The sequence below is a fragment of the Beta vulgaris genome, chromosome 9 (assembly GCF_026745355.1).
Source record: "Beta vulgaris subsp. vulgaris cultivar EL10 chromosome 9, EL10.2, whole genome shotgun sequence".
Lineage (NCBI taxonomy): Eukaryota > Viridiplantae > Streptophyta > Magnoliopsida > Caryophyllales > Amaranthaceae > Beta > Beta vulgaris.
In genome coordinates, this window is record NC_079210.1 from 45,673,239 (window position 1) to 45,728,950 (window position 55,712).

A 55,712-nucleotide genomic window follows, 5' to 3' on the forward strand; every position below is an offset into this window, starting at 1 on the left:
ATTATATAGAAATTTTCAAATTCATCCCGTCCCAATGGGTACATTTTTTAAATCTGTCCTGCCCTGCGTTGCCCTACCACCTACCTACTCATCTTATCACCTGCCCCAATCAACTATCCTCCTAAAGTTTAAGAATGCAAATCATCCACCTCAAACACAATCTACCACAACAAAAAAAGTAAAAAAATTGTAAAATTGATAAGTCAACACTAATAAATGAACTAAATTACAAAATCAACTTCAATTTAGTCCTGAATCCAAAATTACGATTTGCAAACCAACTTCGTTCTAATCTGCAAAAATAATATAACATGAATTTTGTAGAATAAAAATTATTAATATATAACATGTTTTTCAATAGATAGAAGGATATGGGATAGAGGAGAAGCTGGGCTTGCGAGGATGGGGGGTGTGCAGAGTTACGGCAGGGCAGACGGGGATGGACTGGCGAAGATGGGGATGGTATAAGTATAACACAAAATCCACATCTGCCCCACTACTAATGGTGGTACAATTTTCATCCTCATCCCCACCCCATTACCGCCAAACTTAGACCCATCCCCGTCCAACAGGGGCGGCTCTCTTATTTGACCCGCCCTACTGTCATCCCTAATTTATTTACCAATATACTATATTATTTATCTTTCATCACTCTCTCTTTAATCATTTTATATTTTCTCCGTTTTGTATTACTTGCATCATCATTTCCTTTTGCACAAGGATCGAAGTAAGGAGAGACATATATTGCCAAAATAGAACGATGCAGTAATAGAAAATTGTCAAAAAATGGAAAATGATACAATTACGTACTAAAAAAGGAAGGAAGTATCATTCATTAACAAAGGGTTAAATTTATAATATAATATTTGACTCTTATATACTATTATCATTACTACAATATTAAAATTTAGATCATTTTTGGTTCAAGTTGTGTAATGAAAAAGGTATGAAATTGTATATAGAAGTGAAATGTTAACAGAACTTGTTACCACCAGCAAATAGATTTTGTTACTTGAGTGGGAAGGAAAAGTAACAAACTAAGAGAATCCATTACCACCAACTATCTTTTCGTCTCTTATTTACTAATCATTTCGTCTCTTATATAGGTGATCCTTGCTAAAAATCATTTTGTCTCTTATTTTACTAATCTGTTCACGAAGTAGAGGGAATGCGATATTCTTGCAGTGCCACAGGATGTGTTTTTGAAACTTCCTTGCTCGTCATGAATGAGGGACTCTCACAAAACCTTACTCTAAGATTGACATTGATATGGTGGTCTCTCATATGAAACCTCTCAAGGCACCGAGACCGGATAGTTTCCAACCCCTATTTTTTCGAAAAATTGGGATTTGATTGCAAATATTGTGTACAACTTGGTGCTGAATGTTTTAGATGGTAAGGGGTTCCCGAATAATCTTAATGACACCTTTATAACCATCATCCCTAAAGTTCACCACCTGAATTGGCTTCTCAATTTCGGCCAATTGGACTTTCCAATGTTGCTTATAAAATTATCACTAAGGTGATTGTGAATAGACTTAAACCTATTTTGCCAGGGATCATTTTCAATACACAATCTAGTTTTGTTCCAGGCAGACAAATCGTCGATAATATAGTGTTTATGCAGGAGGTCCTTCATACTATGAGAAGGAAACAAGGTGCTAAAGGGTACATGGCTATTAACATTGATTTTAAAAAAGTGTATGATCGCTTGCATTGAGATTTCACTCGAGACACTCTCAAGCAAATGAACATTCCCCCTGCTCATTCAAGTTATCATGGATTGTATTACTACCGCATCCCTTCAAGTCATGTCCTGTGGAATGGTGAGCCTAGTGAAAAGTTCCAACCAAGTAGAGGTATTAGACAAGGTCACCCGCTTTCACCCTATCTATTTGTCATGTGTATGGAGCGTCTCTACCAAACTATTAAAGAAGTCGTAGTGAATGATCATTGGAAACCGTTCTATGCTAGCCAGAACGGTCCGAAGCTTTCTAACTTATTTTATGCAGATGATATTGTGTTGTTTGCCGAAGCAGATATTAACCAATAAGCTCAAGCGATGCAGAGTTGTCTTTGCAAGTTTTATCTTGCTTTTAGTCAAAAGGTAGTTTGATGAAGTCTCGAGTTTTCTTCTCGAATAATGTTTCACCATCTCAACAACAAAATATTAGTGAGGCGTTGACCATTGAAGCAACAAATGATATTGGGATGTAACCTGTGATGCCAATTATCACTGGCAGGGTTACAAAAGCTACATTCAGCCATACATGTGAAAAGATAGATCGCAAATTAGCAGGGTGGAAGACTAAATATCTCTCGATGGTGGGCATAATTACCTTAGCCAAATCTACCATCTCTACCATGAGTAATTATTCAATGCAAACTGCTAAACTTCCCAAACTTGTTTGTGATGAAGTTGACAAGAAAGTTAGGAAATTTATTTGGGGAGGTTCAGATGATAAGAGGGGTGTTCATCTCATCTCTTGGGAAAACCTTCAATAACCACCACAACAACAAGGGGGCCTGGGAATTCCTTCAGCTCGTCAGTCCAATGCTGCCTTCTTTACAAAGCTACATGGGATGGAGAATTTTAATCGAGCCAAATGCTCTTTGGGCACGGGTTCTACGTGTAAAGTATTGTCATGGCAGGTGTGACATTGATATGTTTGTGAATAAAGCAGGGACCTTTAATGCGTGGAAGGTATTATGGAGAATGCAAGATTCCTTTGTGAGGGTATGCAAGTTGCTATAAGAAATGGCAAATAAACCCTCTTCTGGGACCATAGATGGGCCACAAAAATGCCGCTATCAAACCTGGTAACTTAGCCCATACCTAAGGAGCTGCATGGCGTTACTGTCGAAGGGATGTGGGACCATTTCGAAGGCTGGAAATGGGAAACCTTTTCCCTCTACCTTGCACAAGATGCCCTTTTAAAAAAATCCAATCATACGAGCTTAAAGATGATCTTGAGTTGGGAGATCTTGTTTATTGGAGGAACGGTAACAAAGGTAAATTTTCTATCAAATCCACCTTCTGTATTATGCGCAATGAACGTGATTCAATAAACGATGAGTGTTGGAAATTTGTTTGGGTTGCTCTAGTTTAACAACGCATTTGCGCATTCTTGTTGATTACTTGCCGTGATAGAATTTTGGGTAACTCAGTTCGATACAAAAGACATGTGACAGATGATCCTAAGTGTCATGTTTGTGGGGCTGAAGAAGAGTCCACAATCCACATTCTACGAGAGTGCGCAATTGCTAAAATGGTGTGGCACAAACTAGGGGGTCTTGCTGACAAAACTTTCTTCTATCACCAACGTTTGAAGCAATGGATTAAAGCTAATTTAAGTCATGTTGATGAAGATGGCTTCCCAATATGGGGAACACTATTTTTGCATTTCTATATGCTGGATATAGAGGTGGCGAAATAGCTTGGTTTTTGGAAGATTTCAAAAAGTGTCTGTTGATATTGGTGGTTTTATTCACGTGCTACAATGAGATGAGAAGGAGTTTTGAGAGGGCTAACATGCTAAACTCAGTTGAGTTACATAGAGATCATAGGAAAGAAGTGGGTATAATTGGAAATAGCCACACCGCTCTGAATACAAATAGGGCTTCCAAAGGTTCCCCGAGGCCAGCAGGAGGGGGTGCTATATCGAGGGATCATTATGGGGTGCTTATCTTAGCTTGTCACTAAATCTGGGGAACTGCAAAGCATTTAGGGCAGAAATCGTGGCTCTAGTAAAAGGGCTTGAACTTGCAAGAGACATTTAAATCAAACAACTTATGATCCAACTTGATAATCTAGCACATGTCTAGATGTTGTAGAACAAAGATAATGGAAGGAATGAGTGCACTCATTTGATTAAGCACTGCATTAATTTAATTCAAGCGAAAGCTGGAAAGTTCGGATCACCCATGTTTATCGCGAAGGAAATTGAGTTGCAGATTGGCTTGCCAATCATGGAGTGACTCAACTCTCCTCTTCTTTAATTTTTCTTTTGCTCCAGTAGGACTTAGGGGTATTGTGAGTGAGGATGCTAGGGGGGTGCCCATCCCTCGTCTTGATCCTCATTAGATTTATTTCTAATTGTTTTTGGTTGTGTTTGTGTGTTTAGTTTACGTTATCCTCTTGGTTTCGGAGTGGACCCTTTCACTTTTTGTTTTGTTCTTATTTCTTTGGTGTCTGTACCTTATTTGGATAAAAAAAAAATAACTACCAAGTAGTGAAAGTGGTTTGAAGAGGGCTTAAACCAAAAAAAGAAGAAAGGAGTAAGTATTTGATCCGTTTCTTAAATCCCAAACATGTTAAACCAGATATGTTCTTAAAGACTTAGACAGATAAATTATATACTCTTGACCGTTAAAAAAATTACATAATATTGAAAATTCATAGTTAAAATTACAATATAATATTTGACTCTCAAGTAGAGGTGATCAACATCATCCTGCTTCGAAAATTCATGATGTCTATGCAAGATATTTTGTCCAACTGTTCCAGCCCCATCCAACCCGATTTTTGGACAAAAAAGACAAGTCATGAGCATCGAAAAAACGAAAATCTAAACTAAATCTTGTCTCGATACAAAAAACGTGATTGGCCAAGCTCGAAAATTTAACCCAAAACAAACCCATGATCACCTCTACAATCTCAAGTGTCAACCCAACAAAGAAAATACTCCATAAAGGCCGGGCGAGCAAGTAAAAGTTATCATCAATGGGCTGAAGTGAGTTGTTCATAACAAGATTGCCATCTCAAATATGTAATCATTTTTCACAAAATGAAGCATAGCCCAATTTAGATTTGACTGCCATACTTATATAGTCATATACTCATATGATCATATCATATGAATGAGAATTTCATTTACTTAATTAAATTTCCCTTTGACACACACCAAACTGCTTCTCCGCTACTGTCTCGTAGCAGCTGACACAGAGAGAAGAAGGAGGAGAGAGAAAGAAGGAACGCGAGATAAAAATGGAGCAACCTGAAGAACAAGACATCGACATGACTTCTGCTGCTGATATTAACGACAATGAGCCTGTTGCGGTTTTTCCTACTTTCTCTCTCTTTTTTTTTTTTTTTGTTCTTCTTCATCAAACTTTTGTTTATTTTTCTGAATTTTTTCGGTAAAAGCAAAAACCTAATTTGCGACGTAAAATGTGTTATGAAATTGCAGGATGTGGAAGATATGAGAAAGAGATTGAAGGAAATGGAAGATGAAGCCGCTGCTCTTCGTGAGATGCAGGCTAAAGTTGAGAAAGAGATGGGCGCTGTTCAAGGTTTTTCTTCCCTTTTTTTAGATTATTTTATTATTTTTCATGTTTTTTACGAATGATACTGTTGATTAGTTGACGAATTACTGGAATGAATGATTCTAGGGTTATCTTTTGTGTGGAATTGAGATAGTTTCTTGTGGATTGTGTTTATGATGTGATCATATTGTTGTATGATTTTGGTTGGAGTTGTTTGTTTTGTTCCTCGTAATTCAAATGTGATCAGTGAGGTTAAGGTTTGATTTTTGATATGAAATCGCTACATTTGTTTGCAAACGGATGGATTTTAGGAACTTTGATACTTTTCCACTGCATTTGTCCCTGTCTTTCTTTGTAGCTAGTAGTGTGACACGTTAGTTGTTGTGGATATGAAATCGCTACTTTTCGTTCGCAAACAGATGGATGTCTAGGAACTTTGTTACACTTTCCACTGCACTTGTCCCTGTCTTTCTTCGTAGCTAGTAGCGTGACGCGTTAGTTGTTGTGGATATAAAAATCGTTACTTTTCGTTCACAAACAAATTGGATGTCTAGGAACCTTGTTACATTTTCCATTGCATTTGTCCGTCTTTCTTCGTAGCTAGTAGTGTGATGCGTTAGTTGTTGTGGATATGAAATTGCTACTTTTCGTTTGCAAACAGATGGATGCCTAGGAAATTTGTTACATTTTCCATTGCGTTTGTCTCTGTCTTTCTTCGTAGGTAGTAGCGTGGTGCGTTAGTTGTTGTGGTGATAAGTTTCAAATTATTATTAGTGATAAGCTGCTGCTTTAAGAATCATAGTTACATATCATATCCTAGTTACATATCCTAGACTTTACAGTTTACACCTATAATCTACTACTATATGGCAGTTTAAGGACATGGCTTTTGATTCCAAGTTTAGCTTTTAATCAATCCTTACACTGAACTTGTCGAATAACCAAAATGTAGATCTTTCATCAGTATTGCAGACTTTAAAGAAAGCAGTTGCAATACACTCTAGCTTTTATATCATTTGGAAAGAAATGGTGTATTTGCAAGCTGTTTTTGTGGTCACTGTTGATTTTGTGACTCAATATTGTTGATTCATTGTACATTTTTGTGCTTTACAGATCCTGCTGCTGTAGCTGCTGATCAAGCAAACAAGGAGGAAGTTGATTCTCGGTCAGTGTTTGTGGGAAATGTGAGTTCATTTCCTTCTACCTGTTGCATAGCTTAACAGCACACATTCTTCCTTGATGTAACTTAGTGTGGTGTCTATTTCTTACTTGCAAATACTCCATGCTTGCATGCAACTAAAGTCGATTATGTTATATTTTTGTTCTCAAACTGTATTTTATTGTTATGAGCATAGTTAATTAGTCATAAGTATGCAGTGAAATGATACTTTTGCATGCATATTAGAGTGGGTTTGTGTTTTTGTGCATGAATGAAAGCATGATTACTTCAGCATATTTACGGACTATATAAGTTACTCATACCAAAATAGAGGTCTTACTTAAATGACCAGGTACATCTTCACTGCTTCACCATTCCACATTGGTGGGTGATACACCCAATTCTGGGGTACCCAGGCAGATTAATCTAGGACTCTGCCAACCCAGCTGAGAAAGCCCGGTTGGTTGACACTACCCTTTGAGCTAGAAGATTCCAGCTTGAAGATTTCATCGAGGAAACCTTCTTGACTCCTGATGGAGATGTGAGTGTATGCCTCCGTGATTAGTAAAGACAGTAGAAAATTGATAGCCGAGAACAAAGCATTTCATGTTCAATTTCTAGCACCTAGTTAGCTAGATAAACTAGTAAAGCTGAACTAGGGGACTGTACTTTAAGAGGCTTTTCTTTCATTTGAATTGATCTGGGAGACAAAATTTAGTACCAAAGTTTGGCAGAGTTTAATGGTTGATAACAGTAGCCTCTTTTTATGCTATGCAAAAGGTTGCTGATTGCCTGATACTCACTAGATTATAAACTATTAAAGCTGAACTAGGGGACTGTACTTTAAGAGGCTTTTCTTTCATTTGAATTGATCTGGGAGACAAAATTTAGTACCAAAGTTTGGCAGAGTTTAATGGTTGATAACAGTAGCCTCTTTTTATGCTATGCAAAAGGTTGCTGATTGCCTGATACTCACTAGATTATTTAAATATCTGCCTAGGTCTCTTGTGGGTCTGTGCATATATGTGCTCCTGATGTATCTCTTCCTACTAGTATGTTGGTATTATGAGGATGGTTCGCTTTTTAATATGAAAACCATTCTTGCAAAGATTGTGCTAGATAAGTGTTTTGACCTTGATGCTAAATTGCTAATTGCCACATCAAATTTCTAAGTCGTATTAAATTTTGGAATTGTATCTGGAGTTTTAATCTAGAAGTTAATGTAGTAAATTTTAGGTACAGAATGAAGTACTTCTTGCTTGTGCTTTAAATTTAAAAATGTGTAGCTAGTGAGCCTTTTAAGTCTCTTCTATTGGTGATTTTTTTTACTGGACTTTTTTCTCCCTTTTCGACAACGCAAACCAGCAGTTTCAAAATTACTTCCCTTCTTTGACACATGTCTTAATGTAAAAGTTCAATAACAATGATCTTCTTTTCCCTATAGTGGATTAAAAGGCTCTTATTGTCACTTATGAAGAGGATTCTGGTACTATTAGATTTGGATTGTTAAGTGGTACAATTTGAAGTAGAAAAGACATGTTGGGAAGGACGGACTATGTACGTACCATCATTGCTGATGCTCTGGCTAAATGATAGTTCTGATGCAAGTATGCAACCAATGATTCTTTTTGTCTTTTTTGAGTCGTGTTCCGCTTCTTCTTGTGTGATATTCAATTATCCAATCTACAATTATTATTCTTAAATCTGACATTCTTACTCAATGCACTCACCTGAATCTTGGGTTCAGTTCCCTGATTGATGATGCTATTTGAAAGACTGAGTTTTCTTCAACCAACCTTTTCTTGATGAAGTAGTTAGCTTCTTCAGCTAAGAATTTTTTAGGTTGTGTTTTTAGGAATCTTCTTTGTCTTGGTGACCTATTTACTTGATTGATGAGCAAATATGTCGTTCTTTACACTGTCAAATGAAAGAGGTAGCATGCTTGTTAGATGGTATAGTTTGGTATGGTTGCTAGTATGAATAGGGGATATAGTTTGAGCAATCATGGCTTGTTGCTTTACATTGATACTGGAATCCTCTACGAAATACTTCCTCCGGTTCAATTTAGATGCTACATAGAGAAAGTGGGGAGGTTTTCTTAAGAAAGCTAGAGAGAGAAAGTTGGGAACCACCATTTTATGAATAAAAAACATTTGTTGAGGAAAACATATGGGTATTCTAAAGGAGATAGTGGAGGATCACCAACTTTTAAGGGTAATATAGAAAGTTTAGGGGCAAAAAGAAGTACATTTATGGTAGCAAGTATTGTGACATTTCCATTTAGGCAACTTAGTAAGTATTTTGAAACAGAGGAAGTAAGATTTAGACTTTGACACTTGATAAAGGTTGTTCTTGAGCACTGGTTGTTAAGGTTCTAGGTTAAGATGCATATATGTCATGGATGTAGCATTGGTAAAGTTTGAACATTTGCTTGTATGTATTTAGGGTTGTGGTGACACCCAAGAATCTGGTGGTTGAGGTAAGTTATCACTGCTTCTAAGTCCTGACTCTGCTGGTCCTTAATTTTGATTTGGAAAATGAGAAATTTTGGTCTGTGGAGGAATAACATTTCTGCTCTGCATGTTCATGCGGTTTTGAATAACTCAACTTCTTAGAGAGAAATAGAGGCAGGAGTTTTTAAAACGAGTCCGAAGCATATGCTAGGAGTTTGGCAATGAGAAGGGAGGGGGGGGGGATTTTGAAGCCTATTCCTATAATGATGAATATCACATCTGGAATTGTTGGGTAGTTTTATGTCCGGAAAACATTTTTTAAATTGCTAGCACTGCAATGGGGGTATGGTTCTTTCATAGAGTCTCAGTTTTATCTATGAAGATGGATTTTGTGGTGGTGAAGTGGCAGCAATACTTACATAAACGTGCGTCGTTTATGGTTGTGTTTTTAAGGGGTTCAAGACACCAATGATGATAGGTTTGGGTGTGATATAGTAATGTAAAAATATATGCTGTTGATGGAAGATGAAACTGGTGACCAGTTTGGGGGAAATATGTTTATGCGTAATGTATGGGCACAAGGTAGGTCTAAATGGGTGTTATTAGTGAGAAATCATAGGCTGTCTTTCTGTGCATGAAAATGCATTGAGTTTTCATTTGAGCGGCATTTGGGAAAAAGACAATCAAAAGCACAATTGAGGTAAAGTACTTTAAGCTTGGGCCTCAAGGCTAATTCACATTGAACTGAATCAAGTTTCAGTTTTCCACACCAACATATACTGCTTTTTTTAAATAAAAAAAGTAATGGGTGCAACTCTCATACAATATACTTTGGAAGTAAGCAGCTTTTTTCTGAAGCATAACATTTCTTCCTTCCAAAATCAAACAAGTGAATACCTGCTGTCCTCAATCTCTGAATGGACCTTCCACCTACGAGTGGCAAGTTGAATCATCTCTATATTTCATCCAAAATTTGTGGCTTTTGGAGATCTACTGGCTCTTTAGTCCCCACCCTCGCTGAAGAGAGGATCTCACCTTTCTGTCCCAACATTATTAATGTGTGTGGAAATCTTATTAGTGAGATCATGGAAATTAGAACAATGTGATTGTGTGGAAAAGTGAAAGTATGGAAATTACAACTGCGATCTTGTTTGATTGTTTATTAAGCAGAACTATTGATTAGTCGAAAAATAACCTACCTTTCCATTGTTTGGTTTATATATGAAAAAACTATTTGATTTGTAAGTATAATAATGAGATAATTTTAGATTTCCGTAGTTTTCCCTATGATTTCGAAAGATAACTATGAGAACTAGTGGCCTCAATGTAACTAATTATAAGATTTCCACTTACCGGGTTTTTCTCATTAATGTCAAGTTCCAAACAGTAATATTCATAACATTTCTATTTCGGGAATATATCCTTTTCACACCTACATTTCTCTCTCCATTCCATCAATCTGTTTCTCTCTTATTGTCAACCACTTTTTGTGACTTTTTTCGGTTTTTTCCCGCCCTCCGGCCTCTAGCAAGTTTCAGTTTTTGTAATAAATTTATCACTTATTTCAGTTATTTGTAGTAAACTTGCCAATCTCAAATAAAATTTAATCATGGAATGGAGGAGTAATTGAGCATTTTCTGTTATAATGTACCTGTGTCATTGCGAAGTTGAAAGGCTTAGTTATCAGTAGAAAGCTATTTAAACTTTAAAGAAACAAGAATAGAACGAGCTCCTTGCAATCTGCACTGCAGACTATGTTAGCCTAGTTCTAGTGGCTTGTGCAGTTGTGCTTAAACAGATACTTTAGCAAGCAATAATTTTCCTCTAAATTATTATCGCAGCATTTTACTAGAGTCCTCTGCTTATAAATGGCAGGACGTTCTCAATTCAGCTCAGGTTATATCTGTCAAAATTGAAGTGCTTGGAATCAGTGCCCTCTATTTTAGTCAACCAGCTGGACTGGCTAGATCTATTGTGGCTCAAATACTAGACTTCTTAACAGGATTCCTTCTATAACACTATGTTTGGTATTTTTTTTAGTAAAGGAAGGGAAGAGAAGAGATGGGAAAAGAAGGGAACTAAACTTTCTAATGTTTCGTTGTTAGGGAGTAAATTAATTCTCTCTTTTCTCCCAAATTCCTCTAGTTTTGGGAGGAAAGGGAAGGGGAGATTTGTTAGGTTTTCTTTCCTCTCACTTCCTTTCCTTTCCAATTGAATCCTTTATAATATTTTTTTACCAAACATAGGAAAGTCTCTTTTTTCTTTCCATTTCCTTTCTTACCATCCAAATTCCTCCCTAGCAAACATAGTGTAAATTATTATGAACCAAAATCCTATAAACTTTTGAGTTATAAGGCCCAGCTGCCAGCCTCTGTGTCTCCATGGGGACCAGGTTCCTGAACTGTTCTGTTTGACAAACAGCTGACCTACATGCATAACTTATAGATTTTTTCTCTTCTAATAGCCCATCTGATATGTGACCCCTGTCATACCTTCTTGAGTTCTTCCCATCCTTTATTTGAATGCGCTGCTAAGTGGAAACTTATTACATTGTGAAACCCTTTTTTTTTTTTTCAAACTTTTAGTTAGTTAAATGCTTCAGTTGTAGTGTCATTGAGCTTTATATTGAATTGGAGCACTAATATTCTCTTTTACTAGGTAAAGAGCCTCTCTGATGGTTCTCCTGCCAGATCTTATTGGTTTTATTGTCAAAGCTGATTAAGACACATTGCAGGTTGATTATGCTTGCACGCCTGAAGAGGTGCAGCAGCATTTTCAGTCATGTGGAACTGTAAACAGGGTAACCATTCGGACGAATAAATTTGGACAACCAAAAGGATATGCTTATGTGGAATTTTTAGAGACAGAGGCTGTTCAAGAAGCACTCCGTTTGAATGAATCTGTTCTGCATGGCCGCCAGTTGAAGGTGAGGAATCCCCTTTTGAAATGGTTATTGCCATATTGTTCATATATTTCTGAATTTGACTATTCTTCGGCTTCCGTTATCTCTCTTAGGTGACAGCAAAGAGAACCAACGTTCCAGGAATGAAGCAGTTTCGTCCTAGGCGCCCAAGTCCTATTATGGGATATGGATTTAGGGGTGCATACCCACCACCATATTTTTACTCACCTTATGGATATGGGTAGGTTCTATTATTTGTTGTTCTCTTTTGTATGAAAAGTTCTTACCCCCAATATTCCATATTTCTGTTCTGGGATGCCCCTAGATAAGAAAAGGTTGTCTAAATTACAATACCTTCAACTATGAACTCTACTGAAGGACCACTCGTGGCATGTTACAGATGTAAATTCTTATATAAACAAGTTCACAAGTAGTCTTCCATATTAAATGTGGCCTATTGATTTAGGGACCGAGGATGTAGAGTTTTTCTTTCCCCCTTTTCGCATTCCACCTTGCAACCCCCTTTGCCCTGAATACTTTATAGCTTGGCAAGATATTGTGTTGCGTAAATTCACAATCGTTTTCTGTTTCCTTGCTGCAGGAAAGTCCCAAGGTTCAGAATGCCAATGCGTTATGGCCCTTATTAGTTTCATAAACAAAACAAAACAAAACAAAACAAAAAAGAATATTTATTAGAACATAAACTGTTGAGGATGGTAAGTCGAAGGAAATATATGATGACACCCTCTTGTCATCGATCATCATCGGAGTTGGCAACTCTTATGAGGATTCTCGGAGGATATTTTTGATAGCAGCAACTATGCGTGTTTTCTGATTAACAATGTAATTATGTGTTTGAGCTTTCTGAGGATGATATAATTGCCGTAGTTATGAAAGTTATTTCTTGCCCTTTTCTTTCCTGTCTATTTTAGGTCCACTAGTGGCGTGATCGCACGAGGAGAGGCGAAAATGGGGGAAAGTGACTTGATCTTTCCTAAGTCCATAAACATGCCAAACACGCCATCAATCAATCTCTTCTTGATGATGAGGGTGAAATACAACTCATTGTTGTTTTATGAATTTGGATTTGGTTTCTTTATCATCCATGATTTGGCCACATCTAACCTTGTACTTTTCCGTTCCTTATAAATTTCTCCTTTTTAATCTTTCCTGAAGTCCGCCACATTTGAATCAGTTGAAGTTTGACCTTTCCATCTTATATGCGATTCTTTACAAGTTAAGATAATTGAGTTACAGACTTTTATGGATGTTTTGCACGTGTAGAGTTCCTTACATGACTAGGCTGCTATGGTTTGAAGCTTCCTATTTCCTAAATTTTCACTAGGTCAATATCAATGGGCTTGAAATGTGGCTCAAAATGGATAACTACGGTGTGCAGTACAGTACATTCTAGTTTGGTTTTGGTTGCGAATCAAGTTAGTTGATAAAGTATTGTGGGATGGTGTAAAAAAGTTGGTATCGAGTCTTGTTTACGTCGTGGTTCTTTCTTACACTCTTTATACACACAAACGTACAACAATTTAGCTCATTAAACAACAATGCTTAGATCATTAGGTGGTTATGTACTTCATATGATCGGCTTCAATTGTACGACTCCTTTGAACTTGATTAACAAATTTGAACACACAACATTCAGCTCCATGAGATTGTTTCTTGCATTATCCGTATGCTTTTATGCATAGGACTTGTGTAATACTAGCTTAGTTGATTTGAGTTTAGAGGATTGGTAAATAAGAGCTAAATTTAAATATTGTCTATATCACTGCTAATTGTAACTAGATATACTTAACAAAATCAATTAGCCATTCATTTTTGTAACTTTGGGTTGGATATGATATTCGGTATATGAAGTACCATGGGAAGAGAATGCGGTACATAGAAATAAAATTAATAAGCAATTGGACCATTGGAATGTCTTAAAGAAGCATCAAGCAATGTGGTATACCAAAAGAAGGGGTACAACGTGGAATGTAGATGCTTCCATGAAAATCTCTAACTCAAAGGCAGCAATTGGTGGGGTTCTTTGAGACTACCATGGGAAATTCATATGTCTATTTTCAAGTCCTATCTCTTTCATGGAGATCAATCATGTGGATATATTTGCTATTCATAGAGCTTTAAAAATTTCACCGGTCATTGAAAATGCTCGAAATAGTAAGATCATTGTGGAATTAGACTCACCAAATGCGGTATCTTGGTGCACTGGCGAGAACAATGGCCCATGAAATCTCACTTTTATCATCAACTTCATTCGAAATACAATGAAGGAGGGCTTGGGTGTGGAAATAGTCCATAAAAGTAGAGAGTCAAATGTGGTGGCGGATCTATGTTGTGCCGTAAAGGCCTTGGAAGCCCTTTTCGGGTTGTAATGGACTAAAACTTATGAAATAAAACACCCAATTATCAAAAAAAAAATAGGGGTACAAGGTACAAGTACAAATGTGATCGGAGCCATATGCCAATACAAGGACATCCGCATCTTTGATTGGCCAAGAGTAGGTGAAGATTGATTTTCATATTCAAAATTTAGCCAAAATTAGTGCTTAAAGGATTGAATTACCATCAAGTACTCCTGCAGTCCTGACGTGGACTTGTAGCTAGGTGAAGGGTCTAATCGGAGAAAGATGCAGAATGATATGGTTTCTATAATTCGTCTATTTAGGTGTTGTTTGGTTGGAAGTATGAAGTATTACTAATTCTAGGAACTTGTTTTCTCTTGAAATTCCAATTCTTATAAAGGCGCAAGAGTTGTTTGGTTGCTTGTAGAAAGTAGGGGAGGATCTAGGATTTTGAAATTGGGGGGTCCTAACTAAGTAAACCAAGCAAATATACAATACTCATAATACATAAATGATAAGTTGAGTTTGACCATAACAAAACAAAACTCTATATTATTCGAGTCCTTTATTAGAGATACCTTCATCATATCGATATTTCCATATTATCTCCAATTTATTGTATTGAAGTTAATGTTGTGGGCCAAAGAAAGTATAATATAATAATAAACAATTGGTAGGACGATTCTTAAAAAACAGGAAAAAAAGTGCGTAAACTAATAAGGGACAACTCAAAAAGGAAAATGGGAGAATTAGTTGTTATATTACAAAAACACGGCTAAAATTAAAGCTAAAATAATATAATGAAGATTTCAAATAGAAAAGAAAAAATGTTAAAATAGTAAAAGAAAAGAACAAGAAGTATAAAGTAATATAGAAAAATAAAGGTCATCAAGTAGAGAAGAAACAAAATGAAAAAGAAAGTTGAAAATGGTTTTTAGGGGATCGAACCCGCGCAAAAATTTAGCGCATGCAAGAGGTTGGTAAATAGTTGACCACTAGAGCAACTCGCATATTGTCGTATAAAAGCACGGATACTAAATATAAACAGTAGTTTTTATCGTTTTTTTTTCTTTTACGGGGTAGTCTTTATTCCCTTAATAAATATAAAGGAAGCTGATTTTTTTTGGTGGGGATTGGGCCACCCAGAACCCTTAATAAGTTCCCCTCTAATAGGAAGTAAAACTTTTTATGAGAAGTTTTACATATCTAGTATAGGCAAACAATTTCCTCCATTTTATGAGAAGTAGAATTTCTTAGGAAGTACAACTTCCTAAATTTTTGCCAATCAAATGAGTTTCACTTCCGATGTATATAGTCAATCAAACAACACTCAATAAACAATTCTAGCAGCAATTTATGTGATTTGTCAATCTAATTTAGGCATATATGAATTTTGAACTTGAGGTTCAGGAAAGGAGCCGTAACTACTACTTTCTCTAAAGAGAAATTTTATTAATTGAAGGTCAAACGACATCTACAATAGATATTAAAGAAAAACAAAATACAATTAAACAAGATCAAATCAAATTCGTCTTCGAAGAAACTATAATGAACCAAATCGAGCAATACAATGCAACCCCCTTGTATTTGCCGAATCAAACAACAATTGATGAGGAAGTCTATCATTCTGACATAGTTTGGGAAGAGCATTCTTGATCAAACCATGTTAACCGCATCCGAGGTTCCAATACCTTCATGTTGAGTCTCGAACTTCAACCAATAAGAACAATTTCTCATACCTAAAAACAAAAAAACTACATTCACAACTCTCAGAGGGGAGAAGGAGATCTCCACAACAGAGACTAAAAGCCCCATAATAGGGTTTGAAGAAATCTCATAAAGAGATACTAATTTATTCAACGAAACAAGAAAATGAAATAAAAACTGAAAAATAAAAGCGGAAAAGGGGCTTACCATGGATGAAATCATCCATGGTAGCTCCTAACTGATGAAGAAGGGGTAGAGGAGGCTAAGGTTTTAGAGAGAAAAAAGAGAGATAGCTAGGGTTTTTTTGTTCGTATACTACTACTAGACTACTACCCAAAAAAAAATACAAACCGGTGTCTAATAAGAATTGTTGCAATTTCTTTCATTTTTTATTTTTCAAATCATCCTTTTTTTGTAATTCTTATTAACATTTAAGTAACAATATCTATATCTATCTCTATTATTATATAAAGGAAGAGGAGGGAAACACCAAAAATGAAATACAAATTCACCATATTTTACCATTATACCCTCAATTAATAAAATATTTACATCATCTTTGATTTTTTGGTTTTCAAAAAACAGAAAAAAAATATACAATGAATTTTATGAACATTATTTTTGTATATATTATTACGCAATTGACATTTTGTTTGTTTTTGCCCGCATTGCGTGCATACAAGACTAGTACTAATATATTAAAAGGCGTTCCTAATTAAACATGAAACGGTGTCACGTGGCGCTTTCAGCAAAGCATTTTAATCCATGTAATCCACATATAATAATAATAAAAAGATGCATTACACAAGATTTGATCATATGACCTTAAGGTTATATATTAAAGTTTTAACCACTAGACCAAATGATATTTAATGTTATTATTTTAAAGTACAATATTAATAAAATTTTTCTTATCCGAGATATAGTAACCTAAAGACAAACCAAATGTCAACACATGAGTAGCTCCCAAAATCTTTGAATGTTTTACATAGTTGCTTTTAAAAATTTTTATACGGATTATAATTAGAGGTTGCTGGCATGGGCTTGTTTATACTTCTTTTATTTTTCTTTATGTATGAAGTATGAACTATCTTATATCCGTTACATTACTTTTTTTTTTATATCTTGAAAATTTCCATTAATTAAATATAGAATTACTTCTAATAAAAAAAAATACAAAATTACAAAATAAGGATAATACATTCATATATATATATATATAACTAAGCTGAGTTATACTTCCTCTTACATACCCGCATAATAACTTGAAAAAACTTAAACTTGGAGAAAACTGCTTAATTTGAAGGTCTGTTTTGTTTGATAACTTTGTGTAACTCGTCTGTTGATTGTTGACAATTGCCATAATAGAGCAATGATAATTTTAGGAGATTTGGTAGATTTTTTGAAAATAATAACTTACATGAAAAGGATAACATATACCCGATGAAAGTAGTGGGAGAGGTGGACTTATTCCACAGTCAAGGGAACAAAGAACTAGTAAGTTGAAACTCGCAACATGACCGATCCCAGTGACAATCTATCGCATGGGATTATTGGATCAAAATTCCTAGAAAAGTCATTCTCCTTTATGACTCAATATCCTTCAAGTGGGTATTTTAAGCTTTTCCGTTGGGCAGGAGAAGCTCAATTGCGTTGACACGCTATGAACCCAATTGGTAAATTGCGGAGCCGGCTTCATATATATAACTTTTAAGGCAATGATAGACAAGATCATTACCAAGCTAAACTTGGATCTCGAACAATCATCCGATTTTCAGAATTCAAGAAACAAGCCCCAACCATGAAAAATTTTGCCACACTCTCATTGAGTTTTGAATAAGCTATAGGAGGACTCCTAAAGAACTTTGGGTCTCCTCCTTCAACTTCCACTTAAAGTAAAAGTTATGCAAGTAATTTTTTTAATTATTATTATAATTATTTTTATTGGACTTGTGTCAACGTTGAAGATCATTAAATGAAGGAAGAAAATTACTCCTAAAAAAATTGATGAGAAAAAACAGGATTTTTTCTCCTAATTTAGGTGTTAGAATATTAGAGATAAAATATTGAAAAAAACTCTACTTTGATATGAGACGTCCAAAAAAAATATTGCCTTTATTTTTGGAATGAAAAGGGAATGTACAAATGGTTATATATTATTGAATATTTGTATGTTTTTGCATTCATCTTTGTGTAATTTTGTGTTATAATGAAATTATTTGAGGTTATTAATCTCAAAACAATATAATTATCGAACTTTTTAAAACTAAATTCAACATTAATGTCACACTATATAATACTTAAACAACAACACAGGGCAATTTAATAAAAATTACTTCACCCGTTTCTAAATAAGTGCAACATTTGCATAGTGTTTACTATTCACATTTTAAACTTTAATTAGCTTTGGTGATTTACATTTTATGAAAAACATAGTCATGTGAGATCTTGTTAGATTCGTCTGAATGTGAGTTTTTTTAATATCAACTTTTTATAATTTTTACTTATTGATAACTAAAGATATTAATGGTTAACATAATGCATTGGCAAACGTGAAAAAAAGAAGTGTTGCACTTATTTAAAAACGGATGAAGTATTTTTTTCAGGTTACCATATATAAATAGAAAAAATATAAGGTTTCCAACGAGAATTTTCATAATTTTTTCTTATATATTATTGAAAAATATGCTCAAAATTGATTAAACTTTAACATTAAATTATTGAAATAGATTCAATATTATGAAATGGAGAACATTACATTAGGGGTTCGCTGGGTTTAAATGAACCCATTGAATTTTGAAAAAAAAAATTGTGCAGTTTTCTTTTTTTTTCTTAATTAAAAAAATATTACAATTGTTTTAGATATTTCACGTGTAGAAATCTCTATTATATAAGGGAAGGGGGGAGCAGCAATAGTGTCCTCTTTTGAAATGCCTATTATGCCCCTTCCATTTCTAAATTACAAAAGGAATGTCAAAAGCAAAATCGGCACTCAAAGAAAACTACCGAAAATTAATCTACAACAGTCACTCACAAATCACTTAAAAGAAGAAACTTTACAAATCACTCATACAATTGACAAAATAACGCAAATCACTCAAATAATCAGGAAACTTTATTAAAACTCAAAATTAACATACAAACTAAAACTAATAACCTAGAACGTCAATATATACAAAAACATTTACAAAAATTTACTTACAAATCACTATTTCAAGAACCATTCACAATTAATGGTGGGTCATGATATAAAATAGAGGTGTATTTGTAGTGAAATTAGAATTTAGAAGTTAGACAAGGATAAAATTATTTACTTTTTTTATACTGTTTCCTACTACTAGAATTTTTTGCACGCGATGCGTGCTTGAATTCTTTTCGAAACAGAAACTCGATTTTTTTTGGCATAAGAGTCAAAATTTGAACATTAGACATACGAAGTATAATTGTTTTTAGTTGCAAAATTTGATTGGTTTAGTTTCTGTCACTTAAATCTCTCACCATTCTTTTTGTTTTTTGTTTTTTGTTTTTTACTTTTCAAAGTTAAATTCCATGAACAAAATAGAAATTTATCGAATTTATTTATGATTTCTAATATTATATTTTTTAGTTGATTTTTGAATTAAGTACAATACTTCATAAAGTGTAAAGAAAGTGGATACTTTGATTTTATGTCAATTTTTTCATAGGTTGTATTTTGTAAGTGAATTTTTAAGTTTTTTAAAATTTCCTCATTTTAGTGCATTTAGCTTTTACAAAACAACAAATTAGTGCTCATATTAACATAATTAGTGCAAATTAACATGGCATTAACATAATATGAGCACTAATTTGTTTTGTAAAAGCTAAATGCAATCCTAAGGAGAATTAATCACATTTAGCTTTTACAAAACAACAAATTAGTGCTCATATTAACATAATTACGACATCATTCTCCTTATATCCTGATCTTTGATGGTGAGACTTGAGAGGGAGACCAACAACTATTCGTTTAAAAGTAAAAGATCACTCCAACTCCAAGTATTACAGCATTACTTAACTTTTCCAATGGGGCCATGTGCGATGTGCTGTGTGCCTCTATATAATTTTTTTCTAGAGAAAAATTATTTGAATGTTTTCCACGAATGATGTCAAAGGTATTATTAATTCCTTCTATACGCTGAACTTCAAATTGATTTCATGGACACCGTCTACGTAAGATAGCACGCGCAAAATTTTAACACTAACCCCTTAACTTCAAACCGTAACTAACCTAACCTTAACCCCCTAACTTCAAACTTTAACCCCACCACCACCTCCCCTATCCCCCACAGCAGCCCACAACCTCTTTCCCACCCCCACAACCCCCTCTCCCGTCGATTTCCCCACCCACCCCCGAAGTAGCCCACAACCTCTTCCCCACCCCCCACAACCCCCCTCCCTCGTCGATTTCCCCACCCCAACCCCGCAGTAGCCCACCACCCCCAACTCATCACCGCAACCCTCTCTCGCTCGTCGATTTCCCCACCCCCCCCCCGCTGCAGCCCCCACCCTCGTTCCCCTACCCCCGTCAATTTCCGTCAAATTCCCCCCATCCTCGTCGATTTCAACCAACCGACCCCAATCACTTTTTCTTTCTCTCTAATAGTTGCGGGGGGAATGGGGGTTCTGCTGTGTGTGCTGATACCAACGAAACCACCGCTGCTCCGTTGTCTGGTAGTTGAGTCAGTGGCCCTTGGTCGCCGGCTTGCATGCCATACTTAGCGAACTTGTTAGCAAATTCGGTGCCAGAATGGGGTTTTGATGCTGTATTTTTGACGGGGGAGGCGGGGAATTCAACGGGGGTGGAGCTACTGCGGGGTGGGGGTGGGAGGAGGGGGGTTGCTACGGGGGATGGGGGAGGAGGAGGCTGCTAGGGACTGGGGTACGTAGTGGGGGAGGGGGCTGCTACGGGGGTGTGGATGAGGGGGTTGTTGGGGACTGGGCTGGTGGGGGAGGAGGGAGGTTGCTGGGGTGGTGGGGGAGGAGGGCTGGCTGCTAGGGTGGTGGGGGGAGGGCTAGGGGGTTAATATTAGGATTATGGTTTAAGATTAGAGTTTAGAGTTAGGGGTTAATAATGGCAAAATGGTAAACAAAGCTAACAGAAACTTTACACCGTTATTCATTAAAGGTATTTGGTGCATTTTATGCAAATCACAAGAGCATCTGGTGCATTTTCGAAACAAGGTGGGTACCTGGTGCATTTCGTGAAACCTCAGGGGTACCTGGTGAAAAAACCGTTAATGTATTATTTCTTTTTACTGTATACAATTTCACTTTCAAACTTATCAACGCCTAACTTTCCTAGTATTATGTTAAGACAAATCTTTCAAGATCTCACATTACGTAATTAATAAGCAAAATTATAAAAAATTATTATTTTTAAAATATATGTTAAGACAAATCTTAAAACATTTTACATTAGAGTAATGTCAAAGTCAAATGCTATATGAATAATGTAAAAAATTAATATGTAGATTAAAAAAAAAGGAAATACTATATAAGTCGTTTTGGTTTATTAAAACTTCTTGAAAAATATATTGACAATTTATTCAAAATAATATGAAATTCTTTAGACTAGAAATAAGTTTATAAACCACTACTTACAACCGAGAGAAGAAGACTAATCTTAGTGATTAAATGACGTTGTCTTCAAAGAAGTTTTTATTGCTTTCCACTATGTTCCTTCCATTTTATTGGTGGTTGGATATTGACTTTTTGCACAATTCACAATATTAATTTGATCAGTTTTTTCACTAATATTGATATATAAATACTATCATGTATTTCAATAGAGATGTTAATAGTCGAAATTATATATCTGGAGAAGTTTAATTCAAGATAGAGCAACTAAAAACTAGAGTTATCTATTGAGTGAACCTACTTGAATGCATTTTTTTTCAATGACTTACATGCATTTTTTTAACGGTTTTTTCACCATATACTCCTGACAAATTTTTTTTTGCACCGTATACCCTTTCGACTTTCCAAATTCATCATATACCCCTCACATTTCGAAAAATACATCAACTTACCCTTTTGACTAACGGTGTTAGACTTCCGTTAGTCATTAACCCCTAATCCCCTCTAACCCTAATTAACTAACCTAAATTAAACCCTAATCCTAACCCTAATCTAATACACTTTAACTAACCCACTGCCACATCACCCCCACTGCCACATCACCCCACCCCTTACACCCACTGCCACATCACCCCCACCCCTTACCCCACTGCTACATCACCCCCTCCACCCACACCCCAACCCCACCCCCACCCCCTTCCCCACCCCCACCACTGCAGTCCCCCCTCCCCACCATCCCACGACCCCACTAGCCCTGAGACCCCCCTCCATCGTTCCGCCACCTGCAACGCCGCACCCCCTCCTCTTCCGCCACCCGCAGCACCACACCCGTGCACAAACTCGCGCAAACTGCCTGCCTCGTTGGGTGGCACCACGGCAAACTTGCGCAGCCGCAATTTGAACTTGCACAGCGACTAGGAGAAAGTCGCCACTTGCGGTTTGCAACGGCCGAGAAAAGTCGAAATGGCTGGGCTTCACGTCCTCGTCGTTCTAGTTCTACTCGTCGTAGACTTTTCTCAGCCGTCGCCGCCTACCTCCTCCTCGTCGTTCTAGTGCTACGGGTGTGGTGCGGCGGGTGGCGGAAGAGGAGGGGGGTGCAGCACTGCAGGTGGCAAAAGGGTGGAGGGGGGTTTCGGGGGTGGTGGGGAGGGGGACTGCAGTGGTGGGGTGGGGGTGGGGTTGGGGTGGGGGTGGAGGTTAGGGTTAGGGTTAGGTTATTAGAGGATTAGGGTTAGGGTTAGGGTTAGGGTATTAGGGTTAGATTTAGGTTAATTAATTAGAGTTAGAGGGTGATTAGAGGTTAATGACTAACGGAGTTTAACACCGTTAGTCATTAAGGGTAACTTGATGTATTTTTCGAAAAGTAAGGGGTATATGATGAATTTGGAAAGTTGAAAGGGTATATGGTGCAAAAAAACATTTGTCAGGGGTATATGGTGAAAAAACCGTTTTTTAAAGACAACTTTCATGATTGGTTTGTAGACCTTGTTTTCTCCCGAGTTTGAATCCTCTAAAGTTTTCGTGAAACTTTACCAGGTAGAGTTGTATCTGAATCATAATGTAAATCAATGGCTTATATTGGTGGAAGGGAAAGATTAAGGGATGGATTTTGATGAGAAAAAATAGGGGGGAGGGGGGGGGGGAGGCTCAAACTCTATCTTGTAGAATTATTTTACAACTCTAGAGGATCCAAACACATTTTGCTCGTTTTTTTTTCAAGTCTTTTTTTAATTGATAGTAGTATATCTATTTAGCACTACAAGTAACCCCCCTTCCCCGCAATTTTGGAAAGCCATCGGGATGCGTGATATTCTTAATTTCTCCACTTAACTTCTAAAAACTAATTATACCGTGGATAGTGTAACGAGATTAATCAAACACGAAATTGTGTTCCTATAGACTCTTATATTGTCCTACATATTCTTGCCAAATAAAATTGGAAAGGTAAACCCAAGATTGGGAGCTATCTTAAATCTCCAAAGACTTTTATATTGTCCATTTGTCCTACCTATTTGGAAAATATGGATGGACTTTTACATATCATATTAATGGTGCTTTTTCATTTCCCCCACCCTAAATATTCGAGTATCCTCTAACTAGAGTATTGTACTTAAGGACTAACATAGTTTATGATTCCTCCCCTATATTATTCCAATAATCATTATAAACTTGTTATTTAACTATCAATTGAAAAGTGGGTCTTTCTTAATCATGTCATACTCTATGTATTATAATAGCAAATTAAACGGTTTATAGTTTAGTTATCAGTAGGGATGTTCATCGGTCTAGGACCGGACTGGAACTGGCTAGAGCTATGGATCGAAATTTGCAATTTTTTAAGATTGGGATCGGATCGGAATATTTTCGGTTCGGTCCGGTGTGGATCGAAAATTTTCTGATCCGATCCGATTTTTGACCTGTTGGACTCTTGAGTACATTTTTTTTAAAAAAATTATTTAAATTTATATATATTTGTAAAATAGATACATTAAAATTTATTAATTTGAACAACATTCTTAAAGTTAATAAACAGTAGGTGTTTGTCTTTCAAACTTTACAACATTGAGTTTTTTTTTACCCTTTTAACTATTATTTTACAAAAAAAAAATTTGTTCCATCGGTTTGGACCGGATCGGACCGGGGACCCGAAATCCTGATTTTCGACGGATCGGAGAACATACCAGAATCCTTAGTCCGATCCGATTCAACCCTACCCTTTGCGCACCCCTACCTAGTTATCGGTTTAGAAATTATTGTAACAAATTTTAAATATTTTATTTGTTCTCTTTCTTTCATATACTGTTGATATATATGCCTTGAATTATCTGGCGTTAAGATTAACCAAGCACGGGGACTTGCTCCATCTGTATATGTTGTTTAGTATAACGAGTCTGTTTTAGTTTCGGGTTTACGCCCATGGCCATTTGGTTAGACTAATTAGTAAGATACTATATAAACCTTATAATTAACTTCTACATCCAATATTCTGTAATATGTACTCCCTATCTCCTAAAGATAATAAAACGTTTCTCCTGTGTCTGTGAACGTAGCTAACATATCATTAGTAAACCACGTTAATTCTTATATCGATTGTTCTTTAATTATTTGTTGCTTTATTACTTCCGTTACAACACATACATACTTCTACCAAGGATGTCTTGGCCTATTGGTTAAGATTGAGGTGTTGTGAACGATAGGTCATAGGTTCGAACCCCCCTTCCCTTCTTTGTACTGTATACCGCCTTCGTAGGTCATATGGATAAAAGAATAAAGAATTAACATAAAGTTCCATCCATCAACATCACAGTAAGTGTCAGATTCTCCCAAATAACTAAACGATCCAGAAAATGGACGAAATAACAGGAGGAAATTGGAGATAACAATCCTCCAAGATATGAATTCTCAATGTTTGCATTAAAACTAATTGTCCTTTTGCGTCTTCATATGAATTTCAAAATGACTACATTTCGTCAAATTGATCCGCAACCGGCCACATGTTACACAGTTAAAGCAAACTAAAATATCATGTTAACCAATATTGCAATATATAAACAGGCCAAAGAGCTCTAACAATTCAAGCACGGTGCATAAACATATACATCGAAAACAACCTCTAAAACTTTTGCTCAAAAGCTCCATTTTACCAAATCAAAATCACAACATATAATCACCAAAACTAGTAAAGTACTAGTAGTACACTATGCTCAATAATAATAGTAATAATATTGAAGCTCAAAAAACAATGGAGCTTCCTTTGAAGATTAGAGATGATGGAGTGTACTTAACATGGGATCATTTGTGGGCGACGGTGTCACATAAAGAAGACACTAAAAAAAATATACTTGAAGAGGTAAGTGGTTATGCTTGCCCTGGTCAGGTGTTAGCTATCATGGGTCCTTCAGGTTGTGGCAAGTCCACCCTCCTCGACGCCTTAGCAGGTGCTTCTTTCTTTCTTCATCTTCATGTTATTCCATTAAAGGTGTACTTAGCTACCAAGGTCGTCTTAAAAATTTTGAGGCCTTTGTGAATTGTGCTAATTATAAAATTGGACACTAAATATAAAGACATTATACATAGATTTTAACATTGTAAATAATGTATTCTATAATATATATTATTAATATTTTAAAGCTCGTGTTTAGACAATATGACTAAAACAAATATTTCATTCACGACTTTTGGACCCTCTAAAACGTCTGACCCTGTATTGTTGGTCGTTTTACATGCCCTATTGCCTATTAGATGCGCCTCTGGCCTCTAGCTAGTGTACCACAAATTTCTTCATCCATGTGATAATTAGGAAATGCTAATTTTTTATTTTATAATTGTAGGGAGACTGGATATGAACACCAAACAAAGTGGACAAATACTTGTCAATGGTCACAAACAAGCTCTTGCTTATGGCACATTGGTATAGTGCTTTTGATACTCTCCTTTTTTCTTTGACGTCGGTTAAGATTTGCATACTTGAGTACATTATTATCTACTTATGTTAAGGTAGTATTGTGATATGATTATATAGATTTGATAGAACTATGATCTAGTATTTGTCACACATATATACTAATAGGTTGGGTATTTTGAGCACAATTTTGGTATGCTGTACGGTTTTGGGAGTCTTGACGTATTAAAGTCATTAATTTTACTATACGAACTATTTTAAATAATATATATTCACATGATAATACTTTTTTTTCCAATTAGAGATGAATTGAGTTGTACTAAACATGAAAATTTTAAATCGAGAAGTAAGAGAATGTTTATAAATCATGGGCTTGAAAGCATCCTGAAGTGTCGGAAACGTTTAAAGTATTGAAAACGCAAAACGTTGACTCGTAGAGATCGTGTCCGTGCATCATAGGTAAAATCTATGTTGATGCCCTTTGTGCCTTATACACCAAAAAAGAAAAAACAATTTGTAAGCACATCATAGCCATAATTTTAGACTTTCTCATCAATTATTAGATAGTATGTATGTACCTCTTATTTTGTGGATCAAAATGTATGTCTTTAACCAGTTTATGTCGTCTTTGATAGAAGTAATTGCTAATACTTATTATGGTGTGCATGGTTTGTTTCTATAGGCTTACGTGACACAAGACGATGCATTGGTAACAACCTTGACATTGCAAGAAACTGTATACTACTCAAGCGAGCTCCAGTTACCGGCATCAATGTCGAAAGCCGAGAAGAGAAAGAGGGCAGATGATTGCATTAAGGAGATGGGTTTACAAAAAGCAATTAACACAAGAATTGGAGGGTGGGGGAGTAAAGGGTTAAGTAGTGGAGAAAGGAGGAGACTTAGTATTTGCATAGAGATATTAACTCATCCTAAGCTTCTTTTCCTTGATGAGCCAACAAGTGGTCTTGATAGTGCAGCATCATTCTATGTTATGAGTAGAATTGTAGGGAATGAAAGGAGAAAAGGAAGGACAATTATTGCATCTATACACCAGCCTAGCAGTCAAGTCTTTCGCCTGTTTGATAATCTCTGTCTTTTATCTGCTGGTAAAACAGTCTATTTTGGTCCTGCTAGAGAAGCAAATGAGGTGAGCCTATTAGCTTATAGTTCTATTCATATATTTTTGTTCTTTTGTGGGACTAAACTAATTAAACTACTAAAGGGATTAAGGGAATCTAAGTCATGCCGTATAAGCCTAGATAATGAGCAGTGTAGCTTTATTAATATGGATATAACAGTGGTTTGATGTAGGTTTTGTTCTTGCCGGCCAGAATCAATATAAGGCCAAAATTGTAGGGAATTTATTTTGGGAAGGAGAAAAGGATAAGAGTTGGAAAAAATAGGACTTGATCGGTATCAGTATTGTTTGAAAAATTAGTAAAAAAAAAAAATTCTTATGAGTTCTGTTTTGCGAAAAAAAATCTTATAAAGCAATTTTTTGCAAAAACAAACCAAAAAGTTCATTATTTTTGCAAGATGAAACCTGAGATCATTTTCCAGTGTTGACCCTTATCTTTCCGACGTTGACACTAGCAATTTCCCTTCTTCCTCCATAATCACCAACTAGCCACCACTACAAACACTTGCCGCAAGCCCCCCCCCAACACATCAACCACTCCTCTCCTTATTTTCCTCACTCATCCCCTCTCTCACTTCCCATGGTTCTCGCTTTCTTCTCTCGCACGTCTCCTCCTCTTGTGTGCTGCTGCTTCAGACTCTAAGCCCTATCTCTTTCTAAATTACCTCCCTATTCCTTCTACTTTTTGGTTTTTTTTTGTTTGAATCTCAACTTCGAACACTTGTTTTTGGAAATTTCAGCCCGAATCTCAAAGTTTTAAACCCAATAATCGAATTTTAAGGTTCGACTCTCAAAATATCAAACCCAAAAATTCGATTTTTGAGTTTTTAAGTTCGAGATGTGCTCATTTGTGGTTTTTGGTTTGATGTTGAGCAAAGGTTTTCAAGGTAGTTTCCGTTTCATTTGTGGTGGTAGTGGGTAATGAGTTTCGTGGTGGTGGTGGTGGTGGTGGGGGAGCTTCATGGTGTTATGGTCATGTGATGGTGGTGGGTTCAGATTTTCTGGGTTTCGAAGGGGGGAGCTAGGGGGGAAGGAGTTGCGGAGGGGGGGCTACGGGGCGAAGGGGTTGCGGAGGGGAACTCCGGGTGGCATAGCGGTGTTGGGTGGACGAAGGGAGAGGAGAGGGGGGAAAGGTGAGGGAGGGAAGGAGGGAGATGAGAGAGGGTAGGGGCGAAAGGGGGGGGGGCTGCCGCCTGAGGAGGTGGAAGGAGGGGTTAGGGGCTTCAGGGGTTGGGGGGGCGGGGGTGGGGTGAAGTAGGGGCTTCAGGGGTGGGGGCTGTCGCAGGTGTTGGTAGTGGTGGCTACGTGGTGATGATGGAGGAAGAAGGAAAATTGATAGGGTTAACGCCAGAAAGATAAGGGTCAACACCGGAAATTGGTCTAAGGTTTCATCTTGTAAAAATAATTAACTTTTTGGTTTGTTTTCGCAAAAAATGTTTTATAAGGTTTTTTTGGGCAAAATTTCCTTATCGTTTTTTAGTTTTTGATTTTAGGATTTTATAAAAGTTGTACATTCAAGTTCATATTATTTATATGGGAAAATATCTCAGGTACTCTTGAAGTTTGGCCTAAACACAAACTTCAGGGGTATCTGAGGAATTTCCCAAATGTGAGGGGTAATCTGAGAATTACGCCAAACCTCAGGGGTACCTAGGGAATTTTCCCTATTACTTCCTCTGTTTCATAATACTCGTTATACTTTTCATTGTGGGAAGTTTCACATTACTTGCTACACTTCCTCTTTAAGCAATAGGAGTCCGTGAATTAAGAAGAGTAGCGAGTAATATGAAACGGAGGAAATATATTTATACTAGTCATACTGACAACTAAAAATCGAAAATTATACTACGATTCTATGATTCTGTTTTTAAATTTTTGAAAATAAAAACTAAAACTAAACAACTAACAATCATCACCAACATAGTTTAACAAATAAGGTTTTGGCTATGCTAATTTATCTTTCTCTTGTATTTGATATATACTTGCTCCGTTGTGAAATAAGTGAAACACTTCTCTCAAAAAAATCTCATATAAAAGATAGAAGTGTCTGCTTATTTCACAACCCTACATTGAAGTTGTTTTACTTAAAAAAGAAACATGTATGTAGTACTAAACTTTTCGATGTAGTTTTTTGCAGCACAAGGTTACCCATGCCCAACTCTTCAAAACCCAGCAGATCACTTCCTCGAGTTGATAAACAAAGACTTTGATGACTACGATGTCGATGAGGTAGGGCATTTTCTGTAAGCAGTAAGTCCTATATAGCCGTTAATCACGCTCTGATCATATATGGACCTAATTCAACATAAAAAAAAAAGGTCTTGTTTAGCTTTGTATTTTTGTGCTTTTTTCTTGAAAATTTTTGGCAAAGTTTGATAGTTGCTACTTTTTTTTGTCTCCATAATAAGGATATTGAGGAAGGCTGCTTACTCGACAGAAAATCAACGGAGGAAAACGTCAACATTTTGTTGAATTCTTACAAATCATCTGAGAATTTTCAACGAGTGAGAGGAATCATTGCCAAAATAAGTAATCAGGTATTGATCTATCACTTAAAAAGTCACGGTTAACGGTAGTTAGATAGTAGATACTAATATATCTGTTTTTAAATTAGGAAAATTGTTTTAAATAAGTCAATCTTTATGCAGTTTTCCCATTTGAAGTTTATCTTTTGATTATCTCTATAGAGTTAGGGTCTGTTCTCTTTGTCATAAAACAGTTGAACTGAATTGAATTGAACTGAACTGAATAATGAATAGTGATATGTGAGAGTAAAAGTATTGTCAAGAGACGATCTGAACTGAACTGAACTGAACTGATCTGAATTGATTTGAACTGAACTGAAAATAAGATGGGGAAAATAGACCCTTAGACTGGTATGTCTGTTTTCTTCTATTGAGTTTTAACATGTTTTTGACTTCTTTAGTAGGTTACTTATAATATGTGTTACAATATCCCACCTCACCCTTGCCTCCCTTGCCTGTTTTAGGAGAGGGACATTGTAACACGTACCATAAGTAACCTACTAAACAAGTTACAAACAGGTTAAAACTCAATAGAAGAAAACAGACATACAAACCTAACTCAATAATCAAAAGGTAGACTTAAGATAAGAGGCTGCGCAAACATTGACTTATTTAAAATAATTTTTTCTTTAAATTATCGTGACACTTTGACTTTTATCTTGTTTACAAATATTATTTTGACTTTGTCACAATATATATAATTTCATATATACTATTTATTTTGACGCTTTTTATATTCATCTTCAAGTTATGCAATAAAAAATATGAAAAATAAAACACAAATTAAAAACGGAGAAAGTACTATTATTCGATTTAGTTGATATAATTTTCGTTCTACTGCCACTACTAATGTAATATCGGATGAACAACCTATTCGGCTATTCCTAGAAGACATAACGAAATGTATATGACTAACTATCTGCTAATTAATTGCAGAATGGTGAAAGATTAGAGACAAACAAAAGACATGCTAGTTTTTCTACCCAATGTCAAGTTCTTACAAGAAGATCCTTTGTAAATATGTACCGTGATTTAGGTTATTATTGGGCGCGATTCTTGGTGTACCTCATTTTGGCATTTGGTTTAGGCACCATCTTCTATGATCTTGGATCAACTTATAACTCAATTCAGGTTTAGAAATTCTCTTCCATATATTCTTGTTAGGTAAAATAATCATATTCTAGTTAAAGTAGTACTCCTTCCGGTCTATATTAGTTTACCCGTATTCCTTTTTGAGATGTCCGTTATTAATTTACCTCTTTCTTTTGTTTCTATTTTTGAAATGAGACCACTAACTTTTCTTCACACATACATTCAACTTTAATATAAAATAATAGTTTCTCTTTCTTTTTATGACCCACAATATTATTTCTCCTAAAACTCTGTGTAAAAGAAAGGGGTAAACTAATAAAGACCGGAGAGAATACTTTGAATATGAAGTTCTTTGAATAAACTTGTAGTTGTATATGTTTGGAATGTTTTCAGGCTAAAGGTTGGTTGCTTATGTTCGTGTCTTCTTTTTTAACTTTCATGAGCATTGGAGGATTTCCTTCCTTTGTTGAAGATATGAAGGTACATCTTACTCCCTCTGTTTTTTTATCATTCTCACTTAGAATCTTGACACTATTTATAGTTAGAGAGAATCTTCTCAATTGTTTTCAATTTATAAGAAAAAATATAGTCATGTGGGGTCTTGTTTGATTCGTCTCAATTGATATTAATATTCAATGATATTTTTATTTTATATATATATATAATAAAAGATATTTAAGTTTAAAAATGTGCATTGGGAGATGTGCACAGGAAAGTGAGAAAGATAAAAAAAAACAGAGGGAGTAGTACTCATGCATGATTGTCTTATATCTTTGGATTCAATCGAACTTTATTAAGTGATTAAAACTAATTTTTCGATGTTTCACTAGTGAGCTTTATCATACATGCATAGTTACCAATTTGTAATAAATAAACTAGTTATTAGGCCCGGGCAATGCCCCGTGTAAGATAAATTTTATTTATTAATATTATACTTTGATATGATATTATTAAATACAACTTGGTCTAGTGGTTAAAACTTTAGTACATGAATTTGAGGTCACAGGATCAAAACCTATACTATGCCCCGTGTATGATATTTTATTTATGCACGCCTTTTAATATATTAGTATAGATAATGTTTAATATTTACTAATAAAATATATGATTATTTGTCATAAGTTAAAAATGAATTACACTATTCCTCAACAAAGTTAAATTGTATAAATATATATGGTTTACTTGAAAAAAATTTATTTTGCGCTTACTTGTAGATTAATTTTATTTATAATTGCAGCAACAAAGACGACATAAATCAAACAAAAACTATGTGCAATATATAGTTTGACATACAAAAACACTCGTGTAGCACATGAATTGTATTAGACATGTAAACATTATTGTACGTTTCGACTGATAATAGAATGAACCTCCATGATAGTTACTGATATAATCTAGGGCAACGAACATTCATGAATCGTGGTACCAAACTTTCAAAAGTACTTGAATTGTTTTATGTGACTTGCTTTGTTTAAAACAAAGATCAAACACTATCATTCTAAATCTAGTTATGTTGTATATATTCAGGTGTTCAAACGAGAAAGACTAAACGGGCATTATGGGACAACTTCCTTTGTTGTGGCCAACACTCTATCTTCAATGCCATATTTGCTTCTAGTCTCACTCATTCCTGGTGCAATCACATACTATTTACCTGGACTTAAGAGAGATTACCCAGATTTCCTATACTTTGCAATGGTTCTTTTTTCATGCATGTTATTGGTTGAGAGCCTAATGATGATTGTTGCAAGTATAGTGCCCAACTTTCTTATGGGCATAATAGTTGGTGCAGGAGTTCAAGGTTTAATGATTTTAGGTGCTGGATTTTTCAGATTACCAAATGATTTACCTAAACCATTTTGGAAATACCCACTTTACTACATTTCCTTTACTAAGTATGCATATCAAGGGTTATTTAAGAATGAATTTCAAGGATTAGAAATCCCAAATAATCAAGGAACAAGTCCACCAAGTATGATATCTGGTGATGTTATCCTCAAAGATATATGGCAAGTGGAAACTAGCTATTCTAAGTGGGTTAATCTTGCTATATTGCTTGGAATGGTGGTTTTGTATCGTCTATTGTTCTTAATCATCATTAAGCTTTCGGAAACGCTTAAACCTGCTATTAAAGCCCTTGTAATGAGATCGTCGAGGCAAATCATGCAAGTTGATTCTTCTAGTTAAGACATAGAAGTGTTCAAGCCTTCTTGGTATCTTAAAATAGGCTAGTCAAGAAGGAGGTGATCCCATCATGTTACTTACCTTCTCAGAACAGCAGACTCTTGGAAAATTTGGAAATGTTGGCTGAATTCGAAGCATGTTGGTACTTATTCCATCGATTTAGGATAGTGTATCGTTGCTTCTTAACTTTTTAAACCTATGCAAATTGTGCGTTAATTCAACGATTGTTTAGGTAATTGTTTTGTTATTGTACTACAAGTCAAGTGAACTGGAAACGTGTTTATTAATATATCAATCTAATTTATTGATTTGGAAATGTGAAATACCATGTGAATCACTCTGCTGACAATTAACCACATACTCATGACACAATCTTATAGTTTATAGCTTCAGAAAGCATACAACAATCCAACAAGAAGGAAGACGAAAAGGTTCGAAAAACATGTAGCAAAATCGTAAACCAAAAATGTGTTCCCATCAAGATAGCGCACTGGTCACAATTGAAATATAGATGAACTTGATTCTCTTAGGGAGCACCTGAGCCTAGAGTACGTATCGCTCCGAGTCTTCTTCTACGAAGCCTCTCTGCGATATTGAATGCTAGTTCTAGAGATTGAGAAGCATTCAACCTTGGATCACAATGTGTATGGTAGCGAGAGCTCAGATCATCATATGTGATGGTACGTGCACCTCCGACACACTCCGTCACATTTTGACCCGTCATCTCTAGATGGACTCCTCCAGGATAGCTTCCTTCTTGATCATGAACATCAAAGAATGCCGTAACCTCAGCCTAGTCATCAAAACCAAAATAATCAGTTTAGCAGAACCAACTACAGGTCATAAGCCACAATATATAGCTATTTTAGCTGATAAACTAAGTATTTTGTTGTCATGGTTGCATGAACCGAGGAAATAAACACAAATCTTAGCATACTTGAAGAAATTTTCTAGAAGCTGCTAAGGGTTAAGCTAATTACAATCTGATCTCCTGTCAAAAGAAGTCATGGGCATGAAATGAAAGAACAATTCAGATGATACAATCATGTGACGTTTTCATCTATAAATTATTCATCAATTACAAAGTTAGAAATATCGGACATCAATTGAGCAAGGAATATACAAATGGTTTCAGCATGCTAAACTCTTGTCCATGATATTTGTTCTTTCCACAATTATCAACCAAGGTAACTACAAAGAGCAATCTAAGTCAAAGGTAAAAGCATCACAATATCAGTTTGCACTTATCTGGTAAAGCAAAAGTTAAACAGGACATACCCTTATAGAATCAAAAGACCTGGTTTTGAGACCCGATGGAGCCTTGATGGTGTTCCCATGCATGGGATCACTAACCCAAGTTACAATCTGACCAGCGCGACGAACTGCTCTAATAAGATGCGGAAGCTTTACCCTCATATTCTCAGCTCCCATCCTGCTAATCACTGTGATCCTCCCAGGCTTGTTTTGAGGGTTTAGAATGTCAATGAGCTTAACTAACTCATTAGGATCCATCTTATCACTCACCTGAATCATGAAACATATGTGGGCATTATCAGCATGTAAAGATAGAATAAATAATTCATAGAAACATAAAACTCCAATGCAAGTACATCAAAACTAACAAACTTTAGGAAACAGAACAATGGCCCGAAGTTAAAACTTAAAAGTACACTAAACGTGAACAGCAAATTTGTTTGACATGCTATTAAGAGATGTGTAAGTTTGAAAGACACCATAGCTAAGGAGCTATATCAAACAGGTCAAGACCTAGTCGCTCCAAATACCTTAATGCCAAGAGGGTTAGCAACTCCTCTCAAAAACTCAACATGAGCACAATCAAGTTGCCGCGTACGCTCCCCAACCCAAACCATATGAGCAGAACAATCATAGTACAAGCCAGAAGTTGAATCTTCTCTCGTAAGAGCTTGTTCATATGGCAAGAGCAAGCACTCATGTGATGTCCAAAACTCTGTTGTTGTCATGATTGGGTGATCGAGGGCAAGTCCAGCAGCAGCCATGAAGCCCAGAGCTTCATCAACTCGATGGGCCAATTCACGGTACCTTTTGGAAAACAACAAAGATTAATTCACTGCTAATCAGAGAATAGTTAAAAGCTTGCATCATTTCGAAGTAGATAGATTGACATAGAAGCTCTTACGACAAGTATGAGAACAACACAAATATACATGTAAATTTTGTGTGATATGATGACAGTATTAATGTATTACATAGGAGTATTGTTTTTTGAAAACAAAAAAAAAATTGAAGTTAGATTAAGACAAGACTTATTTCAGAAGCCAATATTTTACAAACCCAATGTCCGATATAGAAGTTGTTATACAGGACTACAGGACACTGGGTTCGTAAAATATTAACATGACCAGCATCGAAGATGCAAAGTAACACAGTCAAAGGGGAGGTGATTCATTGAATATTAAGCATGAAAATTTCTGAAGATTGAAAAATGCTATATTCCAACAACCATGAGAAGTGTTACAACTTGCATGAGCAACTAAACGAGGCTTAGTCTTATAAAGATATGGATGCATGGGAAAGCTGGATATAATTCATATACCAAATTGAATAGTTGCAAAAGAAAAATAAACATAATCTACGATGATATTTGAAAGAAAAGACAAAAGGAAGTATACTTGTCCCCTTGCTCACTGTGGTCCATGAAATCAAGATTCCAATGCACGACCCTTTGCATGGCAGCATATCCTCCAGTAGCGAAGGCCCTTAGAAGGTTCAAAGTTGCCACTGATTGCGTGTATGCCCTTATCATCCTATGAGGATCAGGAATTCTTGCCTTTTCCTCAAATACATCACCATTAATGTTGTCACCTCTGTAGCTTGGTAGTTTCACTCCATTCTTCTCCTCAAACCCATCTGATCGTGGCTTTGCAAACTGACCCGCCATTCTGCCCACCTAAACAATGCAACTGCACTTTCATTATTTGATACCAAATATTTCATATACAATTTCCAACCCCAGTTGCAAACCCATCTTGCTAACCTATGCTACATAACAGAACTCCTAGTTATGATAAACCCGTCTTCTTAAGTCCTAATCGTAATAACCTCGTCTTGTTGAGAAAATATGATGACTACATTGTTCATTAAGTCGTAAGACTATATCATAAAAGCAAGAAAAAAAAGTCAACTTCTTCTAAAATCATTTAACAATGAGAATGACCAAGTAGCGCTGGTTTAGTTGGTAATTTGGTATAAGTTTGATCTTTACTGGTTGCGGTTCTTGGGGTTATGGATTTCCCTTCTCCTTTCCCCTCATACCCAGGGTCTAGCCTATAAAGCTGGACCAAGTTTACTTATGAGAGGTTCTAATTTAGTAGGGTCCTCTTAATAATTTTTTAAAAAAATTATTAACAACGAGACCTTATACTAGCTTGGTCATCAATCTCTCTTCTTCTTTCTTCATCTCATTTATATCCAAGTTAATAATGGCCAACCCATTTTTTGATACGTTTGTTTGTCAAAGGAAACGTTGCAAGCTCTATCACAAGCTCACAGCCAGTCACAAGGCTCAAAAACTGGAGAGCTGAGCTTTGTCACTAACCAACTGCGTGTCCACCAATTGTGCTAATCACACCCTACTTTTCCAATGCTTTAGTGGTCAGCTAGATCATCCTTTTTCTTTTCTCCAAGTATTATTAGTAGCAATAATTTCATAATCAGTAGTTTTGTCATTAATATTAAAATGCAATGATGTAAAACCCAAGAGACTCAACTTTCCTATTGTACCCTACTATCTCTATTGCCTCTCATTCAGGACCATGAAGTTGAATTCTAATAGAGAATCATTGCTCTGATTAAACCAGCAAGTGACCAGCTTCAAGTTGTCATCAATCAGATCTACACTCCAAACCTACCTCTTGCAAAACAGAAATACAATTGAAAATACAAGGCACAATTTACCTAGAAGGAAAAATCCAATATTGAAGGTGGTGTAACAGCTTGAACTACATGCAATACACAATAATGCAAGGATTTACCGAGGAGAAAATATAACTAATAGTGCTGTAATTTTTTCTTTATTTGATGACTGGCACAATGTAACAGCTGTAATCCTAATTTGTTTTGTTGTGCTTTGTCTCATTACTAAATGTTGTAAAAGGGCTCATGATCCATGGTGGATCCTCTGCATATATGTAATGTTGTGAGCTAATATGCCGCAACACAGACCAAAAACACATTTTAGAAAATGCAAAACCAGACAGCTTCTTCTGTAAGAAAAACAGAAGATGAATGATGAATGATTGAATCTTTCTTTTTTTTTGAAGCAAATCTTTCTTGTGATTTTAATTCTCCTTAACCATTGTGAAATCTTCACATTTCCTATTTTGAGAAGCCTAGAGCCACTTTTGTAATAAAAATGTAATAGGCAGGCTACATCTCCTACTCCATGTTTCAATCCGAAAACTGTGAGAGGAATGTCAGTAGTCATAGACAACAGCCCTATGAATTACTCTTAAGTTTGTTGAAACAAACTTGATGCTGGGTCCCATAAAGCTACCAACATCTCTAATGAAATTTCCCATATGCTGCAACATGATCAAATAGTCCTTCCACATCGACTCTAATTTAATAATTGATGAATGCTTGAAATCTTTCTTGTGATTTAATTCTCTTTAACCATTGTGAAAGCTTCACATTTGCTATTCTAAGAAACCTAGAACCACTTTATGAAATAGGCAAGCTACATCTCCTACTCCATGTTTCAATCCGAAAACTGTGAGAGGGAATGTAGATCATGTAATGACCAACGAGTATGGCTTATAAAATCTAGAACATACGTTAACTCATGTTAGTAGCAAAACAGATCAAAATCTAAGGCATTCAAGCAATTAGCCATTGCTTTAGAAATTTAAAGCACACATTTAATCTTCATACAAAGGGTTCCAGTGACTTTTATTTTCACATGAGCATCTATGGCGAGGAGAAACTAATCCCAATAACCCCACACAAGCAGAAAAACTTTGTCTACCCAATAGGTAATATACCCCTAGATCCTGAGATACACATGAATAATTAGTGGATTCCAACTCAGGTATTTACAACTTACCCGGTGGATAGATATTATCAATCTCCCACACAACCCTCCCCAAAAAAGTGATCCTCTGAATTCTCATCAAATTTCCATGAAACCTCTTCCTAGCCTAAACTGCCAAACCCAACTTCCAAAGATCAATCACCCAAAACAAGTACCCAATTACCACATGCCACAATAACTAAAGGCCAGAATTTACATAAAAACAGGACAAAAACCAATATAACAAAAAAGCTTTCTTTTTCCATACAAAATATCCACCTACCCCCTTGAAAACAAAGTTCTACCAACCCCCATGAACTCATTTCTACAATTCAATGACACTACCAGAAGTCATCATATACTACTACAACAGCAACAACAACAATAACAACAACAAAGCAAAATTTTCATTTTTTCCCCTTAAAAGTATCCAATTGCCATAATTATAAACGCAAGAATATAAAATTCCTACCCAAAATTTCCACCACTGAATTAAAATATCAATCACTGAAACAGATTAATCAAATACAACAAAATTTGCATAAAAAAGGATAAAAATTTATACCTTAACAACAGGCATTTGACCACCAAACATAAGAACAACACTCATCTGTAGAAGAAGCCTGAAAGTATCTCTAATATTATTAGCACTAAACTCCTTAAAACTCTCAGCACAATCTCCACCTTGAAGTAAAAAAGCTTTTCCCATGGCAGCTTGACCAATTCTTTCTTCAAGGCTTCTAGCTTCACCTGCAAATACAATTGGTGGGAAAGATTCAAGGGTTTTAAGAACCGAATCCAACTCATTCGGGTCTGGGTATTCGGGTTGTTGAAGTGCTTTCTTTGATCTCCAACCTTCTAAGGACCATTTTGGATATGGGTTGCGGGTGCTGGTGTTATTTGTGGAAGATTTTGAAGATGATGACGCTTTGATTGGGAGGAGAGAGAAATTCGGTTGATGGGGTTTTCGGGAATTGAATTCAGGAGTGTTGTTGAAGATCAATTTTGATGTCAGAGATGAAGTGTTTGTTGTCAGAGCCATATCTTTTCTCTCTGTTTCGTTTTTTTTTTTTTTTCTGTGTGTTTCAATTTTGAAGGATAGGAGATTGTTTGAGATGGGAAATAATGGTGAGGGTTGAATATGATTATATGAATATATGATAGGGGAATATGCTGCGTCACTCAATTAGTAAGAAGAGTTTTGATTCTACTTTTTTTCCTTAAGAACTTCTCAACTACCCCCGAATCATAGTGGAATAGTGGATGTCTCGGGTCTTTAGCACTAAAAAAACGAGTCTTTTAAGTGTAGATGTAGCCAAATTAGCCATGTAGGAGTATAAGACAGTCTTTTGTAGTTTTGCATCTCTATTTTTTTTCTCTTCTCGGGGATTCGTGGTAAGGTGAATTTCTTCTTGACTGTCCTCGTACAGGATCACTCATCAAAAGGCCCAACAACCCCCAAACTCTACCCCCAACAATATTGAAATTTTGCTTCCACCAAGATTTGAACCTTAATCCCCCATATGGGAGATAGGAAGTTATACCATTGAACCCAAGGGTTCTTGGTAGTTTTGCATCTTTGTTTCTTTAAGCCGCGATAATAGCATAGAGAAGCCTGTATTGGACAAGTGCATGTTGAGATGAGGGTTCATTTGAGTCTCGAATAGGGTCAACTGAGGGTGTTAGCGTAAGTTTGTCATAGGTCCAATTGTGTCTGGGGTAATATACGAGTTCTAATGAGTCTAGAGGTGGCAAACAAGTTATACTGGTTAGGTCATATTTGGGTAAACTTTGTGTTCGTATTGCGGATGGGTCCATCTCGTGTCCATGAAACTTCGAGCCATGTACGCGTTTGATGGGCCGGGTTAATGACGGGTCGGTTCCATCAAGTTCATGATGTTTTGGGTCGGGTCAATGCGTTTATAGTGTAACTTGTTATGGTGCCTCGTGTTGCCTTCAAAAAGACCTTATTATAAGGATGCTTGTTTATGTCTAGATATATTTCTCCAATGAGCTTTCATTTGAGAATAACAGAATCAGTTGGTTTTGTAAGAGACCGTCTAATTTTAACTTAAAATATAGGCACGGCCTAAGCTTAATATTAAGAGGATAACATGTCACCTCTTTCAATATAGTGACAAGTTTAATCTATTTAGGGACCAGATTAATCTATTTCGTGAACAGTTTAATCTATTTAATAATGACATTTTTTAATTCATTCAGTGACTAGTTTAATCCATTTAGTGGCTAGTTTAATCCGTTCGGTAAAACTACCGAGTTATTTTTTTTAAAATATTTTGTTGTAATTTGATAATCAAGAAAAAAAAAGGAAGGAGAAGAGAAGGGATGACTAAAATAATGGTGGGTTAGAGTGAAATGTAATGAGCTTGTTAGAAAAATTCAGTATTAGATTCGTTAATACAATAATGGGTTATAACAGGTTGAATGGCCTACGATGGGCCTAAGATGCCACATAGACAACCTTCATACATAGAAATTTTCTATGTAAGCTTATAGAGAGTTCACTATAATTACGGTTCTTTATGATTATTTTAGATTAACTAGGTTTTAGGCCCGTGCATAATGCACGGGAACTATTTAGTATAATAACAATGTATATGTATCAGCTATAATGAAAACTTGTAAACGATTCTTACGTTAACTTGATAAAAAACTTTGTGTTTAAGAGATATACACCTTTATATTAATTATAAAGTTGTTTAACATATATAAAACTCATATGTTTTGGAAGACTTCTTTTTAGTGCAAAACAAAATTTATTAAGAAGATACTCCCTCCATTCTATTTTATAATATTGCAAAATGAGATTTTTACACTATCCATTCACCATCATAACCTTTCACTACACATTATGATTTTTATGTAAGGAAAAATATTGTCATCTGGGGTCTTGTTAGATTCGTCTCGATATATACTTTCAGAATATCAATTTTGTATAATTTTACTAAAAAGTAATTAAAGATATTAATAGTTAAAATAGTGCATTGGCAAACGTGAAAATTACTCAATTGTTGCAGTAGAAAAAGAACGGAGGTTGTATAACATAGTCATAACAAACAACAACAACACCTTAAGAGGAACTTTGAAATTCCATATTTTCTCCACACTTTCGATACAATTGAACCGCTAATAACTTATGTATGGAATTCTTTGAAAAATTAATAAAGTGATGACATAATTGAATATAATATACCAATTTTGGCTAGCCCCACAAAGCCATCATCTAAGGGTTGAGATGACAAAGGTAAATTAATGATCTCAACTGCTTCAAAAAGGGAGAAAAGTTGCACGAACTTGGTCTTATCCCACTAACCACTTAGGGGTCAATTGTCTTAGAAACCCTCTCCACACACAGTCTTCATTTTTTACTCGAAATGGCCTTAAAGTGTTAGACTTCCCATGTTTCTCATAAATTAGTACTATTAGGCAATTTTTACTCGTGACTGATAAATGGCTACATAAAATTAGCCATGACTAAGAACTGGTCTCGGGAGATATAAACCTACATGTGATACGGATTGTCCTTGACTTTTAACACATGGTGAAAAAACTGTCTTTTTTGAAACATCATAAGAAATTTTGTTCCAACTGACGGAATAAGTACCATATGGGGTATAAATACCTTATTCCCCGTTGCTACCTGAAATTACCACAATTTCGATGATATATATATCATACCTTATTCCCCGTTCCATCTGACGTAATGAGTATCATACGGGGTTTCCCACTTTACTTTTTTGCCTAAATACCTTATTCCCCGTTGCTACTCGAAATAATCCTTACTCATTAGTTTCTTCCTAAAAACAATTTTAAAATATATTAAGCCACCACAATTTTAATATTAAGAATGGTTTAGAAAATGATAATTTTGTATAGTAAACAAATATAAATATACAGTACTTGTATAATGTATGTGTGTTTTATAAGTTCTCCATATGATTTACATTTCAATATTATCTTTTACATCAAAAAAAAAAGAAGCCGTCAAAATAAAGTGCATAGGCAAATTAACAACTTTTCTAATTCGATAACTTATGATCTTTCAACGACGTTTTACTCTCTTATAGACCAACTAAAATTGAATACTTATAAATCCCTCTTTTGATATATAATTAACTCATTTTGTTGATTCACCTTCTCAATTAGTGTCTCGAAGCTCATTAAAGAAAGCTATATTTTATAATATTAAGCACATGGGCCATGTTTCACTCTCTCTACTAATCCTTTATTTTAGAATTTTATATAGAATGGGCCAAATTCAAAGTGTATTCATTTCTTTAAAAATGATATTAATATCAAGCGTAAGTTCATAAGTGGATGTATTTATAATTTTTGTTTCATTTGAATGTAAGAGCGTGGGAAAATTTTGAGTGATCCTAAGGTTAAACCCTCTTAGACACAATAAAATAATAATATTAATATATATACAATAAATTGGAGAGAGAACAATCATAAAATTAATGTCTGAATGTACTATTGGCCAAGGAAATTTCAATAATTAGAGGGCTGACAGCCCGTTGGATCACCTAATCATCTAAATTTTTTCGAACTTATATCGTCATAGTTTTGTCAAAATAAGTTGAAGTGAACCGACCCTATGTTGGTTTTCACTTTTTTTTTTACCTTATTTAATTTCTTGTTTCATATATTGTCTCTTGTCTTACTTCTCTCACTTTAAGGTACTGTTCTCCCCAACTTATTTTCACTTCAATTCAATTCCTAAATTATTATCATCATTATTAGTTATAATTTAATTCAGTTCAGTTCAATTCAGTTCAGTTGTTTTATGCTAAAGAGAACAGCCCCTAACTTCGTTTTTTTTTTAAAAAAAAAAAATTAGTATGTATTGGTCATGGATATTATTTGTTAAGATGATTCATATTAGCCCACCTTAGACCACTTCGGGACTAAAGATTAAGTTGTTATTGTTTTTATTATATGTAACCTCTTATCATAGTCATGGTGTGACATATATTTTTTTTAACAAAACATTTTTTTATTTCTTATTTGGCAATAAAATCGGACCTAATTTTTACATCTTAAGTATAAGGTATCCTCCGGATAATTCAAATCAAAGCAATTGGATGTCCAACCCGGGCCCATATGACCGATCAATAAAAATACTCCAACACTCCACCTTGGGGGAATATTTTATAAATTAAAGATTTTAGGATGTTTCTCATAAAATCATGGTTGAATAGTAGCTTATGAATTATTATAATAATATCGTGTAATTAAAAATATATTTTAAAACCGATTTATGACCCGTGTGTTCAGTGATTGATGTAACTAATGTCATGATAAAATGCACCGAAAGTTTTTTGTTGATTAGAAAACTAAAAATATCGATTGACTTTTTTATTTATACAAATTCTTTAGTACCACATTTATACAGTAAGTTATTATTACATGAGGGTAACTTGTTGTCACAAATACATCAGTTTTCTCAATCTAGAAGTGATCCATTTAAGATTAAAAGTTACCGCTTTTACCAATAAATTTTATTATTCATCTAGATATAATAGTTGGAAACAATTAGTTTTAACTTGTCGAAAAATTACATTTTGAACATATTGCTTTAGACCCTTGTAGATTGTACGCATAATTTTCATTTTTTTTTCAATATGTTTGAAGTTCAATACTATTTTAGGTATACTTAATTACATCTAATAGTTGTTTTTGTACTTCATGGTATCTTGTGTAAAGTCATATATATTATGTAGATTACGATCTATATTATATTACTAAAAGTTACACAGAAACACATGTCACTTCGTACTATAATTTTTCCCAACAAAATAATTTTTCTGTATTTTCTATTTTTTTCGCCTGTCCCTTCTACTTTATGGCAAGAAGTTATACGTTTGAGATATGATTTGGACTTGTGCATAATGCACGGGAATTGTTTTTTTTAAGTAGTTGTTTTTGTTCCAAATTTATTAAATCCATAATAATCAGATTTCATGCATTTAAGGTTGAAATAATATAAAATATAAAATTATATTTCATGATATATACAAATCATTTTTTACAACATTTTAAACAATCTTTTTAATCGTGATATATACATCTATAAATAGGTACGTAAATGAAATAAAAAACACATTAAAATACGGGAGAATATTTTATAAATTTAAGATTTTAGGATGTTTCTCTTAAATTATGGTTGAATATTAGCTCATGATTTAATTTTTTTATTATCATATCGTGTAATTAAAATATATTTATAAAACTGGCTTATGACCAGTGTGTTAAGGGATATAATTGAAAGTTACACTTATATGGCAAGTAATTGATTTAATTTTAAAATCCTAACATCTAATTGATTTGTTGCCTAAAATGCTAGAATCATGGATAAAATGAATTCAATTACGCCTAAAATTATGAGCTGAAAATGAGAGATCTTAAGGCTAATGACACGCGGCAGATTGATGAAATGTAAAGGAGAAATCGAGGAGCAATGTGAGGCTTTGAATAATGGTGGCTTGACACGTAAGCAGAATTTTTCTTCCTTTAATATTATATATGATGACTCTTATAACACTTTCAAATGCATCCACAAAGCAGACCTTTTAGATGCTAAAGATATGGCAAAGATCATAGCCCTCCATGTGGATGTCAGGAATACTCTAAACTACAAAGCACCCCTTATAAATAGGCACGAAATCAATTGCACAAATCATCCAAGACGTTGTAGGCAGTCTTCTTTCATCAAAGACGTTGTAGGCAGTCTTCTTTCATCAAAGACGTTGTAGGTCGTCTCCCTACCACAAATATGAAGTATTCTTACTCGCTAACATAGTTTTTCTTCTATACGAAAGCTAAAAGTTCTCTTGTAAATATGTTTAAAACTTCGTATTTGTCACACAAAGATTGCTCAAAATACGAGTAAGTATTTATATAGAATACAAGTCGCAATCTTACGATATTAGCGAATAGATGCTCCCTTCATTTCTTTAAAAAAATAAACATAAGGCAACTCATTAATATGCTATCCTTTTATTTTTCTCTTAAAATAATTCATACAACAAAAGAAAAAACAATCGTGTACAAATTCCAATAAGTATTTACTTTAAGCAATCTACCAATCGTGGAAGAAATAAATTGTACTCTTATACCATAATAAGATTGAGAAAACTTGATTTAGAGATTTGAAGAAGATAAACGAGAAGAAAGAGTATGTTACAATAATTATTAAATTAACCTCGACTTTATCATAAAATTGAAAAGTTGAGTACTTACCTTCTATTTGAATCGACTAAACCTTTTATTGTGAAGTAAGAAAGATCGGTCCATGCTTTATCAATAATCCATGATCTTGGGAGTGGAGTTACTATTCAAATGAATAGTGTTTTGGTTGATAAAAGCATGAAAATTATTGTTAATAAGGAATGGGTGAATCTTAGCCCGTCATATATGGAGTAATCTGAACCGCATGATTTATGTCTCTCTGCTATTCTTTGTGTCTCTTTTCTCTCTGATCATAATCGTTCTTTGTGTCTCTTTTCTCTCTGATCATAATCGTTCTCTGTCTCTCGCCTCTTTTGATGTCTCTTTCCTCTGTCTTATTCTCTATCGTCTTTTGCCATTGCTATAGAGTCTATGGAATTCGTGAAAAATAATCCGATTAAAAGTAGGAGAATGAAATAAAGCTTCTTCTCCTCTCTTAGTTTCTCTCTATAACCACATAACAACATGAAGGGTGTTATTCTGTCCGAGTTTCCCCCTCCGTTATTTTGATATTGTTGTATTTTGTGCTCTATTTATTTTTCTTGTGGACCACCACTTTCCATTTATTTCTGTTTTTGTTACCTTTTTTGTTTGCGATTTATGGATTAAGCTTCTTCTACAATGTTTTGAAATCTAAACTTCTGTAATTTAATGTAATTTTTATTGCAGGAATTCTTAGCAATGGGATGAAATGGCTAGAGTAAATCGCAAATGATAGTTTAAGAATTAACTAAAGAGTTTAGGAAAGGGAGAACAAGGATGCACGAGAAGATCCAACTATGCTCTTTTACTCATATTGTCTATGTTCACTAAGTTCTAATTAGAATCTAAAAATTGTTGAAATTTGGTCTGCAACGTTACATGGCAAATTTTAGAGTTTTTGAGATTTTTAAATATTCTATTTTAGGTTCTAATTATATGGGGGAGTGAAATTAAATTTATGTTGTATATTTTTTAGTATATGATGAATATAATTTGTAAGGATTAACATATTGAAACTCTAATTATAATATATTTATGTGCCTAAAATTTCAGTTATCCCACATCGAAAGTTGAAGATAATGGAATTTTTTTAATATAGAGGTTGACATCTCAAACTAGTAGAGACTTTTTGAGCAGGACTGTGGTCCTGCACCAATGCAAAATATTGCGGGCTAAGGCCCAAAAAGGACAATTGGCTATCTCACCTCGAAAGTTGAGGAGAACGAAGCTGAACCTACTATATCATTTAGAAACTCTCTATATCATGCAAAAAATTACATATTTCTATATATTAAAGCACGTGTCACGATATATAATACACAACTTACATCTTCCTGCATGTCAAAACATTATATTAAAATTAAATCCTTCATTATATTGCATATAATATCTATATGTTTTCGTTTATAAAATCCACTATATCGTATATACATATATTAAATCCCTATAAAACTCACTATATGAAGTTAATATCAACATTTTTTTTCACCAAATACCACTGACAATTTTTTTATTCACCAGATACCTAACGTTTTTCCGACTTTCTAAAAAATACATCCAAATGCCCTTAATGACTAACGAGAGTTAACTTAGTTTGTCATTAATCCTAAAAAATACTAATTAGCCCTAAAAATCTAAGTAACCCTAATTATCTCTCTCCCCTAACCCACCCTCAGCCCACCACCCTCCCCCCACCCACCCCAGCCCATCACCCTCCCCCCATGCCACCTACCCAACCCCATGCAACGCTCCTCCCCTTCCCCCTCCTCCGCAGCCGTGCCTCCCCTTCTCCACCACCCCCAACCAGCCATCAAATTCGAGGCAAACTCAAAAGTAGAAGAAACTCGTCGGGCAAACTCGGAAAAAATTCATCAAATTTAGGGCAAACTCGTAGGCGAAAAACACAAAAGTAGGAGAAACGGTGTACGTAAACTCGCCGATGAAAAACTTGGCCCACCTCTTAAAACCTTCTCGTAAGAAGTTTGTGGGGAGGGGGAGTCGAGGGGGGAGCCGTGTGGGGGAGCTGCATGGGGGAGGGGGCGTTGCTTGGGGGCTGTGGGGGAGATAGAGGGAGAGGGGAGCTGCATAGGAGGGGAAGGAGGAGGTTGGTGGGGCTGGGATTATGGGGTGGGTGGTGGGTTGGGGGGGGGGGGTTTGGGGGTGGGTTAGGGGAGAGAGACTTAGGATTACTTAGGGTTTTAGGATTAATTAGGGTTTTTAGGATTAAATTAGGGTTAATGATAAATAACGAAGTTAACCATCATTAGTCATTAAAGGCATTTGAATGTATTTTTTTAAAATAAAAGTCAGGGTATATGGTGAATTCTGAAAAAAAATTGGGGTATCTGGTGAACGAGCATTTGGTGAAAAAACCATAATATCAATTACCAGCCCGGTGCACATTAAGTTAGTATGCACCGGGTCCATTCACTAGTAGAAAAAACCCTAAATGCTCCGGTCTTTTAGGCCCTAAATGCTTCGTTTTTGACCCGTAGCAGACGTCACCAAGCATTTAAGACTTCTATAAATGCTCCGATTTTTCAAAACAATCGGAGCATTTGGGGCCTCAAATGCTTCGGTTACCAATAAAACGGAACATTTGTACTCACAAATGCTCTAGTATACTGTTAAAACCAGAGCATTTGAGGGCCCAAAAATAAAAAATAAAAAAATTTGCTTCTTTTTTTTGTTCAGTATTGATGCACAACCAATACATATAGATAATAGTGCAATTTCTGATTGTTTAGAATACAAAAAAAAAAAAATACAATTTGTGTACTAGAAGATATGAGTTGATAATAAAACTAGCAGCAACCAGTGGCGGAGCTACACGTGGTCCTTGTTGGTCACGTGACCAACTATTATTTTGGGAAAAAAAATTTAACTCTCTCTCTCCTTCACTGACCAAAAAAAAAAACGCCCCTTTTCTCTCTCTCACGTCTCTTTCTCTTCCTCTCTCCTTCAACCTCAAGTTTTTAACTAAAATTCTTGAATTTTGTTTACATGAATATCTTTTTTCATTCAAATCTTCAACCAAAATTATCATCTCGTCTTGATCTACCGATTGATACCCGTTTTGCATTTTTCAGAGATAAAAAATTATCATTCAAACCCCAGAATTTGGGGAAAACTCGTAACTGTGGTGATTAGTGAAGTGAAACTCGGCGAAATTCTTCTTCTTCTTCTTTGAATCGTCCTCTTGAAAGTTGAATCTCCTATTTTTCACAGGTTAGGCTTTTCGTTATACGTAACTTTTTTTGAAATTAGATGATTTTGATTCGAGAATTCTTGGATTTGTTGTTGTTTGTTAAATTAATTGATTTGGTTGTTGATTTTATTGAATGAATTGGAGGCCTTGTCAAATTTTCAGTTTCATATATTTAGGGTTCTGCTTTTGCATTAGATTTTCATTGATTTTTCGGTTAATTAATCCTTCGATTTGTTGTATTTGATGTTTGGTTTGGTTATTCAAAAGAAAAATCTTTGAAATTCCACAACTATTCTATCGAAAAATTCATCTCTTTTAACTTCAATTCATTAAAGAAATTGGTGAAGTGTTGTTTGCATAAGCCGCATTTAATTTAATTTTTTTTTGGAAGCCTGATTGTATATTTGTATTCGCATTTTTTTGCTCTGAAGAAATTAAGATTATTTTTGTGATCTTGTTGACTATGTTTTCTACATAGATTAAGGTAGTTTTTAACAAGTTTGTGTATGTTATTATTATAGTATATTATATATTATTCGATTATCGTATATGTATTAGATTATTGGGTGTATTTTAGCTGGGAAAACCTTGATATTCATAGTGGGTGGGTTTGAGAAAGCATTTTAAGTGTCTAAGATTGGTTACAGTGACATTTTTGGGGTTTTAGCTTCAATCTGATTTCTAGGTTATACTGAGTTTTTATTTCTTCAATCGGCAGCCATGGACCCACGGCGACGCCATTGATAAGAAGATGAAGAAAGTTGCAGTCACTTCTCAATACAAATCTCACATTATTGGGGGTATTTTGTGATTTTTGTTGATACATCAATAGTTTGATGTGATTATTTATGGAGATAAAGTGACTTCACTCGGAATCGTATATTCGTATATATTGCAAGTTTAGAGCAATTGTAACTAGCATATAGTGCTAGCCTTGGTTATGCAATTACAAGTTAATTAAGTTGTTTTTTTCTTTTAGCTGAATTTATGTTGTACCCATTTTTAAAATTTTAATTTTGACGTTTCTATCCCTGTACCCATATGACCGTCCCTATATGCGTTTCCGTGCTACCTAGAGTGTGACCAACTATTCCCAGATTTCTGGATCCGCCACTGGCAGCAACAACCAGCAGCGACACAACTGACGACATGTAGTGAAGTTAGTATGAAAATTGTGATAGATTCTAATGCTAGTACTAGTACTGCAAGATATGTAAACACACCAACTAATAAAGCAGACCAATGCGATTTAAAAAAAGAATACTAGTAAAATTCTAGCTTTCATGATGCTATGATAATCATAATTGTCACTGGAGCATTAAAACTGACACGATACTTTACTACAACTAAATAAACATTTACAATAACAATTGGCCGTCACCCTTGATTATTTGATCCTGAATATAACTTTATTAACCTGACATGTACGATAAATTAGATTGTATATGATATTGAATCATCATTATGAATACAATCACATCTCTTGTGCTCTGCCTTAAATTAATCCAATTATGTAAATTACTTGTTGTTTCTTACAAATTATAGTGTGTTCTTAGAACAATGCAAATGAATATATAAATTTCGACATCTTCCAAAAGAAACCAAGTTATTTCAATAAAACAAAAAGAGTCATATTTACAGCAATAGTAACAGTGTAACACAAGTACATGAAACACTCACTAGCCTTGGAGGATCCTTGAAGTCATATTTAAGGCATGTAGCAGCCAGCTCAACTAAATCCTTAATCCTTTCTGAAGATGACAGCCCATAGAAACATTCACAACTTAAATTAGAGATAGGAGCAAACACTAGATCAAGATTGTTGGAGTTCCCCAAAGAAAGTCAGATATATGGAGCACACAAATGATGCAGCAAACAAGAGATTTCAAGGGTCGTGTTATACATAGTTTCTCAAATTAGGAGTCTTAACTCTTAGGTAATAACATATTCATTTTACAGATGGATCCAATTTGACAGACGCGCTTGACTTCTGCTACTTACTAACATTTGTCTGAAGTTCATCATTAGCTGAGCCTGAGATGATTGTTTTGCATGGCCTACAACATTATGATGTATACATGAATAGAAGCTGTTAGGAGTAGAATATAGATGACTGCACAATGAACTCTAAAAGATGAACTCTACAAGATCAAGAGGAGATTCAAATTTCAAGGTACTGTAAGGTTCCTCACCAAATTCTGCAAAAGCTGCATTAATTATTGACATTTTAATTACCTATTCAAGAAAAACATGGCATATCATTTTAGCTTCATCACTCTTAAGTGATTAAAAAAAGAACCACGGAGCTCTATCAACTATGAATTTTTTTTTAAAAAAATAACAGAATAAAAAAAGAAGAGCAAAATTTATGATTTTGAACTATAACAGTTCAGCAATGCTTTCAAATCAAAAAACAAGATAGCAAGAAAATCACAAACAGGTAGGCCTACTCTTCCTAGCTTATTTTTAGTTCAGTTCAGTTCTCTGAAAATAAAACAATGATAATTATTATTATTATTATCATTATTATTATTACTTCTATTACCATCATAAATATTAATATCATGATTACAATTATTATATTATTTTAATATTACTAATTATTGTTTTGCTAATACTTTTTATATGATTCGGCTAATTATATTAAAATGATAATTTAAACCTAAGATGTACGCATTGCAATAATATTTTTCATTGTTCAAAGTACAAACTTTTTAATAGATGACAATAATAATACTATTAGTCTATTAATAATAACAACAATAATACTTGTCATTGTTGAAATGAAAAAAAATACACGTTTTGGTAGTTAAACTAGTTATTAGGCCCGGGCTATGCTCCGGGTAAGAAAAATTTTATTTATTAATATTGTACTTTGATATGATAGCACTAAATACAACTTGGTCTAGTGGTTAAAACTTTAGTACATGAACTTGAGGTCATGGGATCGAAACCTATACTATGCAATTTCTAATTTTTTTTAGTGTACATGGATTACATGAACTAAAACTCCCTAGGGAGAGCGCCACGTGGCACCGTTCCTGGTTTACGCACGCCTTTTAATATATTAGCAGTATAGATTACTAGGCAAAATCATAGTACTTTCTAACATTAACTAGTTTTCATAATCGATTAATTATTATCTTATTTAATAACTTATTATTATTTATAACTCATTATTATGAATTTATTTTAAATTAAATAATATTATATTATATTATTATCACTACTATTAGTTATAATTTGATCTAGTTCAGTTCAGCTCAGTGTTCAGTTCAGTTCAGTTGCAATCAGTCCCGTTGTTTTATGTCGAAGAGAACAAGCCCTTAGAGAGAAATTGGTATATACGAAATGAAACCCTAGAAACCGGAAATTGAAAAAGGAAATAGAAACGCAAACACCATTAATTCAAGCCTCTTCGTTATCGTTTTTTGTTTTCAGTTTTTTTTAAAAAACTAAAAACCAAAAACAGGAAACCAGAAAAAGTGATTTTTACTTTTTAGTTGTCAGTTTTCAAAATCATCATGTTCCCAATAAATTTGATGAACTTTTTATTCATTATAGGACATATAATATATGACTTTGAAAATAAAAAAACCAAAAAACAGAAAACCACAGTAATACCGAAAGGGCCCTCAGTTGCGTAAAAAATGGAAATCTCAATTACTATCAACCTTTAATTTTCGTCCCTTAATATCTGAACCAACAACAAAAACCAAACCAAATCAACAACAAGAACAGCAAAATCAACAATAAAAGTGAAGTAATCAGCGAAATAACAGAGAAGAAATAGCGAAAAACCTTGACAATTGCATAAGCGGACTTATATGGCTTAAAAAACCGATCACCAGGCTGAAGCGACCCGACAACCTTATACACAATATGAGCAACTTCTTTCCACGACCTTTAATAATTCTCTTCTTCTTCAATCTTCATCATCAACGTCGTTATCATCACCTTGGTCGTCGCTGATTATCGCATTTCTAGGGTTTTCAGTGCGCGAAGAAAGTTCCCGTTAATAAATTCTTTTGTGCGCTGCGAACGAAGCATTGGGTGAAAGTTGTGCAACTGGACTTGAAAGAAATAAAAATCTATCTTTCAAAAAAAATAAAATAAAATAAAAATCCAAGTTTTGTGCAAGATTATCCGAGTAAGATTGCTCTTTGTAGTTACCTTGGTTGGTAATTATGGACAAAACCAATATCATGGATGAGTTTGTCTTGTAAGAGACCGCCTACTTTTAAATTAAAATTAGGCAATGATAAGCCCAATATTAAAAAAAAAATTAGCCCAATAGTGACTAAGTTAATTTCTTTCGGTGACTAGTTTAATCTATTTAGTAACTAGGTCTACTTTTATATTAAAATTAGACCGTCTCTTTTAATAATTTTTGTATCATGGATATAGCATGCTGAAACCATTTGTATATTCCTCGCTCAATTGGTATGTGATATTTCTAACTTTGTAGTTGATGAATAATTTATAGTTGAAAACATCAATGATTTTATCATCTGACTTGTTCTTTCATTTCATGCCCGTGAAACAGGTTCAAATTATTATTAGCTGCTATTATAGAAAATTTCCTCAAGTTTGCTAAAATTTGTTGTCCCGGTTGTGAAACAGGTGGTGGCCTTCAAGCAAGTCCGCCAAAAAGTGAAGTGGGCTTCCTCTAATTAACTGCAAGGAAGTAAATGTAAACTACCCTTTGGGGATGAGAGGAACCTTCTCTGACGCTCAAGTTATTAATTATTATTACGTCCGTGAAGGATTTAGAGAGAGAAAGTAGAGAGATAGAGAGAATAATAATGTTCAGAATGTACTTGCAGAATAGTACCAAATGACTATTTATAGTTGTACTATTCATCCGATAGGATGCGTAATCCTTATAGACGTGTATGGTTGTGATGTGCCTAACACGAGGAAAGATTCCTCTATTTTGTCTTATTAGATGGCCGCCAACAGTGTTGTAAGACAATTTCATTGAACTGATCTCAAATTGATAGGAATATATACTTTAGAGGCAAGTTTCCTTGTAGATAATATTCTTTGTATAGTGGTTTCCTATTATGTACACCTATATATATTGTAAAGTGATCAATGAGAAAGGCAAGCTTTAACCTAATATTATTCTTCACATGGTATCGGAGCCCTAATTATTTTCTTCTCTCGCTTCCGCCGTTTTTTTTTTCTCGTCGCAGCCGCCGCCTCATGGCCGGCGACAAAGACTCCGGCGAGCCTTCTTCTTCTTCTCCTAAAATTGATATCAATATCCCGTTTTTTCTAAGCCATGGCGATCGCCCTGGCGATTATATCACCCCCACGAGGCTCAGGCACGACAATTTCGATGACTGGTCGGGGGATCTGCAGCTCGCGCTTCAAGCCAGGCGCAAGATGGTTTTTTTGGACGGCACCATCACCGGTCCCGTCGCTCCTCATACCGAGTCGGATTGGCTCACGGTTAATGCAATGTTAGTCTCGTGGATGATGAACACTATTGATCCTGAAGTTAAAGGTACGCTTACTAAGTTTCGTGAGGCTCGTAAATTATGGCTTCATCTTAAAACTCGCTTTGCTACTGTTAATGGTCCCCGAATTCATCAAATAAAATCTAGTATTGCAAAGTGTGAACAAACTAAATCCATGAGTGTTTCTACGTATTATGGCAAATTGAATGTGTTGTGGGAAGAGTTGTCAAAACATGAACCTTTGATTACTTGTACTTGTTGTGCGAATTGTCATGCGGGGGCCGACCATGAGGCTCGTCGGGAAACACAAAAGTTACATGATTTTCTTATGGGTTTATATTCTGAATTTTATGCCCGTTTGCGTACTCAAATCCTCTCTACTGAACCTCTCCCCTCGCTTGACCGTGCGTACCACTTAGTGGTGCAAGAGGAGCGTGTACGCACGGCCAAGTCATCTATTGATGAGGCTCCCCCTGCTCTCGGCTTCTCTGTCCGAGCTGCTGCTGGCCGCGGCAGGGGCGCCACCGACCGAGCCCCGTGTTCCCATTGTCACAAGACGGGGCATGACGTATCTCGTTGTTGGACTTTGTTGGCATGCTCTCATTGTAAGAAGCATGGGCATGATGTTAGCACTTGTTATGAATTGGTGGGTTACCTGAAGGAATGGATTCTAAGGCTCGTTCTAAGCCTCTCTCGGCCGTGGGCGTGGGGCAGTGAAGGCCTCGGCCAAGCCGTGTGCTTCTTCTCTTCGGCAGCTCTTCGTGGACCCTCTTCTTCTCTTTTCACTCCTGAGCAGTGGAAAGCTTTGCTGGTATATTTGGTTCTGCTAAGGTTTCTGATGATCGTCTTAGCGGTACGTTTCTTTCCACTTCTTGGATTATTGATAGTGGTGCTACGCATCATGTTACTGGTGATATCTCTGGCATGTTTGATTTGGTTTCTATTTCTTCCTGCCTGTTGGTCTCCCTAATGGTAGCACTGTTGTGGCTACTCAAAAGGGGTCGGTTCGCTTGTCTGATTCTATTACTTTGCATAATGTTCTTCTTGTTCCTCAGTTTAGTTGTAGTTTACTTTCGGTTGCACAACTGACTAATGATTTGCAGTGTTTTGTTCAATTTAACTCTTCCATGTGTGCTATACAGGACCGCATGAAGGAGCTGATTGGAACGGGTCGTAGGGTGGATGGGCTATACTACTTCAACGGAGGTGACAGTGTGCATTCAGTGGCTGTGAATGGTGCTTCTGCGGAGTTTGATTTGTGGCATCGTCGTATGGGTCATCCTTCGGAGAAAGTGGTGAAGTTACTTCCTCCCCTATGTGGTCATGTGGGTAGTTTGTCAATAAAGCTTGTGAAGTTTGTTTTCGTGCTAAGCATACTAGAGACAAGTTTCCTTTGAGTGATAGTAAGGCTAGTAGAATTTTTGAAAAGATTCACTGTGATTTGTGGGGTCCTTACAGACATGTATCATCTTGTGGTGCTCGTTATTTTTTGACTCTTGTTGACGATTTTTCTAGAGCTGTTTGGGTTTATTTGATGGAGGATAAAACTGAGGTGTTTGGTATGTTTATGAGTTTTGTAGCTATGGTTGAGCGTCAATTTTCTCAAACTATTAAAGTTTGTCAAAAGTGATATGGAACTGAATTCAATTGCTTGCTTGATTATTTCTCTGCTTCTGGCATTATTTTTCAAACTTCTTGTGTTGCTACTCCTCAACAAAATGGGAGAGTGGAACGCAAACATCAACATATATTGAATGTTGGCCGTGCTCTTCGTTTTCAAGCTCATCTTCCTATTTATTTTTGGGGGGAAAGTGTTCTTGCTGCTGCTCATTTAATTAACCGCACTCCTTCTCCTCTTTTACAAAATAAATCTCCCTTTGATATCCTCTTTGGCTTTCCCCCTGCCTATGCTGCTATTCGTACTTTTGGGTGTCTCTGCTTTGCTCACAATCACAAAACCAAAGGTGACAA

At 35.3% G+C, this 55,712-nt stretch overlaps 3 protein-coding genes across 5 annotated transcripts; 2 read left to right on the top strand and 1 right to left on the bottom strand.

Annotated features, from left to right (window-relative positions):
- The first annotated feature begins 4,702 nt into the window (after nt 1-4,702).
- On the top strand, nt 4,703-12,896 carry LOC104904050 (polyadenylate-binding protein 2). Of its 2 annotated transcripts, none has more exons than XM_010692224.4 (6): nt 4,703-5,053; nt 5,190-5,292; nt 6,379-6,449; nt 11,612-11,803; nt 11,893-12,020; nt 12,381-12,896. In XM_010692224.4, the coding sequence occupies exons 1-6, from the start codon at nt 4,988-4,990 to the stop codon at nt 12,424-12,426; spliced, it is 606 nt and encodes a 201-aa protein (XP_010690526.1). In that variant the 5' UTR covers nt 4,703-4,987; the 3' UTR covers nt 12,427-12,896. The 2 variants fall into 2 exon arrangements, with proteins under 2 accessions (XP_010690526.1, XP_010690525.1); XM_010692223.4 differs by having other exon boundaries at nt 4,711-5,059.
- A 12,112-nt stretch (nt 12,897-25,008) lies between these two features.
- Nucleotides 25,009-33,108, top strand: LOC104904052 (ABC transporter G family member 1). 2 transcript variants are annotated; one of them, XM_010692225.4, is made up of 8 exons: nt 25,009-25,382; nt 25,776-25,855; nt 26,529-26,993; nt 29,112-29,213; nt 29,393-29,521; nt 30,446-30,640; nt 30,995-31,081; nt 32,129-33,108. In XM_010692225.4, exons 1-8 carry the CDS (start codon nt 25,145-25,147, stop codon nt 32,786-32,788), a joined length of 1,956 nt encoding a protein of 651 aa, XP_010690527.3. In that variant the 5' UTR covers nt 25,009-25,144; the 3' UTR covers nt 32,789-33,108. The 2 variants fall into 2 exon arrangements, with proteins under 2 accessions (XP_010690527.3, XP_057247732.1); XM_057391749.1 differs by lacking the exon at nt 30,446-30,640.
- A 41-nt stretch (nt 33,109-33,149) lies between these two features.
- Nucleotides 33,150-39,073, bottom strand: LOC104904053 (phospho-2-dehydro-3-deoxyheptonate aldolase 2, chloroplastic). Its single transcript, XM_010692226.3, has 5 exons — nt 38,401-39,073; nt 35,437-35,714; nt 34,570-34,846; nt 34,064-34,309; nt 33,150-33,578 (listed from the first exon to the last, which is right to left on the bottom strand). The coding sequence occupies exons 1-5, from the start codon at nt 38,875-38,877 to the stop codon at nt 33,312-33,314; spliced, it is 1,545 nt and encodes a 514-aa protein (XP_010690528.1). The 5' UTR covers nt 38,878-39,073; the 3' UTR covers nt 33,150-33,311.
- Between the last annotated feature and the right edge of the window lie 16,639 nt (nt 39,074-55,712).

Excerpts from the sequence above, each read along its gene's own strand:
- LOC104904052 (XM_010692225.4), top strand. The coding sequence starts at position 25,145 with ATGCTCAATAATAATAGTAATAATATTGAAGCTCAAAAAACAATGGAG. Across the intron at positions 25,383-25,775 it reads CCTCCTCGACGCCTTAGCAG|GGAGACTGGATATGAACACC; the intron begins GTGCTTCTTTCT and ends TTATAATTGTAG. Across the intron at positions 25,856-26,528 it reads CTCTTGCTTATGGCACATTG|GCTTACGTGACACAAGACGA; the intron begins GTATAGTGCTTT and ends TTGTTTCTATAG.
- LOC104904053 (XM_010692226.3), bottom strand. The coding sequence starts at position 38,877 with ATGGCTCTGACAACAAACACTTCATCTCTGACATCAAAATTGATCTTC. Across the intron at positions 35,715-38,400 it reads GTCAAATGCCTGTTGTTAAG|GTGGGCAGAATGGCGGGTCA; the intron begins GTATAAATTTTT and ends TGCATTGTTTAG. Across the intron at positions 33,579-34,063 it reads GGTCTTTTGATTCTATAAGG|GCTGAGGTTACGGCATTCTT; the intron begins GTATGTCCTGTT and ends TTTGATGACTAG.
- LOC104904050 (XM_010692223.4), top strand. The coding sequence starts at position 4,988 with ATGGAGCAACCTGAAGAACAAGACATCGACATGACTTCTGCTGCTGAT. Across the intron at positions 5,293-6,378 it reads AGAGATGGGCGCTGTTCAAG|ATCCTGCTGCTGTAGCTGCT; the intron begins GTTTTTCTTCCC and ends TGTGCTTTACAG. Across the intron at positions 11,804-11,892 it reads TGCATGGCCGCCAGTTGAAG|GTGACAGCAAAGAGAACCAA; the intron begins GTGAGGAATCCC and ends TATCTCTCTTAG.